The following is a 56,462-nucleotide window of genomic DNA, read 5'->3' as shown; positions in this document are numbered from 1 at the left end:
TGACCTACCTAGACATACATTGGACATACACAGCAGCAATCTGTCATCATGTGTAAACATATATATGCCTGAACTCAGGGGGGGTCCATAAAGTACAAGTAAATTGCATGAGCAGGTGGCTCAGAGTCCTATAACACCAACTCCTGTTGCTTTGCCCCCTCCCTCATTCCATGCCTGTGGCCTCCAAGGGATTGCTTAGGATCAGTTGACTGAGGGACCCATTACAGATGGGTCTATATGGTGTGCTGGTACCACATGAGAGTGGACAGCTGTAGCATCACAACCCCACTCAGGGGTGACTGTGAAGACAGTGGTAAAGGAAAATCCTCCCAGTGGACAGGGATTCAAGCCAGATATTTGTTTGTCCACTAGGTCTGGAGTGAGAGATGGCCAGAGTACAGATCTACATTGATTCTTGGGCAGTTGCTGAATGATTTGGCTGGATGATCAGGGCCTTGAAAAGAACAGGATTGGAAGATTGGTGACAAGGAAATCTTGGAAAGAGATAATGTGGCCGAATCCCTCTGGATGGGTACAGACTGAAGATATTCATGTCTCATATGAACGCCCCAAAAGGGCAGCCACTGCAGAGCAGACTCAATAATCAGGTAGACAAAATTCTGTGGTCTGTGGATGTCAGAGAGCTTCTTTACCTAGCCATGACAGTGCTTGCTCTAGGGTCTGTGAACAAAGAGGCTATGGGAACAGGAAGAGAGTATGGCAACAATAGAATTCTCCCTACAAAGGTTCAGCTGGCCAGCAGTATTGCTGGGTGCCTGGTGTACCAACGTCAGTGATTTATTTATAGTGAGCCAAATGAATTTTGTGAGAAGGGAGTATAAATCTCTGTACATCAAGCTCTGATTCAAACTGTTTTTGACATCTTAGGGGTTCCCTCATTGAGTTAAATAAATGTTTTGATGTGTGATCATGTTTGATTTGCCAGAGATCCATGATTTTACCTTTTTGAACATTATATTTTAGTAGCAAGCACAGTTTTTTCTTAGATTAGGAGTAGCTTGGGGGTGAGTGGTAAATCTGGCCCTGCCATTGGTTAACTCCTAATAATTATCAGTTGAACCGAACAGAAAATGAACGAATTAACCTCTACACATAATTTCTGATCCACAGGATGCAAGAAGGCAGTTTGCAGTCAGATTTGGTTAAAATTCGGGCTCTGCCACTTAGAAGCTATGCAGCCATGAGCAACTTATTCAACTCTCCTATGCTCAATTTCCCCATCTAAAAAATGCAAATAATAACCTACCTGCACCATATGGCTGTTACAAGGATTACATGAGTTGGTGCATGCAAGGTGCTTAGCACAGTGCCTGGCACATGGGAAAAGTTCTTTACAGAGAAATTTTTATTGTTAATATGAACTAACCAGGGTTTCCCATGCTCACTCGTCCAACCACTTTTGATTTTTTTTAACGTTTATTCATTTTTTGATAGAAACAGAGCATGAGTGGGAGAGGGGCAGAAAGAGAAGGAGACACAGAATCCGAAGCAAGCTCCAGGCTCTGAACTGACAGCACAGAACCCAACGTGGGGCTCGAACTCACGGACTTTGAGATCATGACCTAAACTGAAGTCGGACACCCAACCAAGCCACCCAGACGCCCCTCGTCCAACCACTTTTAACCAAAAATCAAAATGTGACGTGTTGGTGAGTCTTACCTATCTGGTTTCTTTGTTTTGTTTTGTTTTGTAAATACTGAAAATAGCTACAGACTACCTATTTTTTCCATATATTTTTTAACAGCTTAACTGTGATATAATTCACATACCATAAAGTCCACCCTTTTCAAAGTATATAATTCAGTGGTTTTTAGTATATTCCCAGAGTTGTGCAGACATCACTATCTAATTCCCTTACCTCAAAGGAAATCCTATACCCATTGGCAGTCCCTACCCATTCATCCCAACCCGAGCCCTAAGTGGCCACCAATCTATTTTCTGTCTCTGTGGATTTACCTATTCTGAATATTTCATATAAATGGACTCATATATGGCATGGTCCTTTATGTCTGGCTTCTTTTGCTTAGCATAATGTTTTCAAGGTTTATCCATGTTGTGGCATGAATCAGCCCTTCATTCCTTTTTATGGCCGAGTAATATCCCATCATATTGATATGCCGCAGTTTGTTCATCCATACCTCAGTTGTTGAACATTTGAGATGTTCCACTTTGGGCTACTGTGCACATTTGTGTTCAAGTTTCTGTGTGGGCAGGTCTTCATTTCTCTTGGGTACAGACCTAGGGGTGTGAAGATGCCTGTTACTGGGGAGCACAGATGGGCTGACCTCTGGTTCATGGTTCCTGGTTTACAATAAGGTTAAGTATTCACCAGTGATGTATTTGGTTCAAAGATGCATTTTCAATTGTCACCACCTTTGCATAAATGTTCATACCATACTTATATTTAGTTGTTCGTATTTATTTATGCAGTTAAATTAATTAGAGCATCATTCCTGAGCCCATCTCCTCACTAGAGGGTCTGCATCCTTTATACAATGACACAAACATACTAATTTCATTTTTTTCACCAGAAATGGCTGTGAGTCAGCCTACTCTGGAGACTGATCAGTCCTGAAGGCCAGCCTAGCTCCAGCCACGTCCCATCTAGAGAATGAAGGGTCTGTGCTACGCTTTAAAGAGTGACTTGATTTTCTCCTATCACGGGTGAAAGGGTGAGTGGTTTAGCCTCATGTTCTTGGAAAGGATCCACAGAGACAAAAAGATTCACTGAGAGCTTTCCCCCGACTTGCCTCATCAGAATCCCTGGCCCTGTGCAGTCCTTCCCAGTCCAGATCTCCAGAAACTATATCTATAGTTTTAGGACCCATATTTTTAACCTGCTATTGACCTGCATGGTTTTTCTCAGCAGGCAGATTTGGGAAATGCAGATCTACACCTCCCTGCTCAGCGAGCTCTATAGGGCTTGGGAGAAAGTCAGCTGGCAGCAATACGGGCCCCAACTCCAACCCCAGTTAACTTAACCTATCTACTGGGATTACCCCAGGATCCTAAGTGGCCCTCATCTGAAAAGATTTTTAGCATTCCACAGGCCCCGGTTGGCCTCTAGCCTTTCCCAACTGCCTCTCTGTGCCCCTTTGGAACCTCCTTTGAGGACCTCTCCTCCAGTTCCTTTCAATGATCCTCATCCCCACCCTCCTTTTTTCCCAAGCTCCTGTGAGGGCCTTACTGCCCTCAGGGGGGGTTCTCACACAGTGGTTCTTGAGAAGGGATCATTAGCCCCATCAGCTGTTTCAAAGTATAGGCCCAATCCTGAGACCCTTTCAGGAGGCCCCCCAAGGTCCAAACTATTTTCATAATTATACTCTTTTTTTGTATTTGTGTCTTTTAAGACTCCCATTCTCTGGGGAGTTATCCAGAGGCTACTGTTATCTGGTAAAAGCATCACCAATGGAATATGGGCTTCTGTATTCTTGTGTTTTACAATTTTCTCAGTTTTAATTTCTAATATGATAATAGATACAATAGATATAATCCACATAACCAAAACTCAATAATTTTTAAGAATGTAGAGGGATCATTAAGACCAAATACCTTAAGAACCACTGGCCCAGATGAATCTCTACTGGATGATAATTACTACTTTGATACATGATTGGGGGCTGCTTAAGGAGGGGGAGGAAATGGGGGGAGGGCTGAAGTGAAGAAAAAGCAAGGGAAGGGAAATAGTGAGGACCAGAGGAGATGGAGGCAGGGGGTAGGCATGGGAAAAAGAGAAGAGGGGGGCGGGTAGGAAGGGGTGGTGGGGCAGGAAGGATGGTGGACAGATGGAGGAAACAGGGAACTGTTGTTAAAGATGCGCCAAAGGCTGAGGTAGGTGCTTTACATATTTTAGTGTTCTCCCATTCTACACATGAGGAAACTGAGGCTGAGAAATTCAGGTATCATGTATCCTATGATAGAGGTACAGCTGGGTCTGAACCTAGGTGCACACCCTTTGTCACCATGCTATCCCCATCTAACTTACAGATGGGTCCTGGTGTCAGTGGTGCCACCTTCCAGTCAGCTGGCCAAGTAACCGTGAGAGTCCGGGGCACAAACACCTTTATGACCTTTTGCTGCCTTTAAGCCACTTGTAATCTAGGGAAGGTGTGGAGGAGGTCAAGGGGTGAAAGAGGGAAGTAGATAGGGAGCTCCTGCCTCTGGTCTCTAGCTCATTCCAGAAGAGGGCTGGCAGCTGGGCCCCACTTCTGCGAGGCCGGCAGCGCCAAAGCAACTGCCTTGATTTCAGTTCACAGGTATTTCCCATAAATGTCCATCACCACACCCCTCCTTACCTGACCCACCCTTTTTGCCTAACCATTCTCTAGCTGTGCACACCCAAGGGTACATTCATATGGACCCTTCACCACAATTGGTTTGGTAGCTTGCCCCCAAATCCTTTAAAAAAAAAAAAAGGAAAGAGAAGAAAAACTGATTAAAAAACTCCACTCAGCCTTATTTTCAATATGCAAAATACAATTTATTACCGGAGTTACCCTGGAGTCCCCACATGGTGTGGTATATTCCAAACCAAGTATTTCATTAATAAATACTAAACAACACCCACTGTGAAATCAAATACTTACGGTGGGCGGTGGTTTACTGCCAACGTGGGTAAGTGAGTGTTCTAGGGAATACGTTCATCACTTTTTTTTTCCCCAAAGCTTTTTTGATTGGAAAGTTATGGGCCATTTTTGCACATATACTGAAGATGCTCTCTGCCTCTCCAAACATAACCTTGAATTTGCCTCCCCATAGTCTAGGTGACTTTTCTTTTGTCCTGTATTCCTTCACTTCTAGGAGGTCCAGGTCAGAGTGCAGAGACACTAAAGGGTCTGTAGGAGAGAGGGAAGGGGATGCTATAACTAGGAGACGAGGAACAAACTCTGGGATGTTCTGGGAGTGCAGCTTGGGAATTCTGTGAGACACACTCAGGGGCCTGACCCTTAATCAGCTGGCAGGAGCTGGCTAGGCCCATTTCCCTGAGCCCTTGCCCAGACTGGATTCCACTGGGCAAGGGGAGAGAAGGTGGCTCATTCTGGGCTCTTTGGAGTCAAGCAGGGGCCTTGTACATTTCTCTCTCTACCCCAAGGCCTGCTGTGTAGTAAAACCCTCAGTAAAATGTTTGCTTGGCAAATGACTGAATCTAACCATTATATTTACTTAAAAATAATTAATGGAAAAGCTAGCCTAGCTTATTTTTGACTGGCCCATTATGATACCTAAACCAGTAGCTTTGAGGGCGGGCCTGGCATACACCCTGATGTTTGCAGGAGGCCCAGGGCCAGACCTGTCTGATGGCCATGCCCTGCTCCAGCTCTCGGAGGGCCTCTCTGAACAGCAGGGCCAGAACTACTACTAGGAGAAGGGCCAGGCTGGAGCAGGGCCAAGAGAGGAGACTGGATGACCAAGGGCCCTCAGCACACAAGCCCAAGGGCACCACAGGACCCCAGACCACCCCCAGGGCAGGCCTCCACCGGGAATGATTTTTGGTGTGTGAGGTGACCTTCTGTTTGATTAAGTAATGCAGGTCATGTTTATGAATGAAAGAAGAGCCCTCAACACCTTAAAAACAAAAAAGGACAAAGGGATCCCATAACAAAAATTCTTGGTGTCTTCCAGAAGGAAATGCTGAATTTCAAATAAAGACAAGGTATTTTTTATGTTATTTTTTCTCAATATAAGAGCAGCAAAGACATTATTACTCAAGACGTATCAGTTAATTTGCATATGTAATTACTTTTTCAATGCAATAAATATGAATATACTTTATATGGATATGATCTACTTTAGCCTGAGTGGATGCTATTAATTCTAGAACATCTATTACTAACAGGTTTTTAAGTAAGTTTGCGGTCTTGTGTTCCTGCACAGAAAGGTTCTGATTGCTCTGAGAAGCATTTGTGTCACAAACAGCATTCAGCTTTACTCTTCAATGACAGGAAATATCCTGTCCAAGTGATTGCATCATCACAGAATTCATAAATCAAACATCCTGTCCACTCAATGCCTATCTCTCCTTCATTTAGAACTGTTCACAGAGATGGAAATGTTTGATCTGAAAAAGACACTACCAGACTGAAAAAGAAATTATTACAATAAAAAAATTTTTACAAAGTGATTATGTCCAGGGGCACCTGGGTAGCTCAGTAGGTTAAGCATCCAACTCTTGATTTCGGCTCAGGTCACGATCTCACAGGTTCGTGAGATCGAGCCCTGCATTGGGGTCTGTGCTGACAGCACAGAGTCTGCTTGGGATTCTCTCTCTCTCCCTCTCTCTTTGCCTTTCCCCCACGCATGCACATATACTCTCTCTCAAAATAAATAAATAAACTTAAAAAAAAGTGATTATTTTCCAATTACATTTGGAATTGGAATCTTCTATCACAGACTAGTCAGCACAGTCTGCCTCATGTAGTGCATTAAGATCAGCACTTCTAGAGGAAGGTTCCAAAGACAGTGCACACTGAGAGGAATCAGATTTTAAAGTGCTCTGAAAAGAAATTTCATTTAAGGAAGTACTACAGGATATGTTAAATGCTGAATCCTGTTGGTAATAGAATGAGATGAGACTATATAACTAGAATAACCTTAAAAATGGATAAATTTTAAAAAGTGTTCAAAATGCAAAACACTGTACTTGAAGGTGTCCTAGTGCTGGAGGCTCACACCAGTATCTTTCCAAGGGTGGTAGTTTTAATGGTAATATTGGGGACGCTGAGTGAACTTCAGCCATAGAGTTGCTCCTTTAAGCTAAGTTGCAGTAGCCCTCAGATCCTCTAGAAGAAAGATCTGTTTACATATGATGATTTCCAATTCTACTCTCAGGTGTGCATTGTGAAGAGACGATTAAGCCCAGACCTGCAAAGACACGAACACAAACAGATAATTTGTAGTCCCTTAGTAGTTAATGACTTACAAAACTGGAGTTTAAAGAGAGAAAATCAACATTAAACACACACACACACACTCACACCCCACATCCAAAATAAAGCACTCACATGTCTTGGATGGATTACACCTTACTCCTGGTAACTCAAAGGTACTTCTTTGGACCTATTCCCCCAGCCCCACTTAGTTAATCATCTGAAGGGCATCTGTGCTTTCTTATTAGGGACTTATAACTCTTAGGCTAAGTACCAAAACCATCTGTACCCACACTGAGTACATTAACATGACTACTAATTTAGGAAACTTGCCCAGGAAGATAAAGTCACAGAAAACTTTGTTGTTTTTAGGAACTTCACAAAAATCCTTTAATGTATTTATCCTAAGAGTAGATGACTCGACTACTCTCTTTAGAGAAGACCTCTCTCAGGCCAACACAGAGCATCAAAAATGATTGGTTACTTTTCAAGACTGTCTTCAAAATCCTCTTCCTCCCCCAACACTGTGTCCAGCAATCTTTAAACTATTATGCCACAAATTTGTCCAATCCTAATTAAATCCCTGCATCTGGTCTTAAACCAGACTCCCCAGCCCGGCACCTCATAAACATCTGTCTTTGTTATCCCCTTCTAAGACTGCCACTAAGATTGTCACGTTTGTGCTTTGTCCCCTAAATTTAGTTTTGCATTATGAACAGGCTATTTTGGAGATATTTCTGGGGAGCCAACATCCAACAAAATCATAGAGCTCTTTGAGAATCTGATGAAAGCCAAGAGGACACTTTTACCAGAAAAACGGACACACATGAAATATGACATATAATTTCAGGAGCTTCATGGGTCCCCTAAAGCCCCCCTGTGGGTCTCACAGGGCTATGTCACCGTGGGATAAGAACCCTGAACTATTGGGGGCACTCTGTGGTTTGCCAAAGGCTAGAATCAGAAGAATCCTACTTGTAGGATCAAAGGGAATCTTTTGGATCACCTACCTCAATTATTACCTCAGTTACATGCTGATACACAGTTTAATCTATGCCTGAACACTTGCATTGAGGGGGAATTCACTATCTCCCCAGGCAACTCATCCCTTCTGTGGCCATAGAGCTGAAATTAGAGCTCTTTCCGGCTGACACAGCCCAGCCTACATTGCCCTCAGTCTCCGCTTTAAGAAGGCCAATCACTTCTCCTCTCACACACACAGTAAAACAGAAGAGCTGCTCTCTTACTCTTAGGGTATGATCCCATGACCCTGAGCAGAAAGCAGTCCCGTCGGGGGAAACTCGTAGAGTGCTAACGCGGTTTTCATGTCCAAACAGGATGGAGACTCTGGACCCCTTGAGAACATCCCAGACATTGATGGTATAATCATTGTATCCAGCAAACAGCAGGCGACCTCAAAGTAGAAGGACATGATGTTTACTGAACCAGTTCCTCCCTTTGTTTTTCTTTTCATGACTTTCACTGACTCACTCAAGCAGTCACTTGCCCATTCATTCATTCAACAGTGATTTAGTGCCTGCTATGTGCCAGGCACTGTGCTTTGCCCTGGGGATTCAGAGAAGTTGCTGTCCCTTGTGGATGGTGGTGGTGGTGGTAGGCAGGCAGGCAGGCAGGCAAACACCTAAATTAACACATGGTAGCACTAGGTGATAAGGGCTGTAATGGAAGTGCTTAGCTGTGTGTGAAGTGCTGTGTGACCATGGAGGAAGGGGGATCAAGGAGGGCACTGCAGAGGAAGGACATGAGTTGGCTCATGAGGGCTGAGTAGGAGTTCATCAGGCAGAGAAGGGAGGCAAAAGATACCGTAGGCAGCAAAGCAGCTTGCACGCATAAAAGCATGGATGCAGAATGGGGGCTGTGTCTGGGGAAACTGAATGGTCCTATCAGTGCTGCTCTTTCACTAGCAGCCTCCCCAGCAGTGAGGTCAGAGGAGCCATGAGCTTCGGGGCATTGAGAAAGGGGACTGCTGCTTCACCCCCTCCACCTCTGAAGGTATGAAGGGGAGAATGGAAGGCCGAGGAGGAAATGACTAATTAAAGGCACTACAGATAGGAAGTTTCATACAGCATTGTCTCAAAGAACAGCATTAGGTGGGCATAGCCTTCATCTCCCTTAAAATGAACAGGATAGGGGAGGCCACTTCAGGTAGGGTGAGGTGGGGTGGGGGTCGTGGAAGAAAACTGGTGCAGATGTAGATTGCTTAACACACTGGTTCATAGGAAGTTCAGCTGAAAGCTGGATCGAGAGCTGGGTTTCATTTAGGTCCTGTCTTACAGTCCCGGGAATGTTTCTGAAATAAAATCTTACCACTGAGGGAGAAGTCCACACTGGATGCTCCAAATATGATACTCTCTTTGGAATAGATGGCGACCTCCCTGTCTGCCCGGAGGTCGTAGAGGCGACACTGGTGTGACAAAGAAGATAAAGAAGCACTTATTTCTGGCTCTGGGTTGGTGAAGAGATGACCACAGGGCTATATGCAGGTGCTGGTGGCTTGTGTAGTTTGAGGGATAAGGGATATATCTCCAGTTTTCTCCCCTAGTAGTTTCTCCCTTAATTCTGATTCCTAATAATCTGCATGGATCAGTACAGATTCAAAGAAACAGCAAATACAGAAGACTTTTGGGGTACAAAAGCAAAAATTAAACCCTTCTTTTTTTCTGATAAAAGATACATATTTATTGTAGAAAATACAGAAAAATGCAGAAATGCCTAAAGAAGGAAATAAAAACCACCCCAAATCCTGAAAGTATTTACTAACATCTAGGCTATTTCCTTCAGTCTTATTTCCATTTTGTGTGTGTATTTAAATGGAATGGATATCTCATAATTCTATTAACATTAGGTTATGAGTTTTTTTTTCTCATATCATTAAATAATCTTCAAAACCACATGACTAACATGGTTGTTGCATATTCCTCATGTGGATATATCAGAATAGGTTTAGCCATGCCTTTTGATTGTTATCTAATTTTTCTCTTTTATAAATAAAAGGTTAATGACCATTCTTTTTTTTTTAAGTTTCTTATTTTTGATAGAAAGAGAGAGAGTCGGAGAGAGAATGCACGAGCAGGAGAGAGGCAGGGAGAATCCCAAGCAGGCTCTGCATTGTTAACAAGGAGCCCCATGTGGGGTTCAAACTCACAAACTGTGAGATCATGACCTGAGCAGAAATCAACAGTTGGATGCTTAACCAACTGAGCTACCCAGGTGCCCCTTGATGATCATTCTTCTGTAAAAATCTTTATGCACATCTCTGATGTTTCCCTTACAATAGTTAAGGAATAGAGTCTTTAGAATAAAACTGTTTCCAAGAAATAGTATGACCAGATCAAAGGGTAGAGATGTTACAAAAGCTCTTGATTTGTATGGCAAAACTGTCCTCTGTAAGGGTGGTGCCAATGGTCCTAACTCCAGGCTCCTTTACTACATCACCTCCACGATGCAGCATTTCACTGCTAATCCAAATGAGCAATGATCACTTAAACTTGCATGTATTAGGTTACAGGTGGTCTGAAAACGTTTTCAGGTGCTTGCCATGTCGGATTTACTGCTTTGTAAACAGTCTGCATTGTATCCTCTTTTTTTTTAAATTAGGGTATTATCTTACTGATTATGCAACCCCATTTATATCTAATAGATTTCAATTTGGTCTGTCATATAGGTGGCAAGAATTTTTCCTAGATGTATGCCCTTATAATTTGTTACACATTTTTTGGCATACAGAAGTTTAAATCTTTATTATTATTAAAACATTCAATCTACCCCTTTGTACTTTCTTCCATAGGACCAAATTAAGATGAAACTCACTATAATATAATAAGATATTACATATTTTGAGGGCACCAAAGGCAACTTTTTTCTCTAGAAAAATAGGTCAACATAACTTGACAGTTAGTATCAAAAGCCTTAAAAGTAGGTCTATTTTTGACTTAGCAAGTTCATGTCTGGGAGTTAATTCTAAGGAAATAATAAGTACCAAAAATATTTACTTATAGCAGCATTTTTTAACAGAAAACAAAATCCCTGAAAGACCTAAATGTCCAAAAATTGACTAGTTAAGTACATTATAGCATGTCCATAACATGGAATACTATTCAATCACTAAGAAAATATAATGTAGAAAAGTTAATTACTGAGACACGAAAGTGTTCACAGTCTATTGCTAAATGAAAAAAAGCAAATTATAAAGCACTTTGTTAAAAAATAAGAAAGACAGAAAGGAATTCACCCAACTGTGATTTTTCTTGGGTTAGGAGATTAAGATATTTGAATCCCCCTTCCAACTTTTCCTCAATGAATTCACATTACTACTGTAATAAAAAAAAGTTTTTTTGAAAAATAAAATTAAACCACTGCATCTCTCTCTCAGATAGGAAAAGCTCTCTAACTTGGAAACATACCGTAGCATCATCTGATCCTGAAGCAAAGGCATCTCCACTTGGGTAGTATCTGTAGAGACAAAGTTTGAGTAGAAAGCACTTTATTTAGAGTGGTGATTCCCAATTCTTTTTTTTTTTTTATCTTATTTTTAGAGAGGGAGAGACAGCGTGCGAGCGGGGAAGGTCTAGAGAGAGAGAGGGAGACACAGAATCCAAAGCAGGCTCCAGGCTCCGAGCTGTCAGCACAGAGCTGGACGCGGGGCTCAAACTCATGGACAGTGAGATCATGGCCTGAGCCAAAGTTGGACGCCCAACTGACTGAGCCACCCAGGCACCCCTGATGATTCCCAATTCTGAATGTCCATCAGAATCATCTGGAAATCATCTGAAAGGTTGTTCCATGTGAAGCCCATGGAATTGGAATCAGAATCTCCACTTCTAGGGACACAAGGACCACTCTTTACAGAGGCCAGAAAGGGAAGCTCATCTGGCTGGCCTACTGACCTCTAGTTTTCTTCCCTATAAGTAGGGGACAGTGACAATGGCCTTGCACAGTGTGGGTGAGGAGTAACTGAGATAATACGTGTGTCTGCACCAGGCAGTGAACACAGAACAGGCCCCCTGTAACCGTAGTTTCCATTGATCACACACCTCGTTCCTGGGACTTGGGTCAGCTCAGAGATAAGAAAGTGATTATCCACACAGATGCTGGAATCAGATACCCAGAGCCTTGCTCAGATCTATGCAATGATCCCTTGCTACATGTGATACCTCTGGCAAAGGACTTCATCTCGCCCAGCCTCAGTTTCCTCATTTGAAAAGTGAGGATGATAATGTATATTCCCTGTTGTGGAGATTCAATAAGATAGTATAGGCAAAGAAATGAGCATGGTGCCAAATAAAAAGCATTCAGCAAATGATGGTTATTAATGTTACACTCATTGCCTTCTCAGTAATCAGCCTTCCTGGGGAGAAGGAAGTTTAAATTGAGACCTAATGGATATTAGAGGAAGAGATGTCAGGGTAGGGGGAACAGCATGGGTGAGAGAATGTGCATTTTAAAGCTTTATTTTGTGAATATGTAACGATTCAATTTATTTTGTGGCTTTATATTCTATCCTGCATCTTACCAACTTCATTTACTATCTGTATTAGATTTCTATGATTTTATAGGTAATTACTGCACATTTGCCAAAAGTAAGTGTCTTTCCCCTTTATCTCTATCTTATAGTTGAGGGCAAAGAGCTAGAAAATTCTTGCAAACATTTCTATTGCTCACGTAAATAAGCACTGTTATCTTGTTCTTGCTTTTAAGGAGAACAAGTCTAGTGCTTTCTCACTAAGTATAATGAAGATTCTTGGGTGATTATATTTCAAATACCGTCTTGACAGTGCCATCTTCCAAATTTACATGTCAAGTCCTCACCTCTCTCTTGGGATCCAGTTCATAGATCCCTACCTACTCAATGTCTCCACTTCATTGTATACAGGCATCTCAATTGTAAATATCCCCAAACAGAGCTCCATCATCCATGTGCAATGACTGACTCATACCTGCACTTCCTCCAGTCTTCCCTGTCTTAGTAAATGGATCACTGCTTACTGACCCTTATAAAAGGTTTGGGTTCCCAAGCTCAGGGTTCTTCTCCTGTAATGCAACCCCTGGCCTGTGCAGGTGTCATCTGGCCCTCTCCATTTCACCCTGTGGAATTGGGGCTCAGGAAACCAGCATCAAAAATGCTGATACCCGGGCTGATGCCATTGCTAGGAGTAATAATAAACCGTCCTTAATCTTGCACTCAGGAGTCTCATGTCTTCTACCAGCATGCTGCAAACTGTGGCAGCCTAAACTGATAGCTTGCAGCTAGGGTAAAATCTCAGAAATGTCACAATTCTGGACCTTTCTGTCTCCACAATGTCTTCTTTACTTCCAGCCACCATCACCTCTTTCTTGAACTCACACAACAACTTTCTAATTGGCTGTAGTACTTCCATTCTTGCTTCCCTACAATCTCTTCTCCAAACAGCAGCCAGAGTGATCTCTTAAAGCCAAAACAGAGGCAATGTCAGCCACCCCCTACCTGGCCTGTGGTTAAGTCCTCCACATCTCATCTTACCACCCCAGCTCAAGCCTTGGCTCTTTCAAACATCACTTTCTCAGAGAGGTCTTCCCTGATCATCCTAAGTAATAACCCATCTCATCCCATCTGCCTATTTTACTTTTCTCATAACACACTTATCACTACCTTAAATTAAGTTGTACATTTGTTTATTTGTATTTGTCTTGCCTCCTGCAGGGAAGTAGAGACCTTGTCTCTGGAACAATGTCTAGCATGTAAGTCTCAATAAATATTTACTGAATAAATGAATGAGAAATACTGACTGTTTAGGGAGGATAATATCAAGTGCTCCTACTGCCATTAAATTAAAAATATCCAAGAGATCTGGCACGCTGTTCAGTGCCACCACAAATCAGCCATTCTTGCTGGAGAGACCTCTCTCAGCCAGGTAAACTGAGTCTGGAGGTGGTTCCTGGGCTGAGCAGGAACCCCAGGCCAGGGATTACCAGCAGAACAGAGAAGTTATGTGAACATTCTACTCACTGACCGGACACTGTTGATGTCGGATTCGTGTGTTTCAAAGGCCTGCACGCACTGGCCAGAGCGCATGTCCCACACCATGGCTTTCTTGTCACATCCCTACAAATGCAAAGTTATCCAGAGTTATGGCCACTGCAAGGACTGTCTACAGATGGGCATGAGTTCCTGTTATGTAACAGAGCCATTTCCTTTCCATTGGTAAATGGCTGACAACATGCTTTTCTGAGATTAGCTTTCCTCAACTGATAAGCCCTTAGAAAGCCAGAACCAGGTCTTGAGAGTGTGTGGGGGAGCAACGGAAGGCACCCACATTTCTCTTTCAGCATGTTTTCTTCTTTCGCACCTTCCCAAGTTGGTGTAAACCCTCCAGAGCCTCCTTCTTGCTTTCCTCCTGGGCATTTCTCTCTTTGTTCTGTTTTCCCCTTCCTCCTTCCTCTTTATCTCTGCCTCTCAGCCCAGGGGGAGGGCAGGCATACAGTGGGTGCACAGTGGGACTGCCCAGCTTCATCTCAGGTGTATGGGGCAGCCCTGAGCAAAGGTGGAGCTGGGCCGTCTATACCTCTGCAGCATGCTGCTGGAGTCATGACCTCGCCAGCAGTTAGTTGGGTATCTCTAGCAACTCACCATCCTGGGCTTCTGCCTCAATACCTGTAAACACCCTCTCTGGGTTGCCAACATGACCAGAGATTCATAAACATGAGGTTTTCACATTATACTATCATGGTTCTAGGAGCATTTGACAAATTCCTGCAGAGCAACCCTGCTATCAAGCTTGGGTAGTACAATGTAGACTGTCAATGGCCAAATAATAAGAAGTAATGGCTTAAAGTTGGTATTTAAGTTGCTGGTTTCAACTCAGAGAAAAGAGTATGATCAAGTACCAGAACTGGCATCTCAGGAATACCCACTGTGGGGATTCAGCACTCTGATTATCTTTAATGAGAATGTGGGCAAAGCAATCAGGAGTGTCTTCCAATCTTTTGAGGACACTAAATTAGAGGGAGTTTACTGCCCTGAGACAATATAATCTACAGGGATACAACAATTTGAAAAGACAGTGTAGTTGAGGAGGGATAAATATAGTTATTTAAAGGCACAGAAATGAAACATACACAGTTGGGGCCAAATACCCAAAAAGAAAATGGGGTCCCTGCCGATTACAGGCCTCACAGCCCTTACCTGATGCCCCACGCTAACACATGGGCAGCTTGGAGCAAAGGGCCCTTATGTCTTCCAGCTACAAACACCATGCAGTGGTGTGTCCAGCACTGTCCTCTCTCACCAGTGTCCTGACTAAAGTGAGACAGGACCTGAGGCAGGTTCGCCTGCTCAGTTCTCTGTTCTTATTTGCCCCTGACATATGTATAAACACATGGTCAACTCTTCCACCTACTGCTCATCTAGGAGAACATTCCAGATCCCTCTGTAGACTGACTGTCGGCAGCAGGAGACCCTCACAGTCCAGCACTGTCACTGCCCCCCAAGCAATGCCAGTGCTGTGGGAGTCGGGGGTGTGGAAGTGAGCTGAGGACAATTCCTGCAGCCCCTTCTAGAGAAGTGTCTGATCCAGTCCCCAAAATTGCCAGCATAAGCCTCCCATGGAGAAAAGGGCCCCTAGGGATTTTCCTTGGGTGTTTACCCCAGACACGAAGGTGTTGCCTGTTTCTGAGGGGGCCAGGTCCAAGCAGAGCACATCGGCCCCGTGCCCATGGAAGCTCTGCAGCAGCTGTCCGCTCTCCACGTCCCACAGGGCACATGTGCCATCGCCGCTTGCCGTCAGGATCTGTCCACAGAAAAGGACAGGAAGAGCGTTGTTATTATGACTTCTGTCAGGGGAAGTCAATCAGATGCTTAAAGCTGGGTGGGGGGGATGGAGGGGGGACGGAGCCTCCTTGAACACACACGGACACATGCCTCGCTATATGTGGATTCAAGCATAGAAATATTTCTCCTATACTGAGGGGAAAAAAGGTCATTTTTGACAGTCTCAGTGTCCTTGAGATGTGTGTTTATGCACCCTCCAGAGCAAGAAATTCAGAAGGCCTCCGCGCTGTATCTGCAGGGCTGTGTGCCTGCTGGCATGCAGGAAGTGCTCCGTGAGTAGCTGTAGAACAGCACTTGGAGCGCCTCCCACAAGCAGGCTGGATGCTCCAACTGCTTCTCAGACACCAACTGCTCCCCAGCCACCATGATGCAGGTTAATTTGCACTGAGGGGGGGGGTGTTGAGAACCACAGTTCTCACAAAATCTGAGGTCATACCAATGCTAATCACTGGACCCCACCCGGAGCAGCCAGGGTCAGGCAGCATTTTCTTAGACACATTCTCCTGTGGCTGCTTCTTTCCAGAGCAGGGTGCTGCCCAAGAAGGTCCTAGGGCCACTGATGAGGCCACACTCATGCACTCATGGATTCAACAAGCATTAGCTGTGTGCTTATGACGTCCAGGTGCTGTGTTAACAGGCATTGATCAGGGTTTGCACAAAGACTATATTTTGGTCTCTGCTCTCCTGGAGCTCAGTTCAACAGACTTGGCCATAAGAACTGACACAAAACTAATTCCCTACCCCTGTGTTAAACAATTCTGAGACCAGGAAGACTTTCCCCGGGCTATGTTCGACAATACTGACACCAAGTAAAAACAACCTAGCTGCTTGCTTCAGGAAATACCTGCGCCTGCAAGATAAGACTGTAAACCAACTCAACAACTTATTTATCAAGACTAACAGCTTGCTCAACAATACTCACTTCAAGACTCTTACTTTGTGGGGCTCACCAACCCAAAGCTATCAATGTTATAACCAGTCTCCTACCTGGAGAGACCCACCTTAAAATCACCCAGCTTGGACCCCAAAACTCTCCAAGTATCCTTCCCTGATTTCTTCATTTTGAGATGTTATGGAGATTTTGTCAACTTGGGGTTCTCCCTTGCTGCACTAGGTCTAAGAAGCTTGACATTGCTGGATAGCAAGTTTTTCCGAGGATCTCGGCAGACAAGACGATGAGGACTCACAATGGAGTGAGAAGTGCTGAGGTACAGGCAGGCCCATGGGAGGGGCAATCAACCCATTCTGGTAACATCTGAGCTGATCTTCAAGGATGAGTGAGAGCTGACCAGGTGAAGGGGAGGGGACGGAGGGCATGTAGGTGAAGGCCTATCTCTGCACCAAAGGAGAGGTATGCCTGGTATAGAGTGAGGACTTCAGCCTGTAGGCCAGACTGAGCTGTGGGAAGCAAGAGGGTAAGATCAAAGGCATATTTTAGGGAAATCTGTCTAAGACCAGTGCAGCACCCCTCAAGCAGCGTCTGATAAGTGTACTTACAAGTACACAGGCCAGCCTATACTGAGAGAGGAACCCTGCAGTACCTGGGGTGAGGGGTGTTAGGGTTTTAACTTTCATCACAGCCAGTGTGTGTGAGGCTTGGGCTCTAGCTGAGCATAGCCTCATGTGGCTGGGAGAAAGGCAGCGGAGATCCCAGGATCACAGCCTCTCAGACCCAGCTGCCCATACTGCAGGGCCCGGGGAAGCTTGTCCTGAGCAGCCAAGGGTTGGGGGATCCACAAGGGCTAAGCTCTGGATAGCACAGCCTCCCAAGCCCCACCTTCCTGCTGCTCCCAGGGCCTGAATGAGGTGACAAGACAACACAGGAAGTGGCTCTTGCAGTGAAAGTGCCCACATAGAGAGCCCTCTGTGGGTGGAAATTACTGATGGCCGAGGAAAGCAAATGGGCTTTAGGAACTGCCAGCATACAGTGCACCCAGTGACCGCACTGCACCCCCAAATTCCTTCTGCTGGTGGTGTTCTCGCCTCCTCTCCTTGCTTCCTGTTCTCTTCCCTTTTCTCTTATACCCTGGGCCTAGCACTTAAAAAGAAATTGTGGTTTATATACACAATGGAATACTACTTGGCAATGAGAAAGAATGAAATGTGGCCTTTTGTAGCAACGTGGACGGAACTGGAGAGTGTTATGCCAAGTGAAATAAGTCATACAGAGAAAGACAGATACCATATGTTTTCACTCTTATGTGGATCCTGAGAAACTTGACAGAAGACCATGGGGGAGGGGAAGGAAAAAAAAAAAAGGGAGGGAGGGAGCCAAATCATAAGATACTCTTAAAAACTGAGAATAAACTGAGGGTTGATGGGGGGGTGGGAGGGAGGGGAGGGTGGATGAGGGGAGGGTGGGCATTGAGGAGGGCACCTGTCGGGATGAGCACTGGGTGTTGTATGGAAACCAATTTGACAATAAATTTTGTTAAAAAAAAAAAAAAAGAATATCTTTTCTCTGCAATTAGGAGAGGAGAGGAATCTATTCCCACCCTAGCCTTGCACCCTCCAGCTGTACTATCTTGGAGCGCGTTTCCTGCCAGGCAGTGTGGGGAGGCCTAGAATCTCCTTGCAGCCAGAAGTCACTTCGGAGCTCTTCCCGGGAGCAAGAGCTGGGTGGGTTCCAAGAGTTCAAGTTTCTTGGGTGTGGCCTCCAAGGCCCTCATCAGAGCTCCCACAGGGGCAGCTTTCAAATTTGGGGAATCTCCAAGGCTGCCAAGCCCCTGCAGCTGTCCACGGGACTCAATCCTCCTTGGCTTCCTTTACGAGGCCCGGGTACACCCGACAAGATGACATAGGCTCATAAAAGTAACTTATGAGCACACAAGACTTGTGGTCTTAAGACTGGGTCTAAGACCCAGGGTCTTAATTTGGGTACTTACATGTACAATATGCTATAATTCCCTTTCATCCCTCCTGGCCCACATCCATTCCTGTCCTATAGGAAAGGGCCAATAACCTTCATCTTCTTTGGGACATCCAAACAATCTGCTTTAAACAATTACCTCACTCTAGCTCTTTAATTTGGGAATTTTCGATACCATATTCTTCAATCAAAGAAATTAATAGTTTTTTAAAAGTTAGGAGTAAATCCTTAATAGTAAAAAAAATATTTAAAAATACTTTTATTATGTTTGTGATCTTCATTATAAGTAAAAATAGAATTTAAAAGCCCAATGGTCATCACGACAAATGCACTAAACAGAACCTCTAACTTGCTGTCAGTCATTTATTCTGGAATGTAGAGATTTTGTAGGTTTAACACCATAGTCTTATACCAGCTCCTTGAGTTTTTTTTTCCATCCTTGATCCCCAAAATATAAGGAAGCTTAAGGTTCATTAAGGTACGCAAACCAGGCCATGCATCTGAGTCACCCAGGAAGCTTTGTGTAAATATTAATAATAATAAATAATAAAGTGATAAAACCTAAAATGTATTGATATTTACCAGGGGCCATACTAAGTATTTTATACAAATCACCTCATTTAATCCTCAGAAACCCTTATGAGGGAGGAATTCACTACCATTCTCACTTGCAGGTAAGAAAAACAAAACAGAATAAAACCTTGTTTAGGACTGGCCGGTTAGAATACAGTGAAACCAGGATTTGATCTCAGCTGTCTGACTCTGAGCCAAGACCTTATGTTGCTCTGTCTTCCAGATTGCATCCCCACAGGAATAGCCAGCAGGACCTTCTCTACCTGCTGCTAGCTGCTTGTTAGGAGGAAAGCACTTTCTACCTTACAGATGCCCCATTTAATCCCCACTTCCAGCACCCGTGGCCACACAAAGCGAGGGTGATGGGACACAACCCGAGGGACTTCAGATGCCCGAAGACTCATTGTTCTTGCCTCTCTCTGAGCTCTCCTTCATCCAGACTCAACATCCTGTGTGGCTTTAAGTGGCTTGCTCCTCAGGCCCAAAGACATCTGGTTCTGGCCACTGCAGCCAGCCCAGGCCACAGCACCCCCTACCGTACAACTCCTTGAGAATCCTGGTGGTAAGCAACAGGTGCGAACACTGGTCAGCAATGAAAGTCACCTAGTCACCTGGTCTCCCTGCTACAAGCCTCGCATCCCCTGCTGACCTCAGTCAGCTGAAGCCATGGTGGGCCGTGGAAGGCTTTAATCTGACTCGGAGGCTCTCCTCATTAAAAGAAACCCAAATCAGGGCTCCTGGATGGCTCCATTGGTTAAGTGTCTGACCCTTGATTTTGGCTCAGGCCATTACCTCATAGTTCATGAGATCGAGCCCTCACCCCGTGTGGGGCTCTGTGCTGACAGAGCAGAGCCTGCTTGGGATTCTCTTTCTCCCCCTCCGTCCCCACTCATGCTCTCTAAAAATAAATAAACACTAAAAAAAAAAAAAAAAGAAACCCAAATCTGATGCAGCCCTTGCAATGGCTCTCTGCCCTTCTCTGGGTCAGCCCATTCAGGGGGCCCTGTGATCTGGCCCCGCCCACCTATCAGCTGCCTGCCTCCCACTGGGCTGCCCTCACACTTCACTGGCAACACCCTCCCCCTCCAAGTCTGGCTCAGGCAGCCCTTTGCAGCAAGTTTGTGACCACCCCTCCCGCTCTGAGCTCTCAGCTTCCCCCGCTGTTCAATCACAGATGGTTTCCATGAAGGGCCTGAGAACATAGGACGGTGTCTGCAAGTCCACCCCCAGACCCGGTGGTATCTGGCAATGTGGGTGGTGGGCACCTACTAAGGTTTGCTAAATAGATATGAATGAATAAACTAAGGATCCTTTTATGACTTGTTAAGAAACCTTAGTCAAAGTATTGAAGTTGTATTGTTTTCACCTTGTGGTTTATTCAAAGTAGGAAACAGACTTACTACTGAAAGCTTTTTCTTTTGGCATCTGTTAAAACAGGAGTGTGAAGTAGGTACAGTGAGGTGTGTAAAGCTCACAGCTCTGAGGCTCAGCTGCTCACTGAAGTTCTACTCATGTACAGCAGCTCATGCAAGCACCACTCAGACTGAAAAGATAGGAATTTCTACCCATTCAGAAGGTTCTCTGTTCCACTCCCATGACCACCAAGTCAATTAGAGGAGGATGTTTAATGTGATATGCAGTTTATCTCAACTCTATCATTAATTAGTATCCCCGACTTTCCTCATTGCTGATTAAAAATAAAAATGATAACCAATGAGGGGCGCCTGGGTGGCGCAGTCGGTTAAGCGTCCGACTTCAGCCAGGTCACGATCTCGCGGTCCGTGAGTTCGAGCCCCGCGTCAGGCTCTGGGCTGATGGCTCGGAGCCTGGAGCCTGTTTCCGATTCTGTGTCTCCCTCTCTCTCTGCCCCTCCCCCGTTCATGCTCTGTCTCTCTCTGTCCCAAAAAAAAAAAAAAAAAAAAAAAAAAAAAAGTTGGAAAAAAAAAAAAACTTAAAAAAAAAAAAAAGAAAAAAAAAAAGAAAAAAAAATGATAACCAATGAGAAATAATAGGAGCTTCCTCTTAGAGCCAACTGTCGGAGTACACCCCTCCAGTTAAGAAAGACATCAGACTAGCAATACTTACACTGCACAAAATAGACTTTAAAACAAAGAGGGGCACCTGGGTGGCTCAGTTGATTAAGTGTCCAACTGCTGATCTCAGCTCAGGTCATGATCTCACGGTTTGTGAGTTCGAGCCCCGCATCGGGTTCTGCGTTCTCCCCTCTCTCTCTGCCTGTATCCCTCGCACTCTCTTTCTCTCAAAATAAATAAATAAACTTAAAAACTTTTTAAAAATAAAACAAAGACTAACGAGACAAAGAAGGACATAATGACAAAGGAAAAAAAAACAACAAGAAGATATAACAATTGTAAATATCTATGCACCTACATAGGAGCACCTCAATAAATAAAGCAACTATTAACAGACATAAAGGAAGAAATTGACAGTATAATAATAATATGGGACTTTTAACACCCCACTTATATCAATGGATAGATCATCCAGGCAGAAAATGAACCGACAATGGCTTTGAATGACACATCGGACGAGACCTAACATATATATTCAGAATATTCCATTCAAAAACAGTGGAATGTACATTGTTTTCAAGTGCACAAAGAACATTCTCCAGAATAAATCACATGTTGGCCACTAAACAAGTTTCAGTAAATTCAGAAAGACTGAAATAACATCATTCATCTTTTCCAAGCACAATGGTATGAAGCTAGAAATCAATCATAAGAAAAAATCTGGAAAGAACACATGGAGGCTAAAAAACAGGCTACTATATTTAATGGATGGGTCAACTAAGGAATCAAAGAGGAAATTAAAAAATACATGGAAACAAATGAAAATAGAACACAATAGGCCAAAATTGTTGGGATACAGCAAAAACTATTCTAAGAGGGAAAATTATAGCAATACAGGCATACTTCAAGAATGAAGAAATAGCTCAAATAAACAACTTAATCTTATACCTAAAGGAACGAGAAAAAGAACAAAGTCCAAAGCCAGTAGAAGGAAGGAAATAATAAAAATTAGAGGAGAAGTAAATGACATAGAGACTAAAAAAAAAATAGAACACATTGATGAAACCAGGAGCTGGTTCTCTGAAAAGATCAACAAAATTGATAAACCTTCAGCCTCACTCACCAAAAAAAAAAAAAAAAAAAAAAAAAGAAAGACAAAATTGAAGTAAAATCAGAAATGAAGGAGAAGAAATAAAAACTGACACCAGAAAAACACAAAGGATTTTAATAGGATGTTATGAAAAATTATATGCTAATGAATTGGATAATCTAGAAGAAATGGATAAATTCCTAGAAACATGTAACTTTCCAAAACAGAGTCAGGAAGAAGTAGAAAATTTGAACAAGGGTGCCTGGGTGGTTCAGTCGGTTAAGCATCTGACTTCAGCTCGGGTCATGATGTCATAGTTCATGGGTTGGGTTCTGTGCTGACAGTTCAGAACCTGGAGACTGCTTCCGATTCTGTGTCTCCCTCTCTCTCTGCCCCTCCCCCACTTGCACTCTGTCTCTCTCTGTCTCTCAAAAATAAACATAAAAAAAACTTTTAGTAAAGAAATTAAGAAAAAAGAAAATTTGAACAGACTGGTTACTAGTAATGAAATTGAGTTAGTAATAATAATAATAATAAACAAAAAATCCCAAAAAACAAAAATCCAGGGCCAGATGGATTCACAGGTGAATTCTACCAACTATTTAAAGAAGAGTTAATACCTATTCTTCTCCAACTGTTCCAAAAAATAGAAGAGGAAGGAAAGCTCCAAATTCATTCTACAAAACTAACATTATCCTGATACCAAAACTAGATAAAGGCACCACAAAAAAAGAACACCACAGGCCAATATCTCTGATAAACACAGATGCAAAAATCCTCAACAAAATATTAGCAAACTGAAACTGAATCCAACAATATATTTTAAAAAATCATGATCAAGTAGGATTTATTCCAGAGATCAGGGTGGTTCAATATTCACAAGCCAATCAATATGATACCTGACATTAACAAGAGAGAGGAGGAAAAGCTTATGATTATCTCAGTAGATGAATAAAAAGCATTTGACAGTCTTTAACATCTATTCATGATAAAAACTCTCAACAAAGTAGGCTTAGAGGGAACATACCACAACATAATTAAGGCCATAAATGAAAAACACACAGCTAACATCATATTCAAAGGTGTAAAACTGACAGTTTTTCCTCTAAGATCAGGAACAAGACAGGATGTCCACTCTCAACCTTTTTACTTAACATAGTACTGGAAGTCCTAGCTACAGCAATCAGACAAGAAAAAGAAAGAAAAGGCATCCAAATTGGTAAGAAAGAAGTTAAACTGTCACTATTTACAGATGACATTAGAGTATATATAGAAAACCCTAAAGACTCTAGCAAAAAAACTACTAGAACTGATAAATGAATTCAGTACAGTTGCAGGATACAAACTTAATATACAGAAATCTGTTGCATTTCTATACACTAATAGTGAAGCAGCAGAAAGAGAAATTAAGAAAACAATTCCATTCTTAGTCAGTTAAGAATCCAACTCTGCATTCGGCTCAGGTCACGATCTCACAGTTGATGAGTTTGAGCCCTGCATCGGGCTCGGCACTGTCAGTGCAGAGAAAGAAATTACTGCCTATGTTTTCTTCTAGGAATTTTATGTTTTCAGTTCTCATGTTTAACTCTTTAATCCATTTTGAGTTTATTTTTGTGTATGGTATAAGAAAGTGGTCCACTTTCATTCTTTAACATGTTGCTGTCCAGTTTTCCTAGCACCATTTTTTTTTCAATATATGAAATTTATTGTCAAATTGGTTTTCATACAACACCCAGTACTCATCCCAAAAGGTGCCCTCCTCAATACCTATCACCCACCCTCCCCTCCCTCCCACCCCCATCAACCCTCAGTTTGTTCTCAGTTTTTAACAGTCTCTTATGCTTTGGCTCTCTCCCACTCTAACCTCTTTTTTTTTTTTTTTGCTTCCCCTCCCCCATGGTCTTCTGTTAAGTTTCTCAGGATCCACATAAGAGTGAAAACATATGGTATCTGTCTTTCTCTGTATGGCTTATTTCACTTAGCATCACACTCTCCAGTTCCATCCACATTGCTACAAAGGGCCATATTTCATTCTTTCTCATTGCCACATTGTACTCCATTGTGTACATAAACCACAATTTCTTTATCCATTCATCAGTTGATGGACATTTAAGCTCTTTCCATAATTTGGCTATTGTTGAGAGTGCTGCTATAAACATTGGGGTACAAGTGCCCCTATGCATCAGTACTCCTGTATCCCTTGGGTAAATTCCTAGCAGTGCTATTGCTGGGTCATAGGGTAGGTCTATTTTTAATTTTTTGAGGAACCTCCACACTGTTTTCCAGAGCGGCTGCACCAGTTTGCATTCCCACCAACAGTGCAAGAGGGTTCCCGTTTCTCCACATCCTCTCCAGCATCTATAGTCTCCTGATTTTCATTTCACTCTGACTGGCGTGAGGTGATATCTGACTGTGGTTTTGATGTGTATTTCCCTCATGAGGAGCGACGTTGAACATCTTTTCATGTGCCTGTTGGCCATCCGGATGTCTTCTTTAGAGAAGTATCTATTCATGTTTTCTGCCCATTTCTTCACTGGGTTATTTGTTTTTCGGGTGTGGAGTTTGGTGAACTCTTTACAGATTTTGGATAGTAGCCCTTTGTCCGATATGTCATTTGCAAATATCTTTTCCCATTCCGTTGGTTGCCTTTTAGTTTTGTTGGTTGTTTCCTTTGCTGTGCAGAAGTTTTTTACCTTCATAAGGTCCCAGTAGTTCATTTTTGCTTTTAATTCCCTTGCCTTTGGGGATGTGTCAAGTAAGAAATTGCTACAGCTGAGGTCAGAGAGGTCTTTTCCTGCTTTCTCCTCTAGGGTTTGGATGGTTTCCTGTCTCACATTCAGGTCCTTTATCCATTTTGAGTTTATTTTTGTGAATGGCATGAAAAAGTGGTCTAGTTTCAATCTGCATGTTGCTGTCCAGTTCTCCCAGCACCATTTGTTAAAGAGACTGTCTTTTTTCCATTGGATGTTCTTTCCTGTTTTGTCAAAGATTAGTTGGCCATACGTTTGTGGGTCTAGTTCTGGGGTTTCTTTTCTATTCCATTGGTCGATGTGTCTGTTTTTGTGCCAATACCATGCTGTCTTGATGATGACAGCTTTATAGTAGAGGCTAACGTCTGGGATTGTGATGCCTCCTGCTTAGGTCTTCTTCTTCAAAATTACTTTGGCTATTCGGGGCCTTTTGTGGTTCCAAATGAATTTTAGGATTGCTTGTTCTAGTTTCGAGAAGAATGCTGGTGCAATTTTGATTGGGATTGCATTGAATGTGTAGATAGCTTTGGGTAGTATTGACATTTTGACAATATTTATTCTTCCAATCCATGAGCACGGAATGTTTTTCCATTTCTTTATATCTTCTTCAATTTCCTTCATAACCTTTCTATAGTTTTCAGCATACAGATCTTTTACATCTTTGGTTAGATTTATCCCTAGGTATTTTATGCTTCTTGGTGCAATTGTGAATGGGATCAGTTTCTTTATTTGTCTTTCTGTTGCTTCATTATTAGTGTATAAGAATGCAACTGATTTCTGTACATTTTGTATCCTGCAACTTTGTTAAATTCATGTATCAGTTCTAGCAGACTTTTTGTGGAGTCTATCGGATTTTCCATGTATAATATCATGTCATCTGCAAAAAGTGAAAGCTTAACTTCATCTTTGCCAATTTTGATGCCTTTGATTTCCTTTTGTTGTCTGATTGCTGATGCTAGAACTTCCAACACTATGTTAGACAACAGCGGTAAGAGTGGACATCCCTGTCGTGTTCCTGATCTCAGGGAAGAAGCTCTCAGTTTTTCCCATTGAGGATGATATTAGCTGTGGGCTTTTCATAAATGGCTTTTATGATGTTTAAGTATGATCCTTCTATCCCGACTTTCTCGAGGGTTTTTATTAAGAAAGGGTGCTGAATTTTGTCAAACGCCTTTTCTGCATCGATTGACAGGATCATTTTCTTTCTTTAATGTGATGTATAATGTTGATTGATGTGCGAAGTTGAACCAGCCCTGCAGCCCAGGAATGAATCCCACTTGATCATGGTGAATAATTCTTTTTATACACTGTTGAATTCGATTTGCTAGTATCTTATTGAGAATTTTTGCATCCATATTCATCAGGGATATTGGCCTGTAGTTCTCTTTTTTTTACTGGGTCTCTGTCTGGTTTAGGAATCAAAGTAATACTGGCTTCATAGAATGAGTCTGGAAGTTTTCCTTCCCTTTCTATTTTTTGGAATAGCTTGAGAAGGATAGGTATTATCTCTGCTTTCAATGTCTGGTAGAACTCCCCTGGGAAGCCATCTGGTCCTGGACTCTTATTTGTTGGGAGGTTTTTGATAACTGATTCAATTTCTTCGCTGCTTATGGGTCTGTTCAAGCTTTCTATTCCCTCCTGATTGAGTTTTGGAAGTGTGTGGGTGTTTAGGAATTTGTCCATTTCTTCCAGGTTGTCCAGATTGTTGACATATAATTTTTCATAGTATTCCCTGATAACTTCTTGTATCTCTGAGGGATTGGTTGTAATAATTCCATTTTCATTCATGATTTTATCTATTTGGGTCATCTCCCTTTTCTTTTTGAGAAGCCTGGCTAGAGGTTTATCAATTTTGTTTATTTTTTCAAAAAACCCACTCTTGGTTTCGTTGATCTGCTCTACAGTTTTTTTTAGATTCTATATTGTTTATTTCTGCTCTGATCTTTATTATTTCTCTTCTTCTGCTGGGTTTAGGCTGCCTTTGCTGTTCTGCTTCTATTTCCTTTAGGTGTGCTATTAGATTTTGTATTTGGGGTTTTTCTTGTTTCTTGAGATAGGCCCGGATTGCAATGTTTTTTCCTCTCAGGACTGTCTTCGCTGCATCCCAAAGCATTTGAATTGTTGTATTTTCATTTTTGTTTGTTTCCATATATTTTTAAATTTCTTCTCTAATTGCCTGGTTGACGCACTCATTCTTTAGTAGGGTGTTCTTTAACCTCCATGCTTTTGGAGGTTTTCCAGACTTTTTCTTGTGGTTGTTTACAAGCTTCACAGCATTGTGGTCTGAAAGTGTGCATGGTATGATCTCAATTCTTGTATACTTATGAAGGGCTGTTTTGTGACCCAGTATGTGATCTATCTTGGAGAATGTTCCATATGCACTCGAGAAGAAAGTATATTCTGTTGCTTTGGGATGCAGAGTTCTAAATCTATCTGTCAAGTCCATCTGATCCAATGTATCATTCAGGGCTCTTGTTTCTTTATTTACCGTGTGTCTAGATGATCTATCCATTTCTGTAAGTGGAGTGTTAAAGTCCCCTGCAATGACCACATTCTTATCAATAAGGTTGCTTATGTTTGTGAGTAATTGTTTTATATATATGGGGGCTCCTGTATTCGGCGCATAGACATTTATAATTGTTAGCTCTTCCTGATGGATAGACCCTGTGATTATTACATAATGCCCTTCTTCATCTCTTGTTACAGCCTTTAATTTAAAGTCTAGTTTGTCTGATATAAATATGGCTATTCCAGCTTTCTTTTGACTTCCAGTGGCATGATAAATAGTTCTCCATCCCCTCACTCTCAATCGGAAGGTGTCCTCAGGTCTAAAATGAGTCTCTTGTAGACAGCAAATAGATGGGTCTTGTTTTTTTTATCCATTCTGATACCCTATGTCTTTTGGTTGGCGCATTTAGTCCATTTACATTCAGTGTTATTATAGAAAGACATGGGTTTAGAGTCATTGTGATGTCTGTAGGTTTCATGCTTGTAGTGATGTCTCTGGTACTTTGTGTCACAGGATCCCCCTTAGGATCTCTTGTAGGGCTGGTTTAGTGGTGACGAATTCCTTCAGTTTTTGTTTGTTTGGGAAGATCTTTATCTCTCCTTCTATTCTAAATGACAGACTTGCGGGATAAAGGATTCTCAGCTGCATATTTTTTCTGTTCATCACATTGAAGATCTCCTGCCATTCCTTTCTGGCCTGCCAAGTTTCAATAGAGAGATCGGTCACGAGTCTTATAGGTCTCCCTTTATATGTTAGAGCACGTTTATCTCTAGCTGCTTTCAGAATTTTCTCTTTATCCTTGTATTTTGCCAGTTTCACTATGATATGTCGTGCAGAAGATCGATTCAAGTACGTCTGAAGGGAGTTCTCTGTGCCTCTTGGATTTCAATGCCTTTTTCCTTCCCTAGATCAGGGAAGTTCTCAGCTATTATTTCTTCAAGTACACCTTCAGCACCTTTCTCTCTCTCTTCCTCCTCTGGAATACCAATTATGCGTAGATTATTTCTCTTTAGTGCATCACTTAGTTCTCTAATTTTCCCCTTATACCTCTGGATTTTTTTATCTTTTTCTCAGCTTCCTCTTTTTCCATAATTTTATCTTCTAGTTCACCTATTCTCTCCTCTGCCTCTTCAATCCGAGCCGTGGTTGCTTCCAATTTATTTTGCAGCTCGTTTATAGCATTTTTTAGCTCCTCCTGACTGTTCCTTAGTCCCTTGATCTCTGTAGCAATAGATTCTCTGCTGTCCTCTATACTGTTTTCAAGCCCAGCGATTAATTTTATGACTATTATTCTAAATTCACTTTCTGTTATATTGTTTAAATCCTTTTTGATCAGTTCGTTAGTTGTTGTTATTTCCTGGAGGTTTTTTTGAGGGGAATTCTTCCGTTTTGTCATTTTGGATAGTCCCTGGAGTGGTGCGGACCTGCAGGGCACTTCCCCTGTGCTGTCTTGATTAACTTGCGTTGGTGGGCGGGGCCGCAGTCAGACCTGATGTCTGCCCCCAGCCCACCACTGGGGCCACAGTCATACTGGTGCGTGCCTTCTCTTCCCCTTTCCTAGGGGCGGGATTCACTGTGAGGTGGCGTGGCCCATCTGGGCTACTTGCACACTGACAGGCTTGTGGTGCTGGGGATCTGGCCTATTAGCTGGGGTGGATCGGCAAGGTGCACAGCGGCGGGAGGGGCAGGCTCAGCTTGCTTTTCCTTCGGAGATCCGCTTCAGGAGGGGCCCTGCGGCACCAGGAGGGAGTCAGACCCGCTGGAAGGATGGATCCGCAGAAGCACAGCTTTGGGTGTTTGCGCGGTGCAAGCAAGTTCCCTGGCAGGAACTGGTTCCCTTTGGGATTTTGGCTGGGGGATGGGTGAGGGAGGTGGCGCTGGCGAGCGCCTTTGTTCCCCGCCAAGCTGAGCTCTGTCATCCAGGGCTCAACAACTCTCCCTCCCCTTGTCCTCCAGCCTCCCGCTCTCTGAGCAGAGCTGTTAGCTTATAACCTTCCAGATGTCAAGTCCTGCTTGCTGTCGGAACACACTCCATCCAGCCCCTCCGCTTTTGCCAGCCAGACTTGAGGGCTCTGCTTGGCCGGCGGACCGCTCCTCCGCCCCGGCTCCCTCCCACCAGTCTGTGGAGCACGGCACCACCTCGCTGCCCTTCCTACCCTCTTCCGTGGGCCTCTCATCTGCGCTTGGCTCCGTTCTGCTAGTCTTCTGGCGGTTTTCTGGGTTATTTAGGCAGGTGTAGGTGGAATCTAAGTGGTCAGCGGGACGCGGTGAGCCCAGCGTCCTCCTACGCTGCCATCTTCCCAACCGCCAAATCTCCCTAGCACCATTTGTTGAAGAGACTGTCTTTTCCCCCATTGTATATTCTTACCTGCTTTGCTGTAGATGAATTGACCATAAAAGTGTGGATGGATTTTTGGACTCTATTCTGTTCCATCGACCTATGCATCTATTTTTGTGCCAGCACCATACTGTTTTGATTACTACAGCTTTGTAGTATATCTTGAAATCTAGGATTTTGATACCTCCAGTTTTGTTCTTCTTTCTCAAGATTTCTTTGGCTATTTGGTGTCTTTTGTGGTTCCATATAAGTTTTAGGATTGTTCTAGTTCTCTCAAAAATGTTCTTGGTATTTTAATAGATTGTATTAAATCTGTAGATTGCTTTTGGTAGAATGGATATTTTAACAATATTGGGTCTAGAGAATGGAATATGTTTCCATTTATTTGTGTCATCTTCAGTTTTTTCATCAATGTTTTATAGTTTTCAGAGTACAGAGCTTTCACCTCCTTGGTGAAGTTATTCCTAGGTATTTTATTCTTTTCGATGTAATTGTAAATGAAATGGTTTTCTTTATTTTTAAGTTTATTTATATATTTTGAGAGAGTGCGCATGAGTGAAGGAGGGGGCAGAGAGGGAGAGAAAGACAGAATCCCAAACAGTCTCCACACTCGGTGCCGAGACCTATGCGTGGCTCAATCCCACCACCCTGGGATCACAACCTGAGCCAAAATCAAGAGTTGGATGCTTAACTGACTGAGCCACCCAGGCGTCCTTCAAAAAACAGACTCTTAATGCAGAGAACAAACTGGCGGTTGCCAGAGGGGAGGGAGGTAGTGAGGGATGGGGTGAAATAAAGGGGATTAAGAGCACATTTATCATAATGAGCAATGGGAAATGCATAGAACTGATGAATTGCTATATTGTACATCTGAAATATAACACTGTATGTTAATTATACTTGAACAAGATGATAATAATAATAACAGTAACAATAACAGTAATAATGATAGAGGACACTGGAAAGCTTCCTCTCCTTGCCACTCCTTCTTAGTCCTCTGCCACTTCCCCTGCTCTCCAGCAGGCTGCCCTACCACATGGCCGTTTACTTACTTGCATGTCTGAGTTGGTGAAGCTGCAGGCAGACAGGTAGTTGGTATGCATAGCGACTGACTTCTTTTTGGCAGCCATGTTTTCATTTTTGTCAAATGTCAGTGGATACACAGAACACTTATTATCCAAACCACTAGCATGGAAAGAAAGAAGTGTCAAATGCTAATATAAGGCAATAGAATACATGTATACATTCTCATGCACATGCACTTTTTCAAAATGTTTCCCTTTGGCAGCATCATATATTGTAAACTTTCCCCCAACTTTTATTTGGAAGATTTTCAAATGTACAGTAAAATTGAAAGAAAAATAGGACATTGAACACCCAGATCCCCTGACTTATGTTTAGTAACTTTGGTTTTGCCATATTTGTAGGAGAAAATTCTGAACCATTTGAAGGGAAGTGCAGACGTGACATATTACATCTAAATACTTCAATTTGCAAATATACATTTTCTATAAAACAGAACATTCTCCTAGGTGGCCACTAAATCATTATCACATTTAGAAAACTAACACAAATTCCCTAACACCGTGCAAGAGGTCATCTGTATTCAATCTTCCCCAATTGCCCCCAAGATCCAGGGCCCAAGCAAGGTTCAGATATTGCACTGTTTTTTGTATCTTTTTAAGATCCTTTAATTTAATTTTTTAAATGTTTATTTTTGAGAGAGAGAGAGGGAGACAGAGCACAAGCAGGGGAGAGGCAGAGAGAGATGGAGATAGAATTGGAAGCAGGCTCAGGCTCTGAGCTGTCAGCACAGAGCCCAATGCGGGATTTGAACTCATGAGCTGTGAGATTATGACCTGAGCCAAAGTTGGACGCTTAACCTAATGAGCCACCCAGGCACCCCTAAGATCTTTTAATTTAGAACAGACCCTCTACCTCTTTTTTGTTGTTGTTCATGACAAGAGATCTTAGGCCAAGTGTTTTGTTTTTTTTTTTTTAATTTTTTTTAACGTTTATTTATTTTTGAGACAGAGAGAGACAGAGCATGAATGGGGGAGGGTCAGAGAGAGGGAGACACAGAATCTGAAACAGGCTTCAGGCTCTGAGCTGTCAGCACAGAGCCCGACGCGGGGCTCGAACCCACGGACCGCGAGATCATGACCTGAGCCGAAGTCGGCCGCTTAACTGACTGAGCCACCCAGGTGCCCCAGGCCAAGTGTTTTATAGAATGTCACATACAATCTGGACTTGTCACATTGTTTCTTTGCTTTTTTCAAAATTTATTGAGAGAGACAGCTTAAGCGGGGGGAAGGGCAGAGAGAGGGGGACAGAGTACCCAAAGTGGGCTCTGTGCTGACAGGCTGACAGCAGTGAGCCTGATGTGGGGCTCCAACTCACAAACTGCAAGATCATGACCTGAGCTGAAGGCGGACACTCAAGTGACTGAGCCATCCAGGTGCTCTCCATTGTTTCTTAATGGCTATTTTCAAGTATAACTTTTGTTTGGCAATAATAGTATAAAGGTGACATTGTGTACTTCTTTCTTACTGCTTCACTTCAGAGGTTTGTGATGCCTCTTGTCTTAAAATTGGTGATGCCAACTTTGATGACTTGGTCAAAGCATTATATCTTTCCATGGTAAATGTGACTTGTTTATAATTAGTAATAGTTTGGGTTTGACGCTTCAAGACCATGTGAATATCCTGCTTTCCAACAACCTTTCATGCAAAGGCTTCAGCAAGACTATGCTTGTTTGAATCAAATATTACTTTAGGGGTACAAAAGGGTGACCTCCTGATTTGATCATCCCTAAGAAATGGATTCCTTTTTCTCTTCAACTCTGTTATAATCCATTACTATCACTATTCCATGTGATGCTCAAATTGTCCCAAATTTGGACAGTGGGGGCCCCTTCAAGCAGCTCCTGTTTCCTTTTGATAGGACTCCATTGGTCCTTGAATATTTCCTTGCTTTCTGGAACAAGAAAATCCCCAGGCTCTAAAGAGGCCTTCCTTTCCTGTCCCAGACCTAAATCAGCCTTACTCCAAGGAGCCTTGCTTCCTTTTAGTGGGGAACGATGTTTAGGAGCTCTCTTCTGAGGCCCTGGGGATGCTAGGGTGTCCCTTAACCTTTCCAGCTGCTCAAAGCGGCAGGTGTGGACTTGGGAAGTCTATTACCAGTAATTCATAAGCTTGTGGGTAAGAATGATTTGCAGTTAGGCTGTGCCATTGAACCAGCATGCTGTGGACCATGGGCTTCCCCAGACCTCAGGGTGGAAGGCTTTCTCCCATGCCGAGGCTTCAGAGTAGTTTCTGTAGCTCTGTTGGGATACTTATTATTTTGAATTATTTGCACTATGAGAAGCAGAGAAGCTTGCAGTGTGATGCATCTGATGTTGAATCTCTGGTTTAGTATCTAACTCATTTTGTAATCTTGCTTATGTTTGTTAAGGTTCTCTGAGCCTTAGTTTCCTCAACTATAAAATGGAGTGGATGCCACCCACCTTTTACAAGGGGCTGTTGTAAAGAAGCATAAAGAGTTCAGAATGGCTCTAGACATAGGATAGAGGCTCAGTAAGTGGTCATAATTGTTATCTTTATATTCTACTTGGCTGGAGGCAGGCACTATGTTTGTTTATTTATTTATTTTGAGAGAGAGAGAGAGAACATGTGGGCAGAGAGAGGGAGAATCCCAAGCAGGCTCTGCATTGTCAGCACAGAGCCCGAGGTCCAGCTCGATCCCAAGAACCGCGAGATCATAATCTCCGCTGAAATCAAGAGTGGGACGTTTAACCGACTGAGCCACCCAGGTGCCCCTATCCTATTCATCTTTAAATTCCCCAGGACACTCAGTCCAGTGCCTTGTGAACAGGTGTTCATATCAAGTGTACAATTCCTGAGTGAAGTCTTCTTGGGGATCTGGTTTTCAAATAAAAAAAAAAAACTTACATATAAATAAAATCAATTAACACATTTTTTTTTTTGAGAAGAGGATTGTGTCAATACTGTTAGAGTTTAGCTTTTAAGTTTGGAAGCAACTAAGAAATAGACCCACAAGTCAGGCAGATGGAGATAAAAATATCCCCATTATTCCCTAAAAAAAAATTGAGAATGTGGCAGAGATGTGGGTCTGTGTGATCACGGAGTTACAGGGGTGTCACAAAGCCACAGTCGAGAAACATCTCATTAGATCATCACTAGAAAGGCAAGTTAATCACGGTGGCTCTTGGCAGTTCTAAGGAAGGTCTGAGCGAGGGAGATGGTGCTTTTGTCTACGATGGGGATTCAGTCTCTCAGTTTCATTTTTAATGCTCTCTCCTCATCCAGTGGACCCCATATTTTACATATTTGTTAATATTTCACCAATAGTTACACCTTGAACTACTTCCACTTCTGTTTCATAACAAGGTGCGAGGCAGCCAGTGCAGGTGCTGACCAGCTACCATATGCCAGGGCTGGGAAACAGATGTGACTGAGATTAAGGCACCAGCCATCCCTCCTCTCTGAGCTTTTTCTCTCTGCCACGCTGTCACCACAAATGTGTCCACCTGGGCCTTGTAAAATTGTTCTCTTCCCTGCCTGCCCCTCATCCTCATGGACATGTTCCCACTGGGTTCTATTTAGTGAGGGTTCAAATAAGACATATCCGAGAGAATCATTTTCTAAATTACTGTGAAAGACCTTGTTCACTATGTTATTATATCCATTGCATATTGCAGAAGGATCTACCCAACATATTCTTTTTGTAATGCAGAACCAGACAGCTAGTATCTCAGTGTCAAATACTGAGAAATCATGTAACTCACCCAACTCTATGTATCTGCTAACATCAATGCCCAGTTAGAAACATATTACTCCAGGGTTTTTTAAAATGCAGAATATTTATTATTCCTAATGAGAAAGAACTGATCTTACCTAATGAGAGGTTGGCTTTTGCCTTCAGCTACTGGGAGGTCATCTCTGAGTCCCAGGAATGGCTTGTCTGACGGGAGCAGTTCTGGCCAATAGTCTTAACAGTGTGATTTCTGGTGGGGGCTTTAGGAGATGCACTATGACTTCCAATCTCTGTAAGTTCTGACCTCCTCTGGAGGAACTAGAAACTGAAGGTATTAGTCTAAACCTCGAGGACACACTGGAGACTGAGGGTCAGCCACATGGGGAGTATGTGATTGAGCCCCAGTAAAAACTCTGGACACCAGAGGCTCAGAGGAGTTTCCCTGGCTGATAATACTCTGCGTATCATCACACATGGTGGCCAGGAGGAGGTGATGCCATCTGTGACTCCACAGGGAGGGGACACCTGGAAGTTCCAGGTTTGGACCCCTCCTGGACTCTGCCCTATGCACCTCTTTCTTTGGCTCTAATTTGTATCCTTTCATTGTGAGCCTAAGTATAGCACTTCCCAGAGTTCTGTGATTGTTCTAGAAAATTTTCAAACCTGAGAATGGTTGTGGGGACTCTCAAATTTGTGGCTGGTATCTGAAGGGACAGAAGTCTTGTGGGGACTGTGCCTTCTAACTGTCCAGCTGGCTGAACTCCTTTGTACTTACCTGATAGTTTGTGTGTGTGTGTGTGTGTGTATGTGTGTGTGTGTGTATGCATACACATATATAATGTTTTATATATATAGCATATAAATTTTTTATATATATGACATATATAAATACCTACACACACACACACACACACACACACACACACATATATATAAATCACATATGTATGTGTGTGTCTTTTATTGTGCTTACCTCAAACCATTTCAAGAAGTAAATGGAAATGAATTTTATATAAATATTACCATTCAGTTATAAGATGGAAATACAACTTACTCTTGAATTATTTAAATAATTAGAAAATATGTAATACGTGTGTGTGACCATGGGTTCCAAAGGCACACAGGGTCTTGGCAAATGGAGAGTTAATGGAAAGATGCCCCCAAACAGCCACCCAAAGGGAGGGACATTGGGGATGAGCACTGGTGTGACCCTGGCTGGAGAATGCTCCAAACTTTTTGTTTCAAGGCCAAGGATTTTCACTTTTGAAATAAAACTATTTTCTCCTGATTATAAAAATAACATACACTTATTTTTAAAACTTGAAAATAGAGAAAACTATTTAAAAAAAACCCATAGTCCTATCATCCACAAAGAACTGCTACTGGATTTTCTGGTATAGTTCATCACAGACATGTGATTGACTCTTTCCTAACATGGCTGGGCTCCTACTGTAGAAATACTTTGAATGGTTCCAGAACCGTTTAACACAGGGAAAGGGAATTGGGTTGGTTGCAGTCCTCAGGGCCAACTCTGTTAAACTGAGCTCCAGGAGAATAGGGAATAAAACAGTCTTCCTAGCCACCTGGATGCTCTTTTTTTTTTTTTTTTAAGTTTATTTATTTATTTTGAGAGAAAACCAGTGCGGAAGAGGCAGAGAGAGAGGGGGACAGAGGATCTGAAGCGGGCTCTGTGCTGACAGCAGTGAGCCCAATGTGCGGCTCAAACTCATGAGCCATGAGATCATGACCTGAGCTGAAGTTGAACGCTCAACCAACTAAGCCACCCAGGCTTCCTGAATGCTCTTTTCACTTACTATAATTAAGAAGTTTTCTTTTTGATGGTTGTATAAAATATTTTCTTCAATTCATGTACCACAATTCACTTAACAATTTCCTTTGATGGACATACTGTTCTTCCCTACTTGACGCTATTTTTGCTTTATTTTAAATAACACTACAATAAATATTATCACTCATGTGGCTTTTCTATATTATGGATCATTCCTTTCAAACAAAGTTCTTAGATGTGGCATCATTAGGATCAAAGATTACAAATTCTTGTTTTTTGGTTTTTAAAAATTTTTTTTAATGTTTATTTATTTTTGAGAGAGAGACAGAGTGCAAGCAGGGGAAGGGCAGAGAAAGAGGGAGACATAGAGTCCAAAGCAGGCTCCAGGCTCTGAGCTGTCAGCACAGAGCCCAATGCGGGGCTCCAACTCGTGAACTGTGAGATCATGACCTAAGCTGAAGTCAGACGGTCAACCAACTGAGCCACCCAGGTGCCCCAAAGGTTATAAATTTTTCAAGGCTTCTTTCATATTACCAACAAGTTTTCCAAAATGTCTACACCAATTTCCAGTCCCTACCAACAGCATTTGAGAGTAGAGGCGGGCAGGTTTGAAACTTAAATGACTGTCAGTCTGTAGTGAAAATAATTATGAAAGAGATTTTTATAGTTTCTTTTTTGATAAAGTTCAGGGAGGAAGTTAACACATTACTTAACCAGTAAATAACAAAAACAAGTTTTTGTGTGTTTGTTTTTGCCCATCGAACGGTGTTTTATGGCTAACAGGACATCTGAAAAGCTGCTATGGCCCCTACTCACCCGCATGCAATGGCGCATCCTGATGGGGCATATGCACAAGCCATCACCCACGTGCAGGGCATAGTGACCGCGTGCTCCTGAAACACAGTACGCAAGGTTCATAGAAGGAACGAGCAGTGTTTCTACATACATGTATTAACCTTTAGTTTTCACAAAATGAAATGATTCAGGTTCCTGCTCAATTCCATTACAGCTTCAAAGAGCAGTGATGTGAGGTGACGATCAGCTGGAGACTGACAAAGAGACTCAGCTCCCCCATAATCAGCTGAACAGTATGTTGTATATTTGGAAAGCTAAAAATCTCAACCAGCAAAACAATACTCTTAATGTTTTACTTACTTCTTAATGGTGTACTTCCCTCGTTCTTGTGAATGAATATTGGAGCTCATTTTCTTTGAAAGGTCAGTCTGAATTTCACTGCAGTTATATTCTTCAACCTATTTACTCAAATTCCCCCTATTTTCAAAATCTATTCTTAAATGATTCAACATGTATGTATATGTGTCTCCTTGTGAGTGTACGACAGCCGCTGGGCCCTGTGGGGCCTGAAACCATTCCTGGAAAGGTGTGAGTGGGGGCAGGTGTGCACAGGGTGATGCTGAGTTGTGCTCACAGATAACACAGAACCCGTAACATGGAAGCTATGAGAACAAGATGTAGCAGTTCCTGCTCCTGGCTCCTGCATTCTCCTGCATGTAGACAGGCAAACAAGAAAGCCACAATTCAAAACCTTCTGAATTTGTGGTCTTATTTCCATGACAGACATAGGCCCTGGTCCTGGTTCCAACACCAGCAAGACGTGCGGCCTCATGTAGCCCTGCCATTTGTCCTCCCTCAGTCTCTCCCCATCTGTGAAGGGAGAGGATGGGACTAGATGATTCCTAAAGTACATGTGAGTGCTGGTCTTCTTTCCTGTTTGATCCCGTGTGATTTTGTGGGGGAAACATGGGCCCTGACACTGCCCATGAAAATTCTGTCACTTGAAATCTATAACCTTAAAAAAATTTTTTTAATGTTTATTTTTGAGAAAGAGAGACAGAGAGAGAGAGACAGAGCAAAGCAGGAGAAGGGTAGAGAGAGAGGGAGATAAGGAATCCAAAGCAGGCTCCAGGCTCCAGCCGTCAGCACAGAGCCCAAAGCAGGGCTTGAACCCATGAACTGTGACATTGTGACCTGAACTGAAGTCAGATGCTTAACCAACTGAGCCACCCAGGTGCCCCAGAATCTACAGCCTTTTAAACGCCAAGAATAATCTGTGCAAATGGTCGTTTTAGGCACAAGGCACCCCAGGCCTCCTTCTTTACAAGTAAAGAAGAACTATGGTCTCTGATGGGGGGGGGGGCCACAGAGGCAACACCATGCCCCTTAGAAACCAGGCAGTGTGTGCTCAATGACATTCTAAGGCTTAAACAGAAATAACAAAAACCCACACACTCCTGAAGATGCTAAGGCATGCTGGGAGAAATAGAAGCTTCCGTGGAGGGAGGTGCTGGACAGGAAAGCCCTTTGCAAACTCTTAAGTTGCCATTTTTACTATTTCCCAGGGGCCTGACCATTAGGGACTCTGCTCCAAAAGATGGTTCTGGGCCCCCCCTTGATCAGGTTGTACAGCAACTGCCTACCACAACAGCTACTAAACACATTCAATAGTGCAGAATTCAGATGCTGTTCAGTTTTAGGCAGATCTAGATCTCTGTGTTTTACATAGTGAAAAAGAAGACTTTCTTTATAAGTAAATAACAGAATCAATAGTCATTACTGTAAATGGCAACATGATACAGGCTTGTAAGCACACCGACACATTGATTTTGGCCTTTCTCTTAAGAGTCTAAATTCAGAGCCGAGCATGCCCAGGCCGGACAGAGGATAGTCAGTTCAACCCCCTGCAGCCACATCTTCCCTGCCCACTGCCTGCTCATGTCCACAGTGGAATGGAGTCTGGTCAAAGACATAGAGGGGAGAGAAACCTAGGGATTTGGGAACCTCCTACCATCCCTCAGAAGAAAAACAATACATGCCTGTGTGAATGTGACAAGTTTTCCAAGCCAGGCCCTTTCCCGTTTTAGTGCTAGCACCCTGTCTGGTGGCTCTCCATGCTCCAGCCTCAATGAGGGGAGGAATGGATTTTGCTGTGGGCTGCTGAGCTGTCCGAATACAGATGGGCTTTTGTGGGGTTTCCATCCCCAGAAAGGCACCCGAGAAGAAGGATGACTGTGACTGGGGGTGTCTGGAGGGGATGAGGACCCAGGGCTGTGGTTCTGAGGTGCTGCTCAACATGCCAGTGACAACACCTTACCTTGTTAGTAGTGAAGGAATCCCACACGATCACCTTCCCATCCTGGAAGGAAAAGAGTAAATAGCTCAGGAGTTGTCAGCCAGTCCTTACAGGGAAGTACTGAGAATTGTTCATAAAAGCTGTGTCTGGCGGGACAGTGTGCAGGAGAAAGCCAGAGTGAGTATCTGGGTAATCAAGATCTATCCTTGAACAAAAGGGGAGCGAATATGGGGCTCAACTGTCCAGCCTGATTAAAGGCTCAGTTCTCAACGTTATACTCCTTGTACAGATACAAAGACAAAAGCAATGCTCGGAGACTTCTGTTATACTATTTAGAAACCAAGCACAAACTGTTGGTACATGGCCATCACGCACCATACCCTGTCAGAAAGCGATACAGGCGTAAGACAAACCTGAAACGACCTCTAGGTACCTGACAGGCAATGAATGGACTCTTGCTTTCTCCCTCACCACCTCCACTAGCCATCCTGGCTCCTGTGTGCTGTGCTCCCTGTAGGGACGGGTCAGAGCCCCACCCTCATTCCTGACCCACTTCTCGGAGCTGCGCTGGCCTGAGATCAGTGTAACGTTGCCACTCTGACATGTTGCACCTATGCTGAGAACAAGTCCATCATGGTGGGGATCCCCTGTGGGCAGCTGTTCTGCAAAGAGAGCACTCCCTGTCAGGGTGTGTTCTGGGCTGGGGCCAAGTTCACTGTCACCACTGCTGCAGCCCACACTGGGGCTGTGGGGAGTCACCACTAGGTCATCTATTTGTCATACAAACCCACTGGGGATAGACCACATAAGCCCTGGTCCCTACAATGCAGTCACTGGCCCAGCATCTGGTGTGCGGGTCCTCTGGGCCCCCAGGCTCTGCCCAACAGCGGAAGAGGACAGCTGAGCTGAGTCCTTCAGCACATGGGTTCCCCACACACCCTCCGGGATGGCGAGTCTGCAGCATCCACGGCAGGCTTGGTTTTTGTAATCATTCAAGCCATTTGGAGCCAAATCTGACGAATGAGGCGAGGGTAGGGGAAGAGATGCTACTTAGGGGCACAGGTAAGGTCTGATTATCCAAAGTGACACTGCTTTGGATTCTGTGTCTCCTTCTCTCTCTCTGCCTGTCCCCCACTCACACTCTGTGTGTCTCTCTCAAAAATAAATAAAAACATTAAAAACATATACATGTTCTTTTTTTTTTTTTTTTTTTTTAATTTTTTTTCAACGTTTTTTATTTTTATTTTTGGGACAGAGAGAGACAGAGCATGAACGGGGGAGGGGCAGAGAGAGAGGGAGACACAGAATCGGAAACAGGCTCCAGGCTCCGAGCCATCAGCCCAGAGCCTGACGCGGGGCTCGAACTCACGGACCGCGAGATCGTGACCTGGCTGAAGTCGGATGCTTAACCGACTGCGCCACCCAGGCGCCCCTAAAAACATATACATGTTCTAAATAATCCACACACTCTAACATCTATGTCAGGTTGTATTTGATAAGAACAGGTCGTAATTAATCTCCTATATTACCTACAGGTCTAGTATGTCATGTACTTGCTTTCTTTTACGTTCATAAAAAAAGTTATCCCTTAAGTTTTCTACCACATTTTAAAAAACGCTGAAAAAGAGAACAAAGAAATTGTTTTACTTCCACCATTCAGTCCCAGCCATTACTATTTTGGAGCATTCTTTCTTGACTTTTTTTTTTTTTTTTTTTTTACAAAGTGGTTATCAAGATATATGTTGCTACCTAGCCTTTTTGATGCTTTGTATGATCTACTGGAAGATTTCCATATTCCTGCTGCGTGTGGCCAAAGTGCCCAGAAACAAGGTCAAAGTAGGCATTTTGGGACCTTTCAAAACTCCTAAGCACATTGGTTCTTCTAGTCTGACTTCTCTGACTAAACCCCTGAGCACAACGTATGGGGTAGATTAGGTAACAGAGAAGAGATAATGGGCTCCAGGCCTTGGGGTCCTCCACACCTGTAGCTCCACATGCTGCATGGGGCCGGCAGTGGGGGGGGAGCGTTTGGACGGACTCAGTGTATTGTCCAAATTGGCGTTCCCTTCGGTGGCTTCCTCCACCTCACTGCCTGCCTGCCTGTCCCCACCACCCACCTACTATGTGCTCTGGAGAGAAAAAGGAACCCAAGAGGCTAAAATCAGTCATAAAACCAAATGTGGGCTGCTCCACAAGCACGGATTTATACACCAGGGGCCCACATACCTAGAGAGACAGCCTCCACCCTAAACCCGAACCCACGCAGTCAGGCTGATTAATCTCCTGCCTTCAAGGGAACAGGGCTGCTCTGAGTCACTCTGTCTGCTCCAGAACATTCCTGCTGTTTCCAGCTTCCTCCCACACCCACCCGGCTTCTAGTTTCTCTGCAGCAGAGGTGGATGGATGGAGCACGTCAGCAGTGTACCTCCTCCCTAAGGACAGTATTTGAGTGACAGAGAATCCAACATATATTACACTTCTAGGGGTAAAAAAAAAGTCAAAAAGGCTAGGTAGCAACATGTATATCTTGATAACCACTTTGTGAAAAAAAGTTGAGAAAGAAATGCTCTAAAATAGTAATAATGGCTGGGACTGGGTGGTGGAAATAAAACCTTTTCTTTGTTCTCTTTTTCAGCGTTTTTTAAAATGTGGTAGAATACTTAAGGGATAACTTTTTTTATGAACGTAAAAGAAAGCAAGTACGTGACATACTAGACCTGTAGGTAATATAGATTAATTACGACCTATTCTTATCAAATACAACCTGACATAGATGTTAGAGTGTGTGGATTATTTAGAACATGTATATGTTTTTAATGTTTTTATTTATTTTTGAGAGAGACAGACAGACAGAGTGTGAGTGGGGAGGGGCAGAGAGAGAGAGAGGAAGACACAGAATCCAAGGCAGGTTCCAGGTTCTGAGCTATCAGCACAGCCTCCCAAAGCCGGGCTTGAAATCACGGATGGCAAGATTGTGACCTGAGCTGAAGTTGGACACTTAACCGACTGAGCCACCCAGGCACCCCTAGAATATGTATAGTTTTTATACTTAAAAGGGCAATTAAAAAAAACCCCAAATTGTCCTTTGGAAAAGCTGGGCTGAAGGCAGGGATAGGGAGAAGCCCAAACTGGCCATAAAAATAAATGACTTCAGTTTACAGTTTTATATTCAATGCGTGTTACATCAAAATAGACATAAAAAGTACCAGGCAGTGATAAGCAGCCTCCTGATAGTCATACTTTTGTATAGGTCCCTCCCGCATTATATTAGGGTTGGTCCGTGTGACCAGTGGAATATAGCAGAAGTGATGGAAAGTCACTTTTGAGGCCAGCTCATAAAAGACAGCACGGCTTCTGCCCCATCTCCCTCTAGCACTCTGGGGAACGCCAGCTACTGTGTTGTACGCAGCCCTATGGAAAGTTCCATATGGTGAGGAACTAGGGCGTCCAGCCAATGAGCCATTTTGGAAGGGAATTTCTGCCTCAGCGGAGCTGTGCCATGATCACAGCCCTGACAAGCATCTTGACTGTGACCTCATCAGAGATCCTGAGCCAGAACCACCCAGATAAGCTGCTCCAGATTCCTGACTCTCAGAAACCATAATAAATATTTGTTGTTTTAAGTTGCTAAATTTGGGGGTAACTTGTTATACAGCACTAGATAACACTAATACATAAGATATAAAATAAACTATGTCAATGAGATAGAATGAATGAAAAAAATGTCCTTTCCAAAAATGTATCTTAAATTTGTTCTTTAGGGGTGTCTGGGTGGCTCGGTCGGTTAAGCGTCCGACTTCGGCTCAGGTCATCATCTCATGGTTCATGAGTTCAAGCCCCGCATCGGGCTCTGTACTGACAGCTCAGAGCCTAGAGCCTGCTTCAGATTCTGTGTCTCCCTCTCTCTCTGCCCCTCCCCGAGTCGTTCTCTCTCTCTCTCTTTCTCTCTCTCAGATGAAGAAACATTAAAAAAAAATTGTCCTTTAGGGCATAGAAATTGCTGAACTCTTAAAGTGAAAGAACCAATAAGCACTTATGTCCCCAACTTGAGGGGAAAAAACCCGTCTATCTAAAAAAGGGTTTCATTTACAAATGAGACCCTGAAATATGCTCAGGAAGAAATAATTTTGAGTGGTTTGTCAAATACAGTTCATGTCTCAGTTATTACCAATTCCAAATCTACCCAAATGAATGGCATTCTACAGTATGCAAGAGAATTCTTAACTATGCTAACTCATGTCCTGTGGAGAATAAATGGAGTCCTAGAGATCAGGAAGGGTTTCTTGAAAAGGAAAGCTCTCTTCTTTTGCTATAAAGTCAGACGCATGCTCACCATCAAATAGCAGGTGCCACGTACCTGGGATGAGCTCACGATCCTTCTCTTATCTTTGCACCAGTCCATGCAGAGAACTTTGTTCCCATGGCCTTTGAGGGTCCTTCTGGTCTTCATGACAAACTGCCCCAGGGCCTCCACCCGCTCCGCAACCTGGTGTACTAGAAGGACAGGCGACAATCAGTTCTGTTACCCAGGACCAGATTCTGAGCCATATGCTGGCAAAGGGATGACACTGGTCTTTCTCTGTGGCCACAGCTTGATTCTCCTGCTCTTTACTATAATGCCTTCACAACGCTCTCTTTTGAGCTCAGTGGAGGGTAGAGACAACACTGTCGTTCTGTGTGTTTAATACCCTACATTTTTCAAAGCATTTCCATCTCTGTGTGCTGAGGGATCAACAAGACTGCCTCATATCTACAGACTATATACCTTCTACTATACATAATTCTCCCACTGAAGGGTGACAGCTCTGCGAGGTAGGCAAGGCAGCATCAGAATGAGATCACTGTCCCCCTTTAACAGGTGAGGAGACTGAGGCTTACAAGGGTTCTTTGGCTAAGTTCATACAACTAACTGGGAGTGACTCTGGGGTTTCCGGTTCTTTCACCTACCTTTCCAGTCACAAGGAAAAGTGACTTTACAAAAACTGTCCTATGAGGTGCCAGTAGGCACCGTGACTCCTAAATGACCACCCCCCCTCCCCCTCTTGCCTAGCACAGGCCTGGGATGTGTGGGTGCTCCATTCATGTGCTGCAGGCAGGAATGAATAAGGGAGCCACTGGTACAGCCAAGGGTTTACTGAAAACTTGCAGTGTGAGTAGAGAGCAATATTCTAGAAGTCTGAACACATGACCTAGAAAAGGAACCAACACAAGGGAGGAGCTTCAAAAAGGAATCTCTCAGGTGCTGGGACCGTGGCCTCTTTCTCGAAGCAAATAGAGCTTTCAAGGGGCTTATCTCAGAGGCTATCACTGTGGGGTGTCAGTAGGAGCCAAGTTCCCACAAAGGTACCATCTAGTCCAGGCCCTGCATCCAGAGGTGAGGAAACTGAAGATGGGGGATCCCATGGCTTCTCCCCCTTGTGCAGTGCCACTGCCCTTGTGGTTGGAGGCTGTGCCAGAAGGAAAACTGGGGCTCCTGACCCCCTCTCCACTTCTCCTTCCTCCAAACCTCCCAGCAGGGCATTTCCCCAGGCAGGTGAGAAGCAGGGAAGGGGGCATTTGAGGCAAGGGATGGCCCGAGGAAAGGTGTGGTGTCTTAGCATAGCAGAGTGACGTGAGTGATGTGAGGCCAGGGGGCTGGCCCTCTTCCTTCCCAGGAGCTGCTAGAACTTGAGGGGGAAATGCCACCTCCTTGTGGGAAACCCGGGCAGGGAGGGCCAGACTGGACTGTAGTTCAAGCAGTGACAACAGAGCCCTTCTCAGAAACCCACCCTCCCTGGCTGGCTCTCCCTTCCTTCTCTCTAAACACTGCACTGTGTATCTCCTAAAAACAAGGCACTTTCTTACATAACCACAGTATATTATCAAAGTCAGAAAAGTAACACTGAAACAATACTACATCTGATGTATGGACCTTACTGAGAGACTCTCCATTGTCTCAATAATAACTTTACTGCAAAAGAAAACCCAAGATCATGTGCTGTACTCAGATGTCATGTTTCTTTAGTCTCCTGACTTACTTTCCCAGTTTGGGCTTGTCTCCTGCTTCCTCAAGATTAGATTCCGGTAATATGTGTCTGGCAGGAACACCAGAGACTGAGGAGCTCCTGCCGGTGTGCCTGGTCAGGAGGCACCTGTTGTCCATTAGTTCACCATCACCAGCACTGTTCACGCTGACCATTTGGTTAAGATGGTGTCTGCCAGTTTCTTCACTGGACAGTTACCATTTTGCCTTTTATCATGAAGAAGCATCCTGTGGAGATGTACTTTGAGACTATATAAATACCCAGCCACTCTTCAAACTCTAGTTTTAACATCTGTTAATGATTCTTGCCTGAATGGTTTATTACGATAGTTCGCAAGGTTTTCCTAATTCCATCATTCCTTCTGTTTTTTTTTTTTTTTTTAGTTGGCTTTCTAATAAAAGGAGTTTTCCCTCCCCTCCAATGTATTTATTCACCCATGTATATTAGATGGACTCATGGATTCTTACTGTAAGAATTATTTATTTTGATGCTCATCCAGTGCCTGATTTGCTCAGAAGGGGCCCCATCAAGCAAGCTCCCATGACCTTCCAACACGTCCCCAACATTCCCTGAGCACTTTTTTTTTTTTTAATATATGAAATTTATTGTCAAATTGGTTTCCATACAACACCCAGTGCTCATCCCAACAGGTGCCCTCCTCAATGCCCATCACCCACCCTCCCTTCCCTCCCACCCCCATCAGCCCTCAGTTTGTTCTCAGTTTTTAAAAGTCTCTTATGCTTTGGCTCTCTCCTACTGTAACCTCTTTTTTTTTTTTCCCCTGAGCACTTCTTATTACAGACTCAGGTTCTTTCCCTGCTCTGGCCTTGGAATCAGCCACTTCTCCAAGAAGTCTTGGTTTCATGTAGTTGCCCCATTTCTTTGTGATAAAAGAACAAACGTGTGAACAAGTTAAAAGTCTCTGTGAAAACTCAGACTATAAAAAATACTGGTTTAACTATAAAACTACATGAGAGGGACCTGGCTGGCTCAGTCGGTGGAGCGGGCCACTCTTGATGTAAGCTAGAGCCCTACATTAGGTGGAGAGATTACCTAAAAATAAAATCTTAAAAAAAAGTATACCTGAATATGCAATTATTATGCTATTACTTCTGCTGAGACACTGCATTCTTTATTGCCACAAACAGCACATTAGTTTTTTACTGATGCATTCTTTAAAACATATTGTTTAATATGTTTAAAAACAGAGTGAATTTTCTAAATTCTTATAGGCCTTTGACATGTCTGTACCAGCTCAGAGTTGTGAGCATAGATTATTTAGTGTTTTACTTTGACACTTCACATCGATATTCTTGCTGTTCTCCTCACTTGTGCATTAGGAAGACCACAGCTATTTAATGTCCCTCTCACAAAAATAAAAAAAAATTAATTAAAAAGATGGCTCACCCCACCCATATAGGGCCCTCCTTACATAATGGGAATCTGACCACATCCCAACTATTAATTATTTTTTCTCATTGCATTTTTCCATCCCATACCCACTCATCCTGTTTCTATCTGGCAAATCTCACATCTGTTAAAGAGTTACAGCTTTTCAAATGACGTCTCCAGAACCCCTACTGTGTGCCAAGAACTATGCCGGATGCATGGGTACAGAAAAGAATAAGACAGTCCCTGCTCTTATGGAGCTCACAGTGTGCAGGGGGAAGACAGGCATGCACACATATCACCACGGCAGTGTGGTCACAGAGGTGTTGGGGAGCCGAGGGTAACACGGCTGACTGCTGGCAGGTGTGCCATCAGAAGGAGATGTCACAGGTACCTGGTTTTGAAGGATCCATAAGAGTTGGGGTAAGGAAAGGGAAGGGAGGAAGCTAGCTTCTTTATATCTCTGTTTCTCATTCAGTAAAATGGAAGACAGTGAACTAATCCACGGGGGTGTTCTGAGTTTTAATGGGGGAAGTGAATTAAAGTGCCTAACAGGTGTCTGGCAGGCCAGAAACCAAAGATGGAGAGTCAGGGTACTAGGGACTGGGGACTTGAAAACTGGAAACAACATAACCTGGAGGAGGTGGGGGGGCTTCTGAAATGGAAGGGCCACAGAGACTTTCACATTTGGGATAAGAAAGAATGAGAGAGTGAAAAGAGGAGGTTAGGGATAGGGAGAAGGTTTTTTCTTGATTTATTTTAATATAATTATAGAAGAGAATGCACACCCATTGAAAGTAACCAGAAAATAGAAACACGATCGCTTACAGTCCTGCCTAGCCTGACCATTCTAAACATGTGGTCTATATCCTTCCAAGCCTTTTCTCTGCACACGTGTACACATGAGTGTGTGTGTGTGTATATATATATATATATATATACACACACACACACACACACACACACAAGCAGACTACACTTCACATACAATTTTGGGGACGAGTTTTTTCATTTATGATTGTCTATGTCAAATATAATTATCTGTCACTTTAAATGACTACATGACATTCCACTGAATATACCACAACGCTAAAATTCCCTACTGGAAGACACTTTGTTCTAGGGCTGCCTGGATACCTTTGCATTGCATTACCTCCTTAGATAAATGCCAATTCATAGCATTGCTGAGTCAAAGGTATAACACATTTTTAGAGGATTTCAATGCATATTGCCAATATCTACCATTTTGTGCACATTTCCTGGGGGACAGGCACTGGGTTGAGGGCCTTACACACAGCCTGAGGACCCAGGCTAACCCTTATTTCTACAAAGAAGGAAGGGGAAGATCAGAGAGGCTAAGGACGTCATGTACAAGCATTCAGACCCCTATGAACAGAAAACACCTCCTGTAGTGGCATAAGTTCTGGGCACGTGGCTCTAATACTGTAGAAAATCAAGGCCAAAGTGAGGTGGTGACAATGGCTTCTTAGTCTAGGAGACACCCCCAACTTCAATCCCTCTACTTCCTGATGTAACTAGAGCAACGGATCCACGTTAGGGACTCTAGTCCAGGAATCAAGAAGTGCATCCTCATCCTGGCTCTGGGAGACTGATGCAAATTTAGAAACAGAAGAGAACTTAGGAACTCAACAAGTCAGGCTGAGCACCAATCCCGGGCACCCTGAGGTTTGGCAAGTGTATGAAGCAGGGGTTTTCAGTTGCCATCAGCTCCTCCTCCCGTCAGCCTCTACCTTCCCTCACAGACAAAACCTTACTAGAAGCCCAAGGCAGAAAGTAGCCAGAGCTGAGCTGAGCTGGTGAATGGGGGAGGGAGGATGCCAGGCTCAGGAGCATTTGTACTCAGCACACTTCCCACCCACTGGCCCCCAAGGTAAGTGAGTTGCCCTGATCCACTCACTTCTCAGAAAAGGAAAGTGAGGCCTGAGGGAAAGGCACAACTTATAAATTAGTGGAAACAAATGTCTCCTCTGAGCCTGTGCCCTCCTCTGTAAAACAAGGGTGTTAAGAGTTTATCTGGATGGGGCCCTGGAAATAATCTGTAATTCTGGTTTCAAGCAAAGATGAATTTTTCATGAAGATGTGGCTTCCTGTCAACTTTCAGGGAATATTTTGCTATTTATTTTATAATCTGTTGCACATGTGAACCTAAAGTAAAATGTATAGTGTGCAAGTCTGTTCATGAAAATCCAAACAACATAAATTCGTAAAGTGAAAACATGCATCAGGGTCCTTTTCATCATTCCAAAAGGCCATGAAAAAAGTGACCCAAGCACAGACAAGATCTAAAGTTTTCCTGAACATGAACATTGTGGAAATGACTGGTAATACATTAGATAAGTTCAAAGACAAGTGAGACATCTTCAGTAGAAAAACAGAACCATTTAAAAAATGATCTTGAACCACTTTCCAAATTTGGCACCAATATACAGTCTTTTGATGGCCACGATTTGGTAGAAGATCTAAGGAATCAAAGATGAAAAATTATCTGGGGTGCCTGGGTGGCTTAGTCAGTTAAGTGTCTGACTTCAGCTCTGGTCCTGATCTTGCGGTTCATGGGTTCAGCTCAGCGTCGGGCTCTGTGCTGACAGCTTAGAGCCTGGGGCCTGCTTTGGATTCTGTGTCTTCTCCTCTCTCTCTTTGCCTCTCCCCTGCTCACACTCTGTCTCTCTGTCTCTCAAAAATGAATAAATTTAAAAAAAATTTTTTTTAAAAATGAAAAATTATCCAAAGCTAATTCTAAAAAACTCATTATGCAACCCAAGTGTCCATCGATAGATGAATGGATAAATATGTGGTGTATCTATACACCCACACACAATGAAACACTTCTCATAAAAAAGGGTGATATCATTTACAACATGGATGGACCTAGAGAGTGTTATGCTAAGTGAGGTAAGTCAGAGACATAAAGACAAATACCATATGATTTCAGTTATATGTGGAATTTAAGAAACAAAACAAACAAATGAAAAGCAGAAGTAGACCCATAAATACAGAGAACAGACTGATGGTTGCCAGAGGGGAGGTGAGTGGGGGGATGGGCAAAGTGGGTGAAGAGGAGTGAGAAGCACAGGCTTCCAGGTATGGAATGAGTAAGTCATGGGGATAAAAGGGGATAAGAGCATAGGGAACAAAGTCGATGATATCGTAATACCATTGTATGGTGACAGATGGTCACACAATTGTGGTGAGCACAGCATAACCTATAGAGTTGTAGAATCACTATGTTGTACACCTGAAACCAATGTAACACTGTGTGTCAACTATATTTCAATTAAAAAACAATACAGGTAAAACAATTTAAAAAAGCATTCCACCTGAATTTACCTCAGGATCGAATGAGGTGGGATATAAACAAAATCCTTAAACACTGGGATGGTAGGAAAATATCTGCAATCACATTTCCTCACTTGTGCTTGAGATTTTGGAATTGCCCCAAAACATCCATTAGCTACACACAGAAAAAAACCTCCCCAGAATTCCCTAATTAGAAACTGGAAAGACTAAGCTATGGTACCATCTTTCAGATGGAGTCCTACATGGTTCCGTACAATTATTTCAAAATATTGACATTAAAAATAACATTAAAATGACATGGGGGGCATTTTAATCCATTGTGTTAGATTAAAACTAGGCTCAAACTCTAAATCTAGTACAATCCCAAATATGCTCACAAATATATAGGCAAGCATAAAATCATAAGCTATGAAATACACCAAAATGTTATAAGTGGCTGTCTCTGGGTGGTGGGGTTATAAATGGCTTGTTGTCTTCTATATTTCTAAATATGTGGCAGTGGGCATTCGTTTATTACGATGGTACCCTGGAGACACTTATGTTAGCTAGCTTGTGTGCAATTAGGAACGCAGAGCCAAAGCAAAGGGAGACGCAATGAAAGCCTCTCATGGCTGCGGGCAGCCGGTGGAAGAGAGGATTAGGTTGAAACGAAACTCACTTCTAGCCTCAGGACACAGTAGTTTTCCTTAGAACGTGGAAAAAGTCAGCCAACACATTTGTTTCAGACTAATCCAGAAATTCAGTTTTCCTAGATTTCTCCCTACACCATAAAATCAGAAGAGTCCAAGGCTCCAGCCATAATAATAATAATCTTTGACAGTAAAGCCTTTCACAAAGTTACATTTAGAACAGATAGAAAAGTGAGTAGCATCTGATGATAAGTCCTATGATTTGCCCAAATGTCATCTGGATTTGTATTCAAAGAAATTACAGAAATCTTTGAGTTGTTCGTTCCTAGACTAGATGAGAATCCGCCACCAAGGAAGCTGGGAATCTGGAAGAAGCCCCCCTCAGCCCCAGGAGGCTGCCGGTACAGGGTAGCTGAAATAAACACAGCATGCCTCCTGCTCTGCTTGCAGCCTGTTTTCCAGATCATTCTTCAGTTTAATTTCAAGTTAAGGACTCTTTAAAGTTGAACTCTCTTTTCTTTTTCTTGATGTTGACTCCTGTTCCAGTACTCATTTTTTATTATACACGCAGTAAATGCACAGATGGGTATAAAGTGAAAAATACCTCTACTTCCCTTCCTCCCCTGGCCTTCTCTAGAGATAACAGTTTCTTGTGTAACCTGCCACAAAGTCAACGCATAACACAAGCATCTCTTGTTTAAGCTAATGAGATCATGTTATATATACTGTTTACGACTTTTTAAAATTGAATACTGAAACCTTTTCATACATGCATATTTTTTCCTCAAAAAAATTCTTTTTAATGTTTATTTATTTTTGAGAGAGAGAGACAGAGTTGTCAGCAGGGGAGGGGCAGAGAGAGAGGGACACACAGAATCCAAAGCAGGCACCAGGCTCTGAGCTGTCAGCACAGAGCCAGACACAGGGCTTGAACCCACGGACTGCAAGATCACGACCTGAGCCAAAGTCAGATGCTTAACTGACTGAGCCATCTAGGTGCCTGCCCTGCCCCCACCGCTTTTTTTTGTGTGTGTGTGTGTCTTTTTAATGTAAATCACAACTGTCTGAGTGATGGCCTAGCAGGGTGAGGAGGAGAGCTATACCTAGGAGCCTGAACCCTGGCGTCTGCTCCCCATTCTCCCTTAGAGTAGCTGCAGAACCTTAGGGCAGCTAAAGGAATATAATCCTTCCCTGGATCTCAGTGGTCTCATCCATACAGGTGGCAGGGAGGAGAAGAAAACTTTTTGTGCCTTTAGGACTGAGGCTGAAGCAGGTGACCCTTCTAGTTTTGAGAGTTGTGTGGTAAGACCTCCAAAGATGTCTACGTCCTAATCCATGGAACCTGTGACTATGTTACCTTACATGGCAGAAGGGGCTCTGAGATGTGATTAACTTAAGGATCTTGAGAGAGGATGATTATCCCAGTTTATACAGGTGGGCCCACTGTAATCACAAGGGTCCTTGTAAGAGGGAGGCAGGGAGATCAGAGTCAAGATGTGATGAGAGAAAGGAGGTTAGAGGATGTGGGGTCACAAGCCAAGGACTACAGGTGGCCTCTAGAAGCTGGACAAGGCCAGGAAGGGACTCTTCCCTAAAGCTTCCAGAAGGAATAAAGCCCTGCTAACCCAGTTAGACTTCTGACTTCCAGAACTGTAAAAGAATAAATTATGTTGCTTTAAGTACCTATGTTTGTGGAAATTTGTACAACATCAATAGGAAACTAATACAAGCTATATATTGTATCTCATGATTCTAAAATGTCTTATAATCAAGAAAGGAAGCACTTACCCATGGCAGAAGGTAAGCTGACGGTAATAAGGGGAAAACATGTACGGAGAAGGAGGAAGCTTTGGAGGAATATGGGGAAAGGCAAGGGCGCTGGGCCTGGGGCTATGGAGTTTGATGTAGGCAGGCTTCCCCTTGGGCCACCCATATCAGCCACTTCCTCTATTTAATGTTAGCCAAGGGTCTGATTCAGGGAAGAGGGCTCAACAGTATGGATGCTGGTCTGAGGGTCAAAGGGAGGGGAGCTGAAGAAGTGAGGGTCTGGAGTTGGGTAGAGTTTGCTTTTCCTCCAAGTTCATGCTCTATTATTTTGTTGTCTTTTTAGGCAAGAATTTGGGCAAGTCAGAGCTAACAGAAGGCTGATCAACTGTCCCAGTTTGCCCAGGACTAAAGGGTTTTCCAGAATGCAGGACCTTCCATTTTAAAACTGAGAGTCCCAGGCAAACCAGGACAACTTGGCCATCTTACCTTGTGGCCTGAAAAGCTGGGGTAGGGGCTACAGGGCCATCTATATAACAACACCAAAATGTAAGAATGACAGGCTCAGTAAGAGGTTGAGAGATTGGAAGAGAGAAGAGCCCAGTGATCCTAGATCATGAAGCTCTCTGGGGGGAGGGGAGACTGGTCAGAAGAGGAGGAGTAGCTCTGAGGACCAAAGGGATCCAGGAGACTGTGATGGAGAGAGAGGCCAGTGGGTTAGGACAGTCACCCTTGGGAACCCCGAAGATATCAGGGATGGGGCAGGGCTGAGGTCAAAAAGAAGGCTCAAGCCATGTGCCAAATATCCTTAAGAAATGAGGCAGCCTGGCTGGGAGCTCAGGAGACAGCAGCATGGAGAAGGGGAAAACAGATGTCAGTTGAATGACAGGAGCTTCAAAGGAGCAAAGGTTCTATACAGGAGTAGAGGAGAAGTGGTCTGGAGGCTGCAGGGGGAATAAAGGGGAACATGGCCATATGACTTCTGGTCTTTTCAACTCCAAAATTCTGACTTACATGCAGGTGGGGATAGATCTTTCCACTGTGGGTCCAAAAGTTGGCTTCTGAGGGTACTGCATCCTTGGCAGGACAGGGGACTATGCTGAAAAACTACCTTGACTATCTCTCTGCCTTAAGGTCATTTCCCAAGTCACAGAAAAGGCTAACAGGTTCCCAGTGGGATGTCTTCACTGTTGATCAAGAGAGTTTCTGGAGAATCTCTGCACAGAGCCCAAAGTAGTTGGACAAAAAGCTGAAGCGAGGTTGGGCTGGAGTTCTGACTGTCTGGGCTGGAATCCTGGTCCCACCACCAACTGACTGCAGTCCTCTGGCAAGTCCTTTCAACCTGCCGTGCCTCAGTTTGCTCCTCTGTAAAATGCAGAAGTCAGATGACCTACCTCAGGGGCACTAACACCACACATACAGCATCATCGACAGCACCTGCAGAATGTAGGAATTTGCAGAGTGAAATGAGGCAGACTTTGTCCAATGCCTTCCAATTTCCATTCCCTACTGCTTCCTGATAACAGAAACCCAACGTTGTTTGGGGATGACAATGTGCCCAGCTCAGTTCTCTGTTTCCCAGGGTCCCTTGCAGTAGCAATGTAACCTACTTCTGGCCAATAAAGTACAAAATCTGTTGGAAGAAGGGAGATTTGGGGGAAAACTTTTGCTTTTCTGGTAAGAAGGAGAAACAGAGGCTGGTGACCACTTTCTCCCTTCTTCTGGCCCTGGATACAGAGGTGATGTTTGGAACTGTGGTGGTCATACTGTAATCAGGCGGCAAATCCCAGTGTTCTCAGGGTGGTGGAGAAGAAAGACTGGAGGGTGGGTCCCTGATGGCACCCTGAGCTGCTAAACCAAAGTCGGTGATCACCTACCCTTGTTCCTGTTACACGAGGAAAACAGCTCCCAATTTGTTTCGCTACTTTATTTGGGGTCTATAGTTAATTGTAGCTGGACACATCCCTAAATGATATAGAGGTTTAGCGTGTCTCCGAAGGAGGCCCTTACAAAAGCACAGCACACTCTCGATTCAGGTCATCTGCTTCTATCAAGAAAGGAATCAGGTGCTAACAACCGAGCATGAACCCCATGTTTCTTTTCCAAAAAATATTAAAGGGGTGGCCCCAAATAGGAAGTGTAGGAGCAGGATGTATAGGTGTGCCTGAGGGTACCATAGGGAGGCTGGGCTCAGCAAAGGGGAGCTGCCATCCTCAGAGCTGAAAAATAAGCAGATAATACCACTTCCCCAAGCCTGGCCCTCAGCCCAAACTCTGCCGAGGACAAACCATCTGACAGAGTAAAGGGAAGCGGATCCCGCCAAGAGCCATTTAACCTGGCTACTTAATTGCTCACTCATAAAAATCACAGAACCGGTTCTGAATTATGGTAGTGGTCAAGAAGTGTGTTGTTTACCTAAGACTGCTGTTGCTTGTTTATGCCAAACACACCGCATCCCTTCAAAAGCTTCTTAAACAGCCTCAAGTGAACTAACTAAATGGTAGGATTTGGTAAGCTCCTCTGCTTTCCTTCCCCCACCCGGTTCTCCATCCCCAAGGAAAGGGGGCAGATTGGAAAAAATGAGGTTTTAACTCAAGAGTCTGGTTCCTCGGAAAAGCAAAACTGAGAAAAGATACAATGATGGAGAAAGCCAAATGATTAAAAAACAAAACAGGAGTTTACCCTAGGCCGCGCCCACAGGGCTCGCTGCGCTGGCTACCGCTGACACCCCACCCCCTCCTCCACCTTGCTCGGCTCGGGCAGGACTGCGATCAGTTCGCATCTCTCAGGAAGGCGATGGAGGGAACTCATCTCAAGACCCTACCGGGGTAGAGCAGCGACCAGGGGCGGCTTCCACCAGGCGCCCCCGCCCAGAGGCGGAACCGCCTCCGCTAAGCGGGCGGGGGCTCTGCAAGGTGTCGGGCGCCTCCGAGGTCCGCCGGGCTCGGGCCCCACAGCCGCGCAACCCGGGGGCTCCGGGCCGCAAGCCACGCCTCACCGGTGCCCGGGAACCAGGGAGCCCATCCCGGGCGCGAGGCCTGGCTCCGGCCCCCCGGCCCTGCACCCCCAACCCCGCTCCCCCGGGGGGCCGGTCTGGTTTCTTCGGCCCGCCTACCGGCGCGCAGCCCCCGCCCCGGCCCGCACTCACGCTCCACGTCGTGCAGCTTGGCCCGCTCCTCCTCCAGTTTGCCCTTGAGGCTCTCGGCCTCGCTCTTCAGCGACGCCAGCGTCTGGTTCTCGTGCAGCCCATCGGTTGCCATCTTCGCGCCGGGACGCGGCGGGGAGCGAAGCGGAGAGCGGGGCGGCGGGTGAGCGGGCGGCGGAGGCCAGGCCGGCGAGCGGGCGGGAGCGGCCCCCGGCGCAGCTCCAGCCGCCTTCTCCCCGAGCGCGGCCCCGCCCTCCGGCGCTGACGCGGGCGGCTACGAGCCTGGCTGCCGCGGTCGACTCCCCCCTCTCCGCCCGCCTCGCCCGCGGACACCCGCGCCCCCTCCGCGCCCACCCCCGCCCTGGCACCTGCGGCGCGCGCCTGGCACTGTGCCCGGGGCGATGCCCGCGGTGGCGCTGCAGCGCACAACACCCGGAGAAGCAGGGAGTGTCGTGCCCCTTTTACCGGTGGGAAAACCGGGGCTCAGAGACGATAACGTGACTTGCTCGAGGACACGCTCGTAGTGAAGGACCAAACTGGGATTCCAATCCAGGACTGCCGGCTCCTGGGACCCGGTGAAGTCCCAGGGACACGGCCTTCCTACCTGCCCCCTCCCTGGCACCGATCAGCTCTCAGTGGGACTTGATAGGCTGCGCAGTGGC

At 44.0% G+C, this 56,462-nt stretch overlaps 1 protein-coding gene across 1 annotated transcript; it reads right to left on the bottom strand.

Annotated features, from left to right (window-relative positions):
- Positions 1-6,309: 6,309 nt before the first annotated feature.
- GNB5 (G protein subunit beta 5) lies at positions 6,310-56,047 on the bottom strand. The gene is made up of 11 exons (XM_042988835.1): positions 55,804-56,047; positions 43,890-44,026; positions 39,554-39,595; positions 37,258-37,334; positions 30,929-31,061; positions 15,530-15,673; positions 13,898-13,989; positions 11,312-11,360; positions 9,216-9,312; positions 8,135-8,301; positions 6,310-6,882 (listed from the first exon to the last, which is right to left on the bottom strand). The coding sequence occupies exons 1-11, from the start codon at positions 55,913-55,915 to the stop codon at positions 6,871-6,873; spliced, it is 1,062 nt and encodes a 353-aa protein (XP_042844769.1). The 5' UTR covers positions 55,916-56,047; the 3' UTR covers positions 6,310-6,870.
- Positions 56,048-56,462: the final 415 nt, after the last annotated feature.

Source organism: Panthera tigris, chromosome B3 (genome assembly GCF_018350195.1).
Source record: "Panthera tigris isolate Pti1 chromosome B3, P.tigris_Pti1_mat1.1, whole genome shotgun sequence".
Classification (NCBI taxonomy): Eukaryota; Metazoa; Chordata; class Mammalia; order Carnivora; family Felidae; genus Panthera; species Panthera tigris.
This window is presented reverse-complemented; position numbering and strand designations above follow the sequence as displayed.

Bases quoted from the DNA above. Each gene is read 5' to 3' on its own strand.
- GNB5 (XM_042988835.1), bottom strand. From the start codon at position 55,915: ATGGCAACCGATGGGCTGCACGAGAACCAGACGCTGGCGTCGCTGAAG. The intron at 44,027-55,803 runs GTGAGTGCGGGC...CTGTCCTTCTAG, and splicing joins CAAGCTGCACGACGTGGAGC to TACACCAGGTTGCGGAGCGG. The intron at 11,361-13,897 runs GTCAGTGAGTAG...TTGTCTCTACAG, and splicing joins TCCGACATCAACAGTGTCCG to ATACTACCCAAGTGGAGATG.